Source organism: Musa acuminata, chromosome BXJ3-6 (assembly GCF_036884655.1).
Source record: "Musa acuminata AAA Group cultivar baxijiao chromosome BXJ3-6, Cavendish_Baxijiao_AAA, whole genome shotgun sequence".
NCBI classification, from domain to species: domain Eukaryota; kingdom Viridiplantae; phylum Streptophyta; class Magnoliopsida; order Zingiberales; family Musaceae; genus Musa; species Musa acuminata.
The window spans coordinates 41001409-41054858 of NC_088354.1; the positions used below are offsets into that span (position 1 = coordinate 41001409).

General features: G+C 40.4%; 7 protein-coding genes across 13 annotated transcripts in view; 2 read left to right on the plus strand and 5 right to left on the minus strand.

Moving 5' to 3' along the window:
• LOC103990017 (receptor-like serine/threonine-protein kinase ALE2) overlaps positions 1–3638 on the minus strand; it is a 10301-nt gene extending 6663 nt beyond the window's left edge. The window contains exons 1-6 of one of the 4 annotated variants that reach the window (XM_009409027.3): positions 3529–3638; positions 2140–3364; positions 723–851; positions 520–648; positions 275–451; positions 83–169 (exon numbers count right to left, since the gene is read on the minus strand). In XM_009409027.3, the coding sequence (XP_009407302.2) occupies positions 83–169; positions 275–451; positions 520–648; positions 723–851; positions 2140–2221 (604 nt within the window). In that variant the 5' untranslated portion in view covers positions 2222–3364; positions 3529–3638. Of the gene's footprint in view, positions 1–82; positions 170–274; positions 452–519; positions 649–722; positions 852–2139 lie in introns of those variants that run through there. The other 3 variants (XM_065155667.1, XM_009409028.3, XM_009409029.3) reach the window with 3 other exon arrangements.
• Positions 3639–4750: 1112 nt separating this feature from the next.
• LOC135581632 (putative transcription factor bHLH041) lies at positions 4751–7284 on the plus strand. Its single transcript, XM_065153714.1, has 7 exons — positions 4751–4843; positions 4927–5024; positions 5110–5197; positions 5383–5451; positions 5541–6113; positions 6213–6581; positions 7067–7284. The coding sequence occupies exons 2-7, from the start codon at positions 4933–4935 to the stop codon at positions 7160–7162; spliced, it is 1287 nt and encodes a 428-aa protein (XP_065009786.1). The 5' UTR covers positions 4751–4843; positions 4927–4932; the 3' UTR covers positions 7163–7284.
• A 1600-nt stretch (positions 7285–8884) lies between these two features.
• Positions 8885–17835, minus strand: LOC135641599 (probable ADP,ATP carrier protein At5g56450). Of its 2 annotated transcripts, XM_065157102.1 has the most exons (3): positions 17335–17835; positions 9436–10042; positions 8885–9276 (listed from the first exon to the last, which is right to left on the minus strand). In XM_065157102.1, the coding sequence occupies exons 1-3, from the start codon at positions 17665–17667 to the stop codon at positions 9269–9271; spliced, it is 948 nt and encodes a 315-aa protein (XP_065013174.1). In that variant the 5' UTR covers positions 17668–17835; the 3' UTR covers positions 8885–9268. The 2 variants fall into 2 exon arrangements, with proteins under 2 accessions (XP_065013174.1, XP_065013173.1); XM_065157101.1 differs by lacking the exon at positions 8885–9276 and having other exon boundaries at positions 9353–10042.
• A 3756-nt stretch (positions 17836–21591) lies between these two features.
• Positions 21592–27423, plus strand: LOC135641598 (beta-galactosidase 2-like). Of its 2 annotated transcripts, XM_065157098.1 has the most exons (19): positions 21592–22153; positions 22308–22403; positions 22498–22610; positions 22756–22822; positions 22937–23029; positions 23107–23250; positions 23533–23621; positions 23717–23822; positions 23906–23993; positions 24380–24498; positions 24594–24758; positions 25084–25253; positions 25353–25462; positions 25573–25682; positions 25778–25888; positions 25952–26053; positions 26201–26406; positions 26484–26802; positions 26901–27423. In XM_065157098.1, exons 1-19 carry the CDS (start codon positions 21962–21964, stop codon positions 27009–27011), a joined length of 2511 nt encoding a protein of 836 aa, XP_065013170.1. In that variant the 5' UTR covers positions 21592–21961; the 3' UTR covers positions 27012–27423. The 2 variants fall into 2 exon arrangements, with proteins under 2 accessions (XP_065013170.1, XP_065013171.1); XM_065157099.1 differs by lacking the exons at positions 21592–22153; positions 22308–22403 and having other exon boundaries at positions 22566–22636.
• Positions 27424–27990: 567 nt separating this feature from the next.
• LOC135641597 (aminopeptidase M1-B-like) lies at positions 27991–40670 on the minus strand. Its single transcript, XM_065157097.1, has 19 exons — positions 40405–40670; positions 40169–40317; positions 39985–40087; positions 38750–38936; positions 38559–38652; positions 38154–38307; positions 37384–37488; positions 37167–37283; positions 36364–36477; positions 35139–35321; positions 31813–32131; positions 31612–31733; positions 31436–31533; positions 30367–30544; positions 30144–30258; positions 29987–30054; positions 29817–29891; positions 28409–28486; positions 27991–28320 (listed from the first exon to the last, which is right to left on the minus strand). The coding sequence occupies exons 1-19, from the start codon at positions 40642–40644 to the stop codon at positions 28135–28137; spliced, it is 2685 nt and encodes an 894-aa protein (XP_065013169.1). The 5' UTR covers positions 40645–40670; the 3' UTR covers positions 27991–28134.
• Positions 40671–41192: 522 nt separating this feature from the next.
• On the minus strand, positions 41193–47883 carry LOC103990012 (glycerophosphocholine acyltransferase 1). 2 transcript variants are annotated; one of them, XM_009409019.3, is made up of 8 exons: positions 47660–47883; positions 47438–47545; positions 47293–47350; positions 47074–47174; positions 44465–44560; positions 44300–44393; positions 42945–43182; positions 41193–41719 (listed from the first exon to the last, which is right to left on the minus strand). In XM_009409019.3, exons 1-8 carry the CDS (start codon positions 47735–47737, stop codon positions 41359–41361), a joined length of 1134 nt encoding a protein of 377 aa, XP_009407294.2. In that variant the 5' UTR covers positions 47738–47883; the 3' UTR covers positions 41193–41358. The 2 variants fall into 2 exon arrangements, with proteins under 2 accessions (XP_009407294.2, XP_009407293.2); XM_009409018.3 differs by having other exon boundaries at positions 47438–47557; positions 47660–47881.
• A 2345-nt stretch (positions 47884–50228) lies between these two features.
• LOC103990011 (phospholipase D alpha 1-like) lies at positions 50229–53061 on the minus strand. Its single transcript, XM_009409017.3, has 3 exons — positions 52871–53061; positions 50889–52794; positions 50229–50795 (listed from the first exon to the last, which is right to left on the minus strand). Exons 1-3 carry the CDS (start codon positions 52976–52978, stop codon positions 50362–50364), a joined length of 2448 nt encoding a protein of 815 aa, XP_009407292.2. The 5' UTR covers positions 52979–53061; the 3' UTR covers positions 50229–50361.
• Between the last annotated feature and the right edge of the window lie 389 nt (positions 53062–53450).

Genomic DNA, 53450 nt, shown 5'->3' on the forward strand with positions numbered 1-53450 from the left:
TTCCGCTGGTGCTTGAAGTGGAAATTTAATTGATGGAAGTGAAACTAGTATAATAATATGCGAAATTACAAATATCACCAACCTTGGGTTACAGTTGCCACGACCGGAGAACTATTATCAGGTGCTTTTCCATGAAAATCAGCATCAGGCACTCCTACACTAGAAATTGCTAATGAAGAGACAATAGAGGATGAGAAATAATGGCTACAATATGTAAAACATCTCTAATAGCATTCCAAGAATTTTTTTGGGAACAGATGATGATAGAAATTACATGTAGAAACGGGAACATCAGGAGCTGGACTTTGCACGGAAGGCCTCATTCTTGGTTTCTCTGCCTTGGCAACATGATCAGGTGGTGCACTGGGCTGCGTTGATGGTACTACTGCTTGGACGGTAGGTGGTAGAACCTCAGACTTAGGCAACACGGTTGGGGAATTGTGGACAGATCCTGGTACACACACATTCGTTATGCTTAAGAGTCCTAGGGAGCATTGTGGTACATTATGAATTGGTTACCTTGGGTGACTATTGAAGGGCTAGGTGCATAATTAGTGCGTGGTTCTGACAGGTGCATCGGAGGAGGTGCCTTTTCTTTGATATGAGGGACCATGGTTGCTAAGTCTGGTGAAGGGGATATGTAGGAGCCTGCATATGTCAAAGTTTTCATCGGTGAAAAGATGGAGAAATCAAGTTACTGGAGATCACCCATTCTCACTAACCTAAAGCTGGGGTTTGAAAATCCAGCATCTCCAAAGTCTTAATTTCCATCTTTATATTGGTGGTTGGCAAGCCAGGTCTCATCTGTAGCAACATTCTTTGAGAGACTAGTTGTCGTTTGAAGTAAGGACCTATAAACCATAAGCAAGAGCCGCAACAAAATGAATTAGCACAATGGATTGTCTAGAGGAATTACAAATATAGTTTATGCATAAAGCAGCCTAACAATTATCTGGATTTTGGCTAAAGCTTCCGCCTGACATTCTTGCCTTAGTTTCTCTTCTTTTTTTTTAATTAGTCTAAAAATTATATTCTAACTAAGCAGCATCAGGGAAAATAAAAAGGCTAAAATTCTGATGATGGTTCTCTAAGCTTTCATATTAAATATGTTCACTGAAAATTTGTTTCCTTGAATGGCCCATTGGAACTTCGGAATCATTAACATGTACTAGATAGCTATACATCATAACCATTTAAATGACAGCAAAAAATTTATGGTATCATAAAAAATTGTATTGAAAGACAGAACAAGAAACTATTATGTATGGCATATTGTTAAGTGTGATTAGTATTTGTCAGGCACTCAAATGACTAATTATAAACAGAAGGAAATGCTCAGAACTAATTCAATTAACATTAACCTGGAATCTAATATATCGATCTCCTATCAATCAAAAGAACTTGTTAGCAAGTGTTCCAAAGCATATCACTTGAAACATACCCAACAAATGTAGGACAACAACAACTGGAAACTGTCGTGGATATTTAGAGCACTCCGGTGGCAAGAAATCATGGAAGTTTTCATTAACATCATTCATCTTGGAACTTGTACATCTTTTTCTTTCAAAAAGTAGAGATTCTGATAAGCAATACGAATCATAGAAACTAAACTCGAGGAGGAAATTGTTTAAAACATCCAAGTTAATAAATGATCAAGCTGATCAACTTTGGAATAATGGAATCCTCAAGCAGATTGTCGATATGGGTAACAGAGACAAGGAATCAGCTCCATTCTGCTTAGTTATTTTTTTCTCCGATTTCACACAATACAAGTAATTTAGGACTTCGAGTTAAAAATTCCAGATGAAAACGATCGGGTATGGCAAATTCTGTTGAAATGAATGCAATACAGAAGAATCATCTTTCATGTATCATGATCATCCGATCCGGTTTCTTTCCAAAAATTTCTCACGACATGAAAGATGTAAACACTGATGAATCAATCTTTTATCGTTCGGCGTACTTCAGTTCAGGTTCAGACCACAATCATCAATCGGAGCATACACGACAAAAGAAAACTCTTCAGAAAAAGGTCACAACAACTAAGGACTAGAGACGAGGTGTCTATTTTCAGCAAGAACAGACCAAGATCACGCAAAAGAATACCTCGAAAACGAATTCCCAGGCGAATTCTATTACCTTTCGATCCATGAATAGAAAAAAGAACTACCAGCGCGCAGAGGAGCCACGGGCATAGAACTCTCCGCCGCCACCGTCCCATCCTGTTACTCCCTTCTCATAGCAAATATCCAAATCGAATTGCGGAACCAAAACCAGCTTCCGCACCTTCCTCCGAACCAATAAACTCGCACCTGGATAGGTGCAACGAACGAACCAACGAAGGGCGAAGCGGACGCAGAGAGGAACAGAGCCAAAGGAGAGGTCTTTTAACCAAACCCAGGCTGCAAGATCAGAACTTTTGATGCCAAATCCCAACACAGCACAGCAAAGCAAGGGAACGAGGAGGTCCCTTCTCTCTTCCAGCTCTCAGAAAGAAACCCAACAGAGGTGCCCTGCCACTATTGAACCCAAGAAAAGGTGGCCTGCTCCTGCTGCCATGTGATGCAACGAACACTAGAAAAAGGGAGGGCCTTTGGTCCACTTCCAGTCCTCAAGAGATCATGGAGGAGGAAAAGATTCCAGAGCATTAAAGAAGCGATATGTAGACCCCTGTCTCATGTCCTAGGAGCGGGTTTCCATTAAATTACACTCGTGTTTATGGGTAATGGGAAGGGGCCAAACCATTTTCTAGGGTTAGGTTTGTGAGTGCAACTTGGACCGACTCCAGAACCGAAAGCACGAAGATGCGTTGTAGACTTTGTTTGGCAGCCTCTGAGCAAATGAGTGTTGGACTGAAAGGGTGGGGTTGCGATGTCTTGGGGTGGTATGATTCTGCAATGCTGTCTTCTCTCTTCAATTGATTGTTCGGCTGCTTTCGACAGGCATTTCTTGGAGGTCCAACTTTGGGTGCAGTGGGAGCTTCCTTCTTCGTTCCAATCTCGCATGGATGGGTGTGGTCAAGAGTTCTCTGATGAACAGCTCGGACATGTCAGGGGATGCCTAGCGCATGTGATGAATACACATGCTTCTTTGGGATGCGTTGGAGAAACAGTGAATCAAGGTTTAATGTGTGTCATAGCTGTCATCTCACAGTTGTTCTTAAGAACATGATGATCCACCAACAAGTTTCAGATGGTGAAGATGAACCATTTGCAGAACAGAAATTTGATCGATCCTCGAGGATGAAGCGTGCAGCATCGTGAACGGAGAAGGATGGGGGGGTGATGTGGTGTGTGCACTGTGGCCTCAAGCAGAAAGATGATGATCTTAAATGCGGTGATCTTTCCCAAAGACAACCAACCACCTGAAAAGGGATTCATTCAGGAGTGAGTCACCATCACATCCACATGTTCCCACTGCCTCAAAGTTGCAGTGGTAACAATTAATGGATTCAGGAGTTTGAAGACGATGACAGAGGGCAGCATGAGATGAGAACCAGAAAAGTTTAGTGAGCAAAGCAACACTTACCAACCAAAGTAAGGGATTTACAAGTTCATAATGGAAGAGCTTTTTGGCTTCCCCACTTCCAAAGGATAAGGAGAGGGATGACAAAGTCTTTTTGGATGAAAATATCTGTCTGTGCAGCATATGTGAAGCCCATTTGGGAGATCCTTGAGATGGAGACTGCCATGATGGAAGCTTGCGTATGGTAGTCGAGTTGTGGCTTGTTCTTATCTTGTCACCACTGTGTTTGATGAGTCACATGCCGCCGCAGCAGCAGTTGCTTCAGTGGAATCCCATTCCAGAAAGAACCAGTGGGAGCAAATGGGAAAGAAACCAAAGAGTCTTATCTTCACCTAAAACAAAATCCAATGCACAAACTTGGAATCATTGTAAAGGTGGTCACATCTTTTAGATAGTTAATCTTTTCTGCCCAAAGTTAAGTTGTCATATATTATATGTTGTCAAGTTATCATTTGCATATTTTATAACACTTAAAAGTAATCTCATAATAACATTTTAAAGTTATAAATATACATACATAATAACAATAAATCATAAAGTCTTAATTATTATTATTATATATATGTATAAAATTGAAATCTAAATCCCAGCTTGATCTCATGACTTCACCCGACTTGACCCGACCCGGAAATTATTTGGGTTTGGATTTAAGTAGGCCTTCTAGAGTACTCCTGCACGGGTCGATCGGACCCAACTCTATAATCCTCAGTGCAGAGTTGCTTTAGCATCCACATGGCGATGGATTATTGGTGCGATGGGCTTTAAGAGTTGTGCCAGAGTCAAGATGGTCATGTGCTTTTCTGGTTTTCGTCCTTTAATAGTCCAACCTTTCTTTGCATCAAGTGTCAACTTAGCTGGTAGGAAGGTCAAAATTGTCGGCAGGCCCGATAACTTGTAGTTCCAACCCGATGCGGATCCTCAATCTATTTATCCGATTCGATAAGAATTCTCAATCTAATTCCAGTGGCTGACCCTATATATTGTAGTTCCGATCCAATATTAGTTTCGGATCAGCATGCGTATCCTCCATACGCATTTGGATTTGGATCTGAGTCAACACCGAACCTAACCCGATAACACTCGAGTCTTGGAGCACATCTTTGACCAGAGGCTCGTGTGCATTTGACTTTTGACCGTCTCTCTTCCCGGTCTACAACAGCTCGTTTACTGGATCTTCTATTGCATGTTGCATGTCCAACTTGGATTAAAACAACTAGAAGCTACACCCAAGACTTCAACCCTGGACTCCGTCTTCTCTCTTACGTTTGTTTCCTTCGTAGATGTTAACTCCCATCTGATCAGCCAACGATTGTTTGAGGTGTGCATAATTTATTACATGCATCGAACCTTCTCCTTGTATATAACCTTCTTTTACAAGCTTGACTCGCTCGTTCCGATTAGGTCTCCATGGATGGATGGTGCTGTGACGATGAAGATGGCGGGCACTCCATGGCAATTCTCCAATCTTTTGGAGGATCCTTCTGTAGCACCATCAGCGAGTATGTCTAACGGCATGTTCATTACTCTCACGTGTTTGCTTAGCTTTTGATGGTGACTTGGGTTTTGCTTGATTTCCTCCTCAAGTGTTGTTCTCGGACCAGCTAATCTGAAGTCGAGGGATTCGGATCTTGTCGACTCGGCTGCGTTTCTACTGCCCGGACAAATCTACCAGGTGAAGGTCTTGGATATCTGAAGTCAACTGTAGTTTCTCTTCTTCTCTTTCTTCGGAATGATGAGAGATCAGACAGCCCAAGCTCTTTGTAGTGTTTTCTGGGGTTCTATCTTTGCAGTAAGCTCCAAATGTTAAAGCACTTGTTTTCACAGTCTAATCGACATCGTTTTGGTCCTCTGCAACAGTGTGCAACGTTAACGGGATGCAGAAAAGAAGAGCATGATGACCTGGGGATGACCTCCGGATCCAGTAATGTAAGTATTCTGCAGCTAGCTAGCTCACGAATCACTGATTGAATGATGTTGAGAGTTTAATATGACCAGTGTGCTAATTCTGTCGGCAGAACATCGACGCACAAATAGACGAACAAGACTTGTTCATGGAACAGCAGTTCTTCCTCCACGAACACTGTCGGTCTTCGTCCTCGTCCTCGTCGCTGCAATCCTTGTCGATGGACAATATCACTGATTCTTATGTTTCCAACACCATGCAAACCTACAACCAGCATCGAAGTGTTCGGTTCCCATCTTCCGAGGGCGAGGACGCTGCGATCACCAGGGCGATGATGGCGGTGCTCTCTTCTTCCAACTCCTCGTCTTCTGCTGCGTCTCCTCCTTCGGTGATGTCAAACCCACAACAACAAGGCCAAGCGAGTTTGCCACGGCGGGCGTTTAGGTCCTACGACTCGGTCCTCGCTCCACACTTGGAACTCAGGAAGAGCTCATCCGGGCAGAAGATGTTAAGGAACTCCATCCTCATGCTGAGAAGTATCAGTTCGGTGAAGAGCGAAGAGCAAGTAGAAGGGCGTCGATCCACCAGCAACCAATTGCATCATGTGATATCGGAACGTCGACGTCGAGTGAAGCTCAATGACAGCTTTGATACACTCAGAACGCTGCTTCCTCCTGCATCAAAGGTACGCATAACAGTGTCAATGCATCATTTTTAGGATCCGAAACAAGATAATGTTAATCCTGTGGATTTCATCTCCTTTCTCTGTCTTGCTTTATGATAGAAAGACAAGGCTTCGGTGCTGATCAATACAAGGAACTACCTGAACACTTTGAGAACTCAAATCACGGAGCTGGAGGAGAAGAACCGAAGTCTGGAGACGCATCTTTGTACAGATGAAGCTCGTGAATGCGATGGCTCCGCTAAAAGCGTGAAAGTTCAAATCATCAAACCCTCTGAGCCAACATCCGATGTGCAACAAATCGACATTAGGATGACCGTAAGCGTAGAGTGCGACATCATCGAGTTGGTTCTACATGTCCTCGAGTGCTTCAAAGGGTTGAGAGCTGTAACTGTGGCAGCAGTGGATGCATGCACGTACTCTCCCCGAATGCACATCTATGCAAGAGCAAATCTCAAGTTACAGATCAAGGTATGGAACATTCTTTACATTCAAATGATGAGAGACTGATTAGATTTAGGGAGACTGAAAAGAAATCTAGCCTAATAATTGTTTATGGCAAAATCAAAGAAATAAATCTAGCCAACTGAATATGACCGGGGTTGATCAGGTCAAACAAGAAAGGACAAGCCATGCAACTTTGATATGACTATTCTCTAGGTAGTAATGTATTACCTTGGAAGCCACCTGCCCAAAAGCTTAGACTATGTGTGTCCGTCCTATCTGGTCTCTTCATATACTTGGACTTTATCTTTCAGTTTGATATATTCTTGTCCGCGCTAAGATGATAGATCAGTATCACCTAAAGAAGCCCTACCACTTGCAGTATGATATGTTGCTCATGTTAACAAGACACCATGACTTAGTCAACCACAATTCCTTGTCATACCTTAGTGATGTTTGAATCAATATCAAATACGCAAGTAACAAGTGGGTAATGTTTGCTGATGGTGCAGAGCTGCGACTGGAACGAGGCATCACTCCAGGAAGCCATGAACAAGGCAATAGATGAAGTCATAGCAACTCCTGAACCATTCTGTCTTCTAAACTGAGATGAGGCTCGCCAATTTGTGAATCGGTCTGCCGTCATTGTGGACTCGTTATGTACTTCATCTTGATAATAATATTGTTCATCTTGTCAATGGAAGACGCCAAGGTGCTATAATTGGATGAAGTGGTAAGCCTGTTGCCTTGACTTTGATTAAACTGTAGTTCTTTCATTAATGTTGACTTGTTCAGATTCAAACAAACTAAGCTTCAAACAGAGCCAAAATCCAAAACAAGCACACAAGTTGCCAAACATCGTTTCTCATCAATCATCCCCATATGAACAGTGCATGCTGTGGTGATAGAATCGAAGATGCCTAATTTGTACTCAACAAGTAAAAGATTTCTTCTTTACCCTTCTTTTTCTTTTTGATGTGAGCTATTATCTCCGGTCAACTAACATATCAATTTCATCGGTTGCTAGTATCAACACACGAATCTAGACTTAAATTAGTATATCATGTATCGAGTAGAATAGAATAGGGAAGAAGTAATACATCTAAAATCTCAAAAAGTATCTTCTTCTAATGGAGATTATTATCAAATGTATATTAACCAAAAATAGCGAGTTTCTTGTGTGACAAGTGGAATTCCTTGGGGTGAAATCAATTCCACTTTTAGAGAACACATAATATTTTTCTTGGGATTAAAGGCATTTAATTAGTACATGTGACGATTCATTATGTTCCATGTGTTTTGATAATTATGATCATGCAATAATTCATAAGAACATAATGTTTATGTCGATACCTTTATTTGATTTGTTTATGTCGAATCCAAATGCCTTGTGCTATCATCGTCTCTTCTCTTGGTGATGTCTATTTCGATCCATCACCTCGTTCCCATAAGAAGCTAGCCCTCTTTGTCTCTCCCCTACTTCCCCTGTTAAGGCCACTGTAATTGATAGAATTATACTTTTAAATTGTCACATAATAATAATAATAATACAAAAGTCATTTCTATTTATAGGCCAAAGGAGGGAGGATTTAGAAAAAGCATCTTATTCCCTTTCATTAAAATCAATATCCAAGATTTGAACTTACATAAATATTGGCATTATATCTTTAATTAGAATCCAATAATTATATTTAATACATCTTACTAATTCTATTATTTAATACATCCAATAATATATTATTAACATTCTCACTTGGCTCATAACCCGAAAGAGATATAAAACAAACATTCAAAATCATAATAAAATAAAATTTAATTTTTAAAATAATTTTGCTTGATTGGATTTTAGGTTTTGAAAAATAAATCTTAAAAAATATATTGATATATTCAATAAATATCATAATATTATACTAAGTCAGACTACACTTCTACTAACATGAGTTAGAACAGTTATATGTCATTTTTATCGTACTTATTAATATTATCAATCCTTCTTCGTACTACAATCCATAATGATTCATGTAATTTTTTTTATTAAGATAATCATATTTATTACATACAAACATAATATATATATATATATATATATATATATATATATATATATATATATACAAAAACGAAAAAGAGAATAGTAAAAATATTAACTTTAATTATGTACATATATAATTAGGATGAGGAGGGATGATGATGAGAAAGACAGGAAGGTACACAAGTATTACGAATTAATTTATTGTTACTTCTTCATTTTAATTTCTTTTTGGTTTGCAAAGCAGAAAAGAAACTCGAAATATACGCTCATTTCTATTTTCCAGTAGTGTTCCCACCTTAATTTTTGGAATTAGATAGCTTTTACTTATCGCGGATTGCAAATTGGCCAGAAAATTATTATTTTTTGGGCGAGTCAAAATCCGTCGACTTCGGTGCTGCTATTCTCTCACGCGCGGTGTCCAGACGAGAAATGTTGAACGGTTTAATCTCGCACAGGGAAGCGAGGCCATGCAATGTTATCAAGGTTACCCCTTACGAGTAGCTTAGCTCTCTTGCAGGAGAAACCATTCCATTGTGTCCTCCACTCTTTCTTCCTTTTTCCATTGGATCCCCACAACATGTTGCCACATGTTATATGCCCTCGTCGGTGCAACATTCTTTCTACTGCTGTCCGCTGATACCACAGCTTGGCACAATATTTCATCATCTTCTTTATGCCGATACTAGAAACCTGCAAATATTCACCACCATCAGGGAAAACCTAAAACAAAAACAACAAAAGGAGAGAGAAATAATAGATAAGCAAGTTGATGCAATATCACTATCTCGTTTCCTGTATCCTTTTTGAGTTGAAAAATGTGGTAAAAGAATCCTCCCTGTCAAAACCCACCCCATTCCATGAACTTCTTAATCTCATCGTACAAAACCAATATAGCAGCTGCTCCGGTGCTCCTAAACATGTTAGATACTGCTCCTCGGTAGAAGGAAGTTAGCCCCTCCAACCTATAAATCTTCCTCCAGCAATCCAGTGTACCGTGATACATTTGTTCCTCCAATCCAGACTGCATCATCATCCTCCTCCGTACCGTATCCAGTGGATAGGATGCCAGCCCTGCCATGGTCGTTACAGCTTGTGCTGTCACCCATCGCTTCCACAACGCAGAATCTTGCGGAAGAAGCAAATCTTTAGCCGTATCGAAACCACCAAAGTATAGGCCGCGGTGGACGATCATTCCATGAACTGATGCAGGTAGGCCTCGGTAGATACCTCGAATGCCATCTTTCTTGTAGATGGTGCGGAGGAAATGGCAGATGCCTCTGAATTGCCGGGAGTCTGTTCTGCCAATGTCAGCTGCAAGCCGCGTGTGTGCTATATCCAGTGGATAGATAATAACTAATGTTGTGCAGCCTGCTGCAGCCCCTGCCATGAAATTGGAAGCTGCAATAGACATGAACTGATCCGCCTCTCCTCTCTTCAACATGGTTCTGTAAAGATCCTGAAAGAGTAGCATGTCAGAGAACTTGAAAGCAATCAGCCCGTGCATGCTTTGTAAATGATAACCAGTACCTTTTACAAGGTTCAGCTATATCAGAAATGCAAAGAAAAGCAAAACATGTGACAAAGAAGATGGAAATAATGTACAATATGAAACTAATCAGAATGACCATGCTCTTATATGCAAGACTGTGCATCGAAAAAGTTGTAATAGTAAGATAGAACAAGCACGCGTAGGACTTACAGGAACAAGCATGCTAAATCAGTAAGTTTTACAGGCAATTTTGGGAACCCTGCTACTAGTTCAAGATGGGGTCCTCACCCTACTCAGTATACTTCTGATGCTACGCCACAAAAAAAAGATTCTTGTCGTTGAAATTATCCATCAATTTGTGTTCATTTAACAATTTAGATTCAACAATATTATGAAACTGCAGGAAAATGATCCCATATATCTCCTACAGTTTGTATATATCATAAGGAAAAAGATCCCATATAATTCTTGTAGTAAATTACCTATAAGATCCTGCAAATGTTATTCCAAGGAGACGAACAAAGCACAGTCAAGCATGGCTGACAGTACAATAAGGTGCCAATCCATAGTGCACACTAATAGTGTGCAACACATGTTACAGTGGATATGCACGGCACTATGCCATCTGGTAGATAACGACACTGGAGCAAATTCACAGATGTCCTCCAAACCAGTACTCAAATACAGGTCTGTGGCACATACAGTATAGTGGCTGGTTTGGTATATAAAGATACCGATGGAGAAAATAAAAAAGGTTATTCTATATATTTATCCATGATTTAATATACTTTGTACTGGTACCAAGTTGTATCAGACATATCAGTTGGTAGAGTTGACAAGTAATAAGTAATCAAATTTGGAAGCATTAGATTGTAGAAGAATTTGTGGTTCACAAGTAACAAAAATATCACATCCTTCATGGTATAGTTGTGGCTGTTAATTGTTGCATAGAGCAAATCGCTTGATTAATATATATTCAAGTGGACATGACTGACATAGAGGAAACCATAACCTTGCATAACCAAACTAGCCATTTCATCTGATGCTGGACCACTTTCTTGAGGTTGCCCTTCAGAGGAATTAAGTAATTCCAACCTACAGTTGTTATCCAGGTCTTCTTGGCCTTCATATTGGTTCTTGACCTTAAAGTACGGCATTATATTGATGATGGTAAGCTATTAAAGAATGCTTTTCCATGGATTATATATGGATAGGGCAATTTTGAATGTCCACATGCAGCAGGCTAGATAAAGTTGCTCCTTTGTGATCCAATGACCAGTGTTTGAGCTTGGAACTGACACTACATATGTTGATCCTAACCAAAGAGTACATTAGCAAAAGCCTCATACAATGGACCATCCGTTTCTTCATGTAGGCAAATGGACCATCCTTCTCTTCATGTAGGGGACATTAACCTACAAGTGCATTACACTGTTTACAACATGATCTTTCATGTGGCTTAGGTATCGGATCAACTGAAACAATCACCTTTTTATGGACAAAGGAAATCCTAGACTAGTTTTGCCTACATGAGCGTGTACATATAGCAGGCCTCCATGTACACATGGCATTTGGTTTTAAGGACTAACCAGTGATTTAAAAAGCGTTAGGTATCAAAAGGCACCAAGGTCCCAAAATGCTCAAGACGCTAAGCGCTCACCTAGGCGCTTGCCCAAGCAAAGCAAGACGTTCTAAAATATTAAAATATAAAAAATATATAATACAATTGATAAATATGATTATATAAATAAAAATCCTGAAACCCTAATAATAGTTCTAAATAAATAGAGATTAATAGTGTTAAAATCTAAATAAGGACTATCATATGATAACAATCATTAACAATCTACCAATTAACAATAGTTAGAGGGGGAGAAAAGAGTTATCTACTGTTAACGGTAGTTAGAGGGGGAGAAAAGAGTCACCGACAATGGAAAGTGGGGAAGGAGAGGGCAGCGGTGATGGAGGAACCTTCGGACGATGGAGGTGGCAGCAGAGGAAGCTTCGGGCGACAACATCGACGGCGGAGGAAGCTATGGACAACGAAAGCTGCAAACGACGATATTGTGGGCCGAGGAAGCTTCAGAGGTGTCTGTTAGTGGCGAAGGAAGTTGCGGTCCTCTCCCTCGATGGTGGAAGGAGCTGCACACGAAAATAGTGGCAGTGGAGGAAACTGCGCACGAAGGCTAGGCCGTCGGACCCCGTTCGTCTACGACAAAGGAAGCGTCGATGAAGAAGGCAGCAGTAGAGGAAGCGTCGATGACAAAGGAAGTGTCGGCGATAGAGGTAGCAACTGTGCTAGGGTTTATGGCTCAGTGTCGCGTTGGGTGGGGGGTGCGGGGGCCTACCGGGGGTTATAGCAATAATATGTAGCTTAGTTGGTTCAATCGAACCAACTAGCTACTGTTCAACCAAACCAAACTTAAAAGTCTGGTTTGATTACTTCGCTTGAATGGGGCGCTCGCTCGAGGCACCTAGTGCCTGGGTTCAAGCGAACGCCCAGGCGACGCTTCACTAAAACGTGCCGCCTAGTTGAGGCCCGAGGCATCAAGCCTCGTCTCGCCTCACCCGAGTGCCTAGGCAAGCACCCGAGTGCCTATTTAAACCTTTGGGATTAACAAAAATTGAAGATTCCATAATCAGTATTAAGCTATCTAGTCTCCAAATAGATATGTTCATATCTCTCTCAATAGTTTCATCAAATGAGTTTATACTTGTTTTGGTAGGAAGTTTAATTAATAAAGGCTTTCGAAGCCTCATAATGGAGCTGGATAATAGGTGCCTTTAAGTCTGTCGAAATTTATAAACATCAGTAAAACAAAATATTATCAACCCAGAAGTTTTCAATTCAAAATCCTTAGGCTACATAGAGCAGCCTACTGACCGTATCAACCCATTTGGCCAGCCCTATCCAAAAGAGAAATTGCACAGCATTTTAGGTGTCTTTAAGTATGTTGAAATTTATAAACATCAGTAAAACATAATATTATCAACCCAAAAGTTTTCAATTCAAAATTCTTAGGCTACATAGAGCAGCCTACTGACTGTATCAACCCACTTGGCCAGCACTATCCGAAAGAGACATTGCACAACATTTTGGACTCCAGCAAATAGCTACCAGGTTATACATTGGATGATTACAAGACCTTTACATAGGTTATACATTGGATGTACAACATGCAGAAATCTTCATGGTTAGTGTCTGGTGATGTTTTACCTAACTAAAGTTAAGAATCAGGGAAATCAGAATGCAAGTGTGTGCGCACGTGCACATACACACACATGCACGCATACACATGCAGAGAGAGAGAGATATATTGTATTTCTTTGAAGATATACTTGAAATCTAGTGTTTCAAGACAATGTTGAAGGTAGCAGTGGGATGCAATATAGGACCCATGTGAAAGGATCTTAAATATCAGTGAAACAATTTATTAGATATGTTGCTGCCACTTAAAGGCTGGCAAAGAGGTATCGATTGAAAGCAGCGATTTAAAAAGGCGCTCGGGCGCTCAGGCGAGGCGAGGCGAGGCCCGAGCGCCTCGCTAATCTCCCAAGCAACGCGCTTCAAACAGGCGCCGCCTAGGCGCTCGCCCGAGCCTAGGCGCTGGGCGCTTCGGGCGAGCGCCTGGGTTAACCAAGGCGACCGAACCAGGATTTTAGGTCCGGTTCGGTCCTGGTTCGGTCTCCGATAGTTAGTTGGTTCAATCAAACCAACTAAAACTGATATAAGTGACAACCGAACCCTAACCCTCGCCGCTGCCGCTCCCGATCCTGCTACTCGCCGCTGTCGCTGCTCGCAAACGCTGTCGCCGCTCGCGCCTCCCGCTGCTCGCCGCTCCTGCTCCCGCTGTCGCTGCTCGTCGCTGTCACTGCTCGCAAACACTGCCGTTGTTGCCGCTTGCACCTCCCGCTGCTCGCCGCTCGCCACTGCCGCTGCCTCCTTACACTCGGCTGCCGCTGCCGCTTCCTCTTTTCTAAGTCAGCAGGCTCAGCACCCCCTTACACTTCCTTCTTCTCCTTCTGTTAACAGTATATAGTATACTGTTAACAGTATACTATATACTATTAATATTGTTAGGTTTATTTGAAATTATTAATTTTCAATACTATTAATAGATTTTCTTAATTTAATAGTATATTTTAATTTAAAATTTTAAATAATTATATTTATTAATTATATTATATATTTTTATATTTTAGCGTCTCATTTCGCTCGGGCGAGCGCCTGGGCGAACGCCTAGCGCCTCGGGCGTTTTTGGCCCTTGGTGCCTAACGCTTTTTAAATCACTGATTGAAAGTATAGGAAACAATCAAAATATGCCAAGAAAGCATAATGGTTATAGAGAATATACCTAATTGTAATGTTAAATGCAATGATCCAATTGAGTCCGTTAAAAAATAGGCTGTAAGTAAAAATTCTACTGCCTTCTTACCTCCTTGGAGTAGTATTCTTCTTGATTTATTCAGTATAGGAAAGAAAGAAATTACTTTTTCTGTCTTCAACAATAATTTGTGTAGGATGCTACCCTCTATATTTCAACCAGTTCTAGCCTTTTTTTTTTTTTAAATGCTGCCAAAACTATTGAAGATCAATACACAACGTATTTCCAGAAGAAAGTTTGCAAGAGCACAAAAGTCAATGAACATGTTATTTCATTTTTTTTGTCTAAAATTTTTACCTGTCAGTTCAACCAAAAAAGATAAGAATAAATGCTCATTTGATAATGGAGGGTTTCTCTTAGCATCATGCAAATTTACTTGCAACAGACTAGCATGACAAGTCCACACACACCAAAGAGAATGTTTGAGCATTTATGCATGAGGGACGAAAAAAACTGTAACAAGAACATAAAAAAGGATGCACATTTAAAACATATGACTTGGAACATCAGAAGACTAAATTGAATACAGATCTAGAATGTATCATCAGATCCCAGCTTTAGTTTTGTGTGATTGATGGGATTCAAATTGATAAGAAAATTTTGAACATGCATGTTAAATTCGAAAGGAAAATAATAAGGTCACTGATCCTGTTTATACTACAACTGTTACAAGTATGGGAGAAACATTTACTAACATGCATTATTTATGTATGAAAGCTCAAAGGCCCATTCCTCTTTTAAGAAGCATCCAACAATCAATGCAAATTTAAATAATTGCAAATCATGTGCAAAATGACAACTATGATACAAGCAGATGTAACCTTAAAACCAGAGTTCTATTTTATTGTAAGAAATATTCTCTCCATTTTGGTTGCAAACTACCATCAGTTTCCCACGAAACGTTTTAGAAAAGACCATCATACCTATGTAGATACATCAAAAATTTATGACCATCATATACTCTCCTGATTCAAATGTCATCTGCCTAGGGCAACACTCTGTCCCTCTTCGTTGTTGATCAAACTAATATCTAAGCTACCTATCTTGCAAAACTAAGTCATCAATAATATCTCATTTTCATCTCACAATCAGATCAAGCAACGATGAATTACAATAGGAAAACATCATACATGGGGGGTGACTAGGTCAATCTTATTTACTGCAACATCAGAACTTATCCAATCTCTCAGCTCCCCTTTCTCTTTATCAAAAATACTTTGTGTCTTCTATAAGCTGAAGTTGTCCTTTGCAGAGAAAAATCATCTGTATCTGCAGATGGAAATGCAATATAACTTATTTAAAGAACAAACTGACATCTTCCATAATACCAAACCTTTAGTTTAGAAAAAATCTCCTAGCTTTCATCATGAATGCACCATAATCCTCTATCCTCTTTAAAGATAATAAGATTTATATGACAGGAAACGAGTATAGTGCTGATTAGGAAAATAACATCTGTCTGTAAGAGGTTGTAACATTCAATTATAATTTGATTAGGCAGTACAGCTTTATCATAATAATTTCAAGAGATCTATCTGTTCTTTTAAGAGATCATTTTGTTTATAAAGCTTCAAATATACCTCTGCCTCAATTAGAGCTTAAGGTTGGTCAAGCAAATACATACCAGAGAAGCTAAACCAAAGTATGGTAGAAATGAAGAGCGTGAATTTTTAAAGTGATATAACAAACATGAAACAGAATCTGACCTAAGCAAGTACTACTTTTTTTTGTTCTTACGCACAAATTAAGCCTGAAAAGGAGAATAACACATGAAGAACATGCACAAGAAGGACAGGTCCGTAAAGTGCTATGATGATAATTTGTTCTTTTAAAAATAAAAGGAGACTAATACTGATGTCCAAAATAGACCTACAAATACGATGACCAATTATGAAATAGTATCATTTAAAATTTGTTTGGTGTCATTTACTACGCGTCGTTGGAACAACGAGAGGCAACTTTTAACACGTTGCTGCAATAGGCTCAATATTCATGCCAAAAATGAATGTGCATAGCTGGTCACAAAGCATTAATAGGGCTGCAAGCTACTGCACAGATATGCTGCCCTTATCCGAAAGCTAAAGTATATCAAACACCAACTATCAAGAGAAGCGGATCCAGCTATACAATTCACAATACATTCAGTCTTTAAAAAAAGGACTTAAGATAGGTTGTCTGGATGTTTCTTGCGAGCCATATATTTATGTTGCAAAGCCACATCAGGAGCATATTTAATGAAAATTTTAGCAATTCCAAATCTTACTAACTTAGCAGAGAAGCCATCACTAGCTAAAATTTTGAGTGTTTTCCTTCAATCCTCCCTTTTTCCTAAAGTTCTTACTGCGACAGGAACAAAATCTCCTTTTTTTTCATGTATGTCCTCTTATGGCTTGTAATTCTGCAGAAATCCCTGGAAATAGATCTTGCCAGTCGCACCTGAATGCCCATAGGTTATATTCCTACTCCAGGACTCTCAACCCTAGTGGCAAGAGCACGTGTTATATGAATGGAGGGTCATGTCTTCACATCCAATCCAGGAATCTTTATAACCTTCTCGATGAGGAAATAACACACAGTTCGCAAACAAGTGGCTGATTAGTATCTATTCGTAGAAAAATGCGATGAAGTGTCAGCGTCATACATTCGTCCCGTCAAGGTTTCGCAAAAGCTATACAACTGGGGCGGCGGGCGGGGCGCAGGGCATTAACATCGATTCTTACAAATCTGCAGCTAATACCCTATCCCATCATTACAAGAAAATAACAAAACGAGAACAATAAAAGATTCCCAAACTCGGACCGTGAGAACAAGTACCAAATCAAGAACACAGAGATTAGGACGATTCGCCAACGAGGGAAACAGAGTCGAGGGTACCTTGAGGGAGAAGTTGAGGGCAACGGAGGGGTAGTAACGGAGGACGCTGGTGCCGTTCCCGCGCCAGAGGGAGAGGACGCCCTCCTCGCGGACGGTGCGGGCGATGCAGTCGATCATGCCCCGGAAGCGGCGGCCGCGGCCGAGGAGGGCGGCGTTGCTCTCCTGGGTCTGGAGCAGCAGCTTCGCCCGCTCGATCGGGGCCACCACGGTGTGCACCATCCCGCCCATCACCGCCCCCGCCACCACGTCGCGCTGGAACTCCCACATCCGCCCCTTCCTTCGCCCTCCGCCGCTTCTTTCACCGCCACCGCAGGAACTACTGGTCGACTCCATCAATCATTGGCGCTTCTCCTCATTCCCTCATCTCTCTCTGTCTCTCCGCCTCCTCCTTTTAACCCTCTCCTCTTTCTCTCTATATATATATCTATCGATCGATCGCCTCGGCGGGCGAGCGTTTACCTTCTCACCTCCCCTCTCTCTTTCTCGATCTCTCTCTCTCTCTCTCTCTCTCTGGTAGCTAAACTATCAACGAGGGAGTAAGACATCACGTGGAATGCACGTGAGGTATTGGAATAGGAGAATGATCATCCCGATACCGGGTATTGTAGACTCCCTTCACACGAATTCTAAAGCATTTCGAGGTGTTGGTCCGCAGGGTACGCCAATCTTGAAGTACACCGTGGATATAACAAAATGACGCAAACGCCCTTACAATTGGATTAACAGTCTTGAGTGACCCACAAAACACCTGCCATACAATTGATTCTCCTTCAAATCCTAATTTACGTGGAGCCCACCAGTGAGGTCAGCTCCACGAATCAGGATCGTGGTATACCCACCAACTGAGAGAAAGCACGTGGATGTGCAGAGAGCAATCGGTAGGGAAAGATGAGACGACGCACGAGCTCTCAGCACGTGTGAATCGTCGATCCATGGTGAAGTATTATCGAGTCCTGAGAGCTGTTGACCGTATATGATCTTACGTGGTACTTCAGATGACTGATAGCAGTATCATATGTGCGACTGAGGAAGACACTAGCGGAGGATGAACAAAGACAAACGAGAGGAAACAAGGCAAGAAATCAAAGCATTATGCATTCCGGCGGAGATGAAGACTAGAGAGATTATTTACGAACCATGATCGCACACAATTACATCGTCTCAACTATGAAAACCTGCAACAAACAGCACTCTTTAGAGCACTTCTAATCTCGTGAAGAAGGATGCCATGTATAGCTGAAGCTTAAAGTTGATGGTGATTCACGTCTCGGTGAGCTCCGACCAGCGGATTAATGGCATTCCAATCACTGGTTTGATCTGTATGCGGATGGAAGCGGGTGTTTGCTACCAGTAAAGATGAACGGCAACGCATGGTGGGGAATCCAGCGGTGGAGTTTGCTCTTTTCACTTTAACATTCAGATTCTAATTAGTGTGATCTGTCACTGCAAGACTTCCTACTGATCTCTCACTTGATCAATCCATGTCAAAGGCAAAGATTTGTGGAGTTGCATGGGGAAGCATCATAGCTCATCATTTGCAATTAAACCTATGGGTGTTCTGTTAACACACAAGCAAGATAGGTTGAGGGTCCATATCCTACACGCAACACGATAAAAGGTGATGGACGTCATGCGAAGGATCCTCGTGGTGATCCTGTTATCCTCACCCATTCTTCGTGGGCCTTATATCTGCATCTTTTGTGAATCTTAAAGAGGAAAATTAAACGGTGATCAGGTATTTGTAATCCAGTGATCATGCTGAAGAAGCTGGGTGTCTTACTGTTACAGAACAGAAGAAGAGTTCTTTGCGAAACCCATGCAAAGGACAGTGATCTCACGGCCAACTTAAACTCATTTATGTTTCGGTTTCCCGATACTACAAACACGACCGGTTTCCTGTTCCTTGGTTTGCCTCTTTAGGTGAGAGATTTATATGCAAGACAGAAGAAGATCGGGTGTTTCTCTTACATATCTCATAATGCATGGACGAAGAGAGGACCGACGTATCTTTTGTGGTCCATGGGGACATCTTCTGTACCTCCGGCAGTGATGTATCTCTTAAAAGAGAATAATGCCTAGTGAAGCAGCTCATTCCTTCCCAATGGAAATGTTGGAAATGTTGGGCATACGTAGAAGATGGATAATTGGACAAATGAAAGAGGAAAATGTACATTATCAGAATTCAATTCTGATCTTATCTTTTTCTATCACAGTTTCACCCAGTTGGGCTTCCTTTCGAATTTCCAGAGTCAGACAGATAGGCAAGATATGATGATGACAGGGAACTGACAAGGAAGACACACATGTTTGCTGGGGAATTCTTTGCCTGTGGGAGCACAAGTCAGGCAGATATCCATCACATTACACATGAAAGAAATGAATGCGTAAAATGTGGTGCAGATCTCAAGCTTAGAACAAGAGAACACACGAATGGTTACACTGTAAGAGAGAGGGAGGCATGTAAATTGGTAGCTCTCTTCCAAGTTTCAGATTCACATGGAAAGAAGAGTGGGAGAAGACTGTGGGGACTGAACATGGTTCTCAGCCAACTTTTGTCCTTGCACACGATTAATTGATGCCGCAACATCAAAGTAATATACTTTCATACGAGGGGATGTATCATTGAGATGAACAGTAGGTGGGAAGGAGGAAAGTGTGGCTTTGCGGTGGTGGTGTTTGGCTGTTCTCCATTTGATCCCATTCCGGCATCAGCTTGGAAGCTTCGCATGGTCTTCACAGCAAAACAGCGTGTGTTTCTTGGTCTCTGTCCGTGGTACTGATGCCAAAGACAAGTCCGAGACTGGTATGGCAGGAGCCGTATCTATTTACCAGGTCCGATAGAAGGGTTATATCGCTACATATCAAAGATCTCTCTTTTTCCTTTACTTTTCTTCTCTCACTCATTCTAATTCTCATTTACATCTCTTCTAAATCCATCAGTAACTCTCTTCAGAGGGGAGAGCTATTTTCTCGGGAAAGAAAATTTAATATGTATATATATTGAGTTTGTGCAAATCCATGTAGATCTAATATACAAAATCGAATTACTTTCTGAACCATTTCAAACAGAGGAGGCAGATAAATAATACAACCATCACAGTAGAGAGAGAGAGAGAGAGAGAGAGTCAATGGTTCCCTTGTCGATCAAACCCAAGAAAGTCTCATCTATTTGTGCACTTTATTCGCCCTTTTTGCTACTGCTTTCCTCCACCAAACCAAACAAGCAAAACACTCATCGATTCCTCTCCACCACACACACAAACATCAGAATCCTCTTATCGCCCAATCCAATGCCTGAACAAGTATGAAAAGGCTTCACTATTGCATCAGACTTATGGTTAAAGTGATCGAGGCTTCAAATACAAGGAGAGTTTGGTGTGGCACAACAAAATGATTTTTTTGAATCATAGTTACAAGTTGAATGAATGTTGCTTTGTTTGATGTTTGTTGGATTCGTATGTGTCGTCCGACAACAGTGAGTGGATGTTGTTGAGGCCTCACTTTCTACAAAAGGCCAAGAGCTCTTTAGTTTGCAGTGATTTCATGATCAATCTATGTAATCTGGAACTTCATCAATCGAATCATGCCCAATCGGTCACATTCTTGTCTCAACTTTCTAAAGGTCTCCTTACTCACTAAGGAACTGTCAGCTGTTTACTTGAATTATCACAAAAAATATAATGATTTTTGCTGTAATTTTTTTTTAAATTATGTTCATACACATCAACATGAATTTGAAGGAAAAAAAAAATTTTCTTAAGAAATTTTGGTAAATGGTTATAGATAAGAACTTTCTTTTTTTATTTTTCATGTAAAATTTTGAATTGATTTTTATAAATATATATATATATCGAAGCCCTCGAAAATTTATATTAAAGAGGCAACCAAACCCCTCCAAGATTTGTGTGTCGATCTAATGGATGATGAGAATGATCAAATATCTATCAATCTACTTGGTTAATGGAATCAAGATATAACTTTGTACGGGAAAAGCATCGTAGCTCATCATTGGCAACTAAATCTATGGGTGTTCTCTTAACACACAAGCAACGGGTCGTGGGTCCACACCCCCATCCGTAACCTGATCGATATCGGGTCGGATTCTCCAAGTCCATCCACGATCCTCTGCACGAAATTTATGGTTACATTTGATCCGTCGGATCACTCCACGTGGAGTGGAGCGTGTGCACCGCGTCAATTAAATCTTCGTTTCACCCACCACCACCATCACCACCCAGTTCTAATCACACTTGTTCTTCGATGTATTCTGCCTACTTCCCATCCCACTTGATGACTGCCACCATTTCTGTCCTCTGTTGTTCTCTTTCCCACGCCCACATAAAAGAAAGATGAGAAGGAAAAGAGAGGAAAGAAGGATATAGAATAAGCAAAAAGCAGCGTGGGGAAAGAAATCCGAGGGAGGGAGGGAGGGAGGATAGAAACAGGACGAAGGCACCGAAGGCAGCGAGAGAGAGAAAAGAATAAGCCAATCAGCAACAAAACAAGGACGTACTGTCCAGCTGTGCCCCTCTGCATCTCAAGCTCTCACCTCCGTTAATCTGAACTCGATAAAGACACCGGTTTTGGAACAGCAGGAGGGAGAGGAACCAAAAAGGCGCCAGCTTTCATGGGCTCCAGGCCGGCTCCGCCCGCCGCCGGCATCCTCCCGGCACTGCTGATCGTTGCTGTGGCGATGGCCGTGGTGATGTCGCCGCTGGCGTCCGCTTCCGTGTCTTACGACCACAAGGCCATCGCCATCGACGGGCGGAGGAGGATTCTGATCTCTGGCTCCATTCACTACCCCAGAAGCGTCCCCGAGGTCTGCCCTGTTCCTACTTTACTCGTTTCTGGGAAATGTGGCTCCTTTGGTTTTGGATTCCACATTTTTTGGGGTTTCCTTGGGCTGCTTCTCTGCGTTGTTATCCTTTGCTTCTCTGGCTCGTCTCTCGGTTTGACGTTTGGTTCGTCCCCAGATGTGGCCGGATCTCATCCAGAAGGCGAAAGATGGCGGCTTGGACGTGATACAGACGTATGTGTTCTGGAACGGCCACGAACCTTCTCCTGGCGAGGTACGAGAAAATTAGAATCTCTCTTCGCTGTGACTCTATGTGCTTCTCCGATTTTTGTTCTCTTTATTTAATATTTTTCTGAATTTTCTGACAGTATTACTTCGAAGGGAGGTATGATTTAGTTCGCTTCATCAAGCTAGTGCAGCAGGCCGGCCTCTATGTTCATCTCCGCATCGGACCTTACGTTTGTGCTGAATGGAATTTTGGGTAAAACCGATCTGAAACTGTTCCAAGTGAAGTTCTTTCTTCCACTCGGTGCTTCTTTGCTTTTCTTTCAAGAAAGTATGCATAAGCGCTAATTGTGTACTGAGAAATGGTATTCTTTTGTATTGCTTGTGTGTTTAATTTACAGGGGATTCCCGGTATGGCTAAAGTATGTTCCTGGCATAGTTTTCAGAACAGACAATGAGCCTTTCAAGGTAGGAGATAGTCACTGAGCTGCTCCTCTTTGATTAGTTTTATATATATTGTCTGGTTTATGTCAATGCATTGCCTTTTATATATATTGAGTGATTTGATTTGCTCTGAGACAGGCAGCAATGCAGAAATTCACGGAGAAGATCGTGAGCATGATGAAGTCTGAAGGATTATTTGAATGGCAGGGTGGCCCTATAATCCTTTCTCAGGTTTGATCTTTCTTTGTCCAAGAAGGAACACATGTAGATATCTATCTGTACTAATTTTTTTTACCCAAATTATGTAGATCGAGAATGAATTTGGACCACTGGAGTATGACCAGGGCGAACCTGCTAAGGCTTATGCTGCCTGGGCTGCGAAAATGGCGATTGGTCTTGACACTGGGGTTCCGTGGGTCATGTGCAAAGAAGATGATGCCCCTGATCCAGTTGTATGTGTTGAAACCTTATTTGTAACCCCTAATTACTGTGTTTATCTTCTCCTTGAGTTCCCATTTGGCACATGCCTTGGCTTTAACTCTACAAGCTCGTTCGGTAGAATAATCCTTCATCTGTGTTTAGTATCACTTTGTTAGAAACAGGATCATGGATTCCCATGACACTGTGGTTTCTACTCCACTCTTCAGCTAGACATGAGTTTGTATTTTCAGGATCCATGATGGATCTCTTTCTAATCATTTCTCTGTTTCCTTTGTTTTGGAACTGTGATGCAGATTAACACCTGCAATGGGTTCTATTGTGACTACTTCTCTCCGAACCAGCCATATAAACCCAACATGTGGACTGAAGCTTGGACTGCCTGGTAATTTCTTATGGATATAGTTTGAGGTCTTTTTCTTTTTCTTTTCATGAAAAGCATTTGCTTCGGGTTTTCCTCAATGTGTCACCTACTTGCAGGTTCACTGGATTTGGTGGTCCAGTTCCCCACCGACCCGTTGAGGATTTAGCCTTTGCTGTGACGAAGTTCATACAGAAAGGTGGATCTTTTGTTAACTACTATATGGTAATAAGTTTTGTCTTAATCTGGCTGTTTGTACATTAATAGAAAGGTTTTAATGGAGTACCTTGATGTCTGTTTTTATTTAGTATCATGGGGGAACAAACTTTGGGCGGACTGCTGGTGGACCCTTTATCGCCACTAGCTATGACTATGATGCTCCAATTGACGAATACGGTAGGCAAAATTGTTCTGTTCCACCACATTTATGCTTCTTGCATATTAAACACTTCTTTCTTGATCTTTTAGAGTGATAGTCTTGGTTCAAAATTCTAAAACCAATAGTTGCTATTTATGATGGAGATTATTTATTGAATGGATTGATGATTCTCCCTTGGCTTATACTTGTTGTGATTAAACCTAAAAGTATTTTAAAGTTTAATTAGCAAAGCTACATTAAATATCAGGTACACTTTGTAGCATGTCTAAGGAAATAGCCATCATTGGTACATCTTAAAATATTTTATTGGTGTATTGACTTGTTTAAGCCATAATTTGACTCCTATCTAAATTTTAAAATCTCTCTGTGCAAAAATACTGAGAAGATCTTTACTTTCATCCAGGTCTATTAAGACAACCAAAATGGGGCCACTTGAAGGATCTCCACAAGGCGATCAAGTTGTGTGAGTCAGCTTTGGTTTCAGGTGATCCTGTGGTTACGTCACTTGGAAGCTCTCAAGAGGTCTTGTACTGATAAAACTCTGAACTTGCCTAAACTTCTCGATTCTATATCAGAAATCCTTACGGTGGAGTAACAGTGAAACCATTTGTTTCTAGTCACGTGTTTTTAGGTCAAACTCAGGAGATTGTGCTGCCTTCCTTGCCAACTATGACACCTCGTCATATGCTAGAGTAGCTTTTAATGGCATGCACTACGATCTTCCTCCTTGGTCCATAAGCATTCTTCCCGACTGCAGGACAACAGTTTACAACACAGCAAGGGTGAGACAAACTGAAAATCTATTGGCTGTTTCCAGCTGTCAGACAGGCATTATTAATTTCATTTGTGTCTTGGAGTCTACTTTGTTATCTTTGTTAATTCTCAATCTACCATATCCCGATTCAAGACTCTTGTGCTTGTTAACAGAGACCCAACCAATCTGAAAACTTCTCTGCTTTGCCTGGATAAAACTTTTTCCTTTTTGTTACGATATATCAGAAATTTTAGAAATAATCTGAATGACTAGCCAGTCACTTGCATCTCTCATCAGATTGTCCAATAATTGGCCTGCGCCACCTGACTGACACAGCTGAAGTTTATTAACAGGTGGGAGTCCAGACCTCTCAGATTAGAATGGATTCAGTTGGAGGATTTTCTTGGGCATCATACAATGAAGACACTAATGCCATTGATGAAGAAGCATTCACAACAGATGGGTTGCTGGAGCAGGTAAACGTGACGAGAGATACTACGGACTACCTCTGGTACATGACATAGTAAGTAGATAATTCATGAAATTTTCTTTTGCTATTCACTGGAATTTGCAAAAATAATTCGTTTCCATTTAGACTGGACTGACTTTATTCTCCCTTCAGTGTCAACATCGATCAGGATGAACAGTTCTTATTGACTGGGCAGTATCCAGTCCTCACTGTGATGTCAGCTGGTCATTCTTTGCATGTCTTTATTAACGGGCAGCCGACAGGTCGGTCACCATCTTTACTGGATAATTCAAAACAAGGACTTGTAGGAGGAATTTTGAAGTAGGTGTTTTTCATGGTCAATATTCACTTATGACAATCTCTTGTTGGACAGGTACTGTCTATGGCAGTCTGGACAATCCAAAATTAACATATGCCGGAAATGTGAAGCTGCGGGCAGGTAGCAACACAATCTCAATATTAAGTGTCTCAGTTGGTCTCCCGGTAGGTTTTCTAAATCTATCATTTACCATTCTCTAACACCAAAACTTTGTAATAACTCAGTTATGCTCTTTTAATTTTTTTGCTTCATATCCTAGAATGTTGGTGAACATTTCGAAACATGGAATGCTGGGGTTCTTGGTCCAGTGATGCTAAAAGGTCTTAATGAGGGTAGAAGAGATCTTACGTGGCAGAAATGGTCGTATCAGGTGCGTTCACATCATTCTTTCATTAATAAACTGCAGTTTAGTTATGTTGATCGAATTTTGCAGATTGGTCTGAGAGGTGAAACTTTGAATCTTCATTCGCTCAGTGGAAGCTCCTCTGTTGAGTGGCAAGAAGCATCTCGTAATCAACCCCTAACTTGGTACAAGGTAAAGCTGTAAACACAGCTGGATCATTATGATGGATGGGAATATTGTTATACTAATATTTTTTAAAAAGAGAGCTTGAACTTTAATCTGTTCTTTATAAGCTTGCTATGTATGTCACGATATTTTGTCTTCTGCTGGCTCCTTCAGGCGTTCTTCAATGCACCAGATGGGAATGAGCCTTTGGCTTTAGACATGAGTAGCATGGGAAAAGGGCAAGTATGGATCAATGGACAAAGCATTGGTCGATATTGGCCTGGTTACGTGGCATATGGAAGTTGTGGTGATTGTGATTACCGTGGAACATATGATGAGAAAAAGTGCCAAACTAACTGCGGGGAACCCTCTCAAAAATGGCAAGTGCACTTACATTTAGAACAGGTTGATCCAGCAGCTGTTCATGACTCTAACCCGTGATTGTGGTAAATCTCAGGTACCATGTTCCACGTTCATGGTTAAATCCTACAGGGAACCTCTTAGTTGTATTCGAGGAGTGGGCCGGTGACCCTACTGGGATTTCCATGGTCAAGAGAAGCGTGGGCAGTGTCTGTGCTGATATATCTGAATGGCAGCCATCGATGAGCAATTGGCACACAAGAGATTATGGAAAACCAAAAGTCCGTCTATTCTGTGGAACTGCACAAAATATAACTGCGATAAAGTTTGCTAGCTTTGGCACACCTCAAGGAGCCTGTGGAAGCTTCTCCGAGGGAAGTTGCCATGCCCACAAGTCATACGATGCTTTCGAGAAGGTAAACTTCCCTACTTGTGTGGCAAACTCAAGCTTGATTTTGAATCATGACCATCAAATTATTATTAGTTCTGAGAGTAATTGTTTGATCCATTGCAGAACTGTCTTGGCGAGCAACGATGCTCTGTGACCATATCACCAGAGGTTTTCGGAGGAGACCCATGCCCCGGAACTATGAAGAGGATCACAGTTGAAGCCGTCTGTGGATAGTAGCTGAATCAAAAGTGTTCGAGTTCGGTGGAAGTGATGAAATCATATACTTCTTTCGGTTCATGCATAAACCATTCAATACAGCAAATCCAAAGATGGAGCTTCTGACATACAGGTGAAGGTTTTAGAAACGGCAACACACCAAGCAGTCAGGAGCAGCACAAATGGATTTCGACAGATTTATGAACTTAATTTGATCATTTGATTCAAATATGTTGGTTGGCAGCTGGGAATTGGGACAGAAAGCAATTGTGACTCTGCTTGTAATCGAGTCCATTTGCAAGCTCAGATTTGATTTATATCCTAAAATCAAACCAATAGCTTGGAAGACAATTTGTATTCTCTCTGTCATGTTTGCAAGAAACAGAATCAGTAAATTCTGCAAACTCAGCTTGCAATGGTTTAAACCTTATTTTTTGTCTCTTTTCTTTACTCCTCTTTTACATTGAAAATTAGTATTTGGATCTCAATGTCTCATCGAAAGGCCAATCAGAGATACATGATATAAAGGAAACACAACTCTCGGAAACAAAGCCTCACTCTTCAGTAGACCGAACCCTAATAATGCTTTCCATTGACACTCACCACAACAATTCTGATGGTGAGTCCTTAGATGAGACCAATCCTGCAGACTGGGCATGTCGAGCTTGTTCTGAGCCACTGAGAGATGCAGTTGTCGAACATGACGTCGATGATGACCTTGATGAGGACGAGCATCGACATGATTCCAGGTTTGTGCAGCTGACGATGTGGGTGGTCAGCCTCATAGCAGAGCGGGTAGGCGATGTGGGTGGTCAGCTGACGGGGAAAGGGTTGCATGCAGCATAAAAGGTGGAAGGGTTAAAGACAGGCAAGGCCAAGGGAGATGTCTAGAGAAGCACCCTTCCATGGATGGGAAGGCATTGACAATGCGTCCAACCAGCATACAAGATGATGGGTTTGGCTTTGTCAGTGACAAAGAATTAGAGTCACAAGGAGATAGAAGACCAGATAGGTATAAGAAATCAAACATTATTGGCTTAATGTATATAAATTGTCAGTTCATGTGTCATAAATAAAGCACGCAGATTAGCACAAAAGGTTTACTTATTGACGGCATTCACCTGCTAATCCTTCCACATGCTTAAGTTCCCCTACCGGCCAACTCCTTCATCACCTCGCCAAGAGAGGCCTCTTTCCTCGTATACTCGATCCACCTTGCATTTATTCTGACCCGTTCCAGACTCTGGTTCAATGTTCTTGCGAATGCTGGCTTGCTTCGGCTCATGAAGAACTCTTCTACTTCTGCGGCTTTCTCAGCAGTCCCAAACTGGAAGCATGAGTAACATCATGTGCATTATGGTTTTTCCACGTACACAAGAATGAAAAATGAAAAAAGAAACATGTTAATGCCGCACCTGCGTGACAATGGCAACAATGAAACTGGACAGCAAAAAGCCTGATGGCCATGTCTTCTCTATTAGATCCCAGTTTTCCTGCATTCGACCAAAAACTATTCTGAAACTACTAGGAGCTGAAACAACTGCATTGCATGTAACCATGTAATTAGATCTTATGTTCATCTACTAGGAGCACAAGCACAAACACCCCCTGGCATTCCTTCAAGAAACAGTAATATAAAAGATCCCAGTAGCATAAATGTTCCATTCCAGTTATTGGCAAACCTTATGCATATCAAAAGCTAACCACTATCGACTACCTGCTGCACTATGGTCGAGTTGTTATTCGCTATAGAACTGTATCTGGATGCATCCACATATGCGCCACATGCTAAGAGACATCGCGTAGCTCATAGCGCATGGTGCACCAATGGGAAGCCTCATGTGAGACATCCAGGTTCTTTTGATGTTATGTAGTTTGAGCATTGGCGGGCTAAATTTAGTCATCATATTGTCCTAGACTTATGTACTTAGTTCCTTTCCCACAGCAGGAACAAAGGTAGAAAAAAAAATATAAACATGCCCAAGCTGTCCCCCAACTTTGGATGGAATCCATTTGTCTCAGTACTCATCACATTCTGGCATAGTTCCTAAGTATGAAATGTCTACCATGCCTATGTAGCGGTCACGTACAACAACAATATATCTCTCAAGCTGTGAGGATATTATGTGATTGGAATTCTGATGAGTTCAATTTCCAAGATGTAAAGTTCAGAACATCCACTTATAAACAAAAAGATGTTCATATTTAAAGGCATAGACCTATAAAGGATAATGAATTATGCAGAATTGATTATTTCATCCACAAGTGGACTTCTTAACCAGACCAAAGAACTGTCATCATGCCTAATTTTTAGCTGGCATCGAGTTGACAAGTTAACTGGCATTGTATAAACTCATTTTATTCATAAAAAAGAAACAGTTTGACCAGAGATGACAAAAACACTGATCTTGTTCAATCTTCGGCAGCTTTCCCCCTAGTTTTTTTCCATGTACACAAATGCTATAAATGTAAAGTACCTGAATTTTGGAAAATTGCTATATGAAAATAGAAGACAAGCTCAGGAAAAACAGATAATTATTGGCTAGTCCATCTTGTAAGGAAAGGTGAGGTTCTGTTTCCATTTTTTTCTTATTTAAATCCCATATTAGGTGACTTCGAATTACAAGTAATTAACTATAGCAACTAGACCCAGTTTCAAAAAAGTGGCTTCAAATTACAAGGAAGAGCTCATCAACTACTAAAATTAAATCCCATATTAGGTGACTTCAAATTATAAGTAATTACGTATAGCAATTAGACCCAGTTTCACAAAGAGGAAATATTTTTATACTTCATGTGTTCAGGATATCTAAAAACATGTACCTTAAACCATCTCCATGCAGTTTCATGTCCTTCTCTACTAACTCCAAGTCCATATACTGCATCCTGATTTCGAACCTTAAAGAGTGGACAGGGACAGGTTAGTTACCTCTCTCAAAGTACATGGCATAACATGAAGAGAACACTTGTTTAGAGAACATTAAATATTTTACCTCAGAAGACAATAAAAAATTAAGGGATTCAAGGATAATATCTGGATCAGGACAAGATGTCAAACAGCCTGAAATGTGAATGATAGACTTCTCATTAGCTCTCATATAACAAACATACAAACTTTGCACTCTAGTAAAGCCCAGAAGGTTCACATACTTAAAATGCGCACTTTTTCTTCACTTTCATCTGTCTGCCTGTAAATCTCTAAAAGAGATTCATAGGCAGATTTATTTGAGATGCTAACACTCTTCATTACAGCAACATATGCAGCCTACAGAAAAAAAAAAGAAACATATTCAACCTACAGAATAATTTCAATATCAATTTCCGAAGGAGCAAAATGAAGGCTAAGGTAATAGTTAGTCATGAACTTGTCAACCTTTCTTGTATCTGGAGGCAGGACAGAAGTAATTCTATCATTCAAGAAGATATGAAAACGCCTAATTGCTTCATTTATAGTCTTCTCATGTCCAAATTGAGCAAGGGCAGCCAATAATTCCCCTCTTAGCATTACATCCAAGTGGCTTTCGCCTTTCCTAGCATCCCAGCCCAACTTTCTGAAAACAAAATATGAAAGGACAAAAATCACAGATATGGAAGTAGGAACTCATCAATGGCACACAAGAAAGAATTTCAAATTAACATATTGCATCCACTTGACTTATACCAAATGAATGAATAATCTTTACCGATGAAAGCAACAAATTCAAGAATATTGAGGTCATAAATCACATGTAAACATATTGAAATATGAATTAAATTTCTCATCACTGCAGTTACCACATCCCCTGAAGTCTGTATCCTAGAATTTTATAATGCTATTGCAAATTGAAATAACAATGTCATATGTCATAGAACAATAGCTAGATTTACTGATACATCTTGCTCAATGAGAAGCAAATAAGAAAAATTCATGCCCATCCATTTGGAAGAACACCATTAAAGATCATCTTCCCACTTATTCCAATGACTACATTAATTAGAGTTAGTAGGACAATCAAGACTTCAAATCAAAGAATGCAAACAACAAAGGCTTTGCAGACTTATTGACAATGTTAGAGAACTGCAATTTATTGTATTTGTCTCAAATCAGTATAAATTCATAGATCAGACAATAAATGCATCAGTAAATCTCACTAAAACAAGCATTACAAAACAAAGATGTATTCTCATTTATTCTTCCCTCTTTAAAGAACATCTGGATTTGAAGATAGTCCTAGAGCACCTGGTTACTGACGTTTAGAAAATGTACTCTATGCCAACTTCCATACGAGTATCATCTCCTTTTCTACTTACCCCATATTCAATATTCAATTACTCAAAAGTAGACAACTATTTAAGGTAACTGTTGTCTTTTACATCATACAGTATAGATAGAAAATATCTGATTATAAACATAAAACTGTAGTCGGAAAAAAGATCTAGTGTTTTGGCTTGGATGGACTTACTCTGATGGAAATTGGAGAAGGTTGATAAAGAACAGTTTAATGTCATCTGACAGTTCAGGTGTAGCATCAGCTACCAAGTTCACAATCTTGTAACTGACCTGTTAATTAAGCAAAAGCCAATCATGCTCAAGTTCACATACATCCGCTAGTACAAAAGAGACATGAAGCTAACTTACTTTTACAATGTGTGACAGAACAATATGATCAGTCTCTTCTCGGTAAGCACTCAATACAGACAACAAAGATGACAATGTTTGCTTGCAAGCCACACATAAGGCAAAAGAATCTTCCAAAATGCCTATATTTGATATTTAAAAAGGTATTAACCTTCAAGAGTTACAAAACAGCCAAAGTCGATAGCAGTACAGTTATGTTACCAAGTCTATCTGTTCCAGTCAGCTGATTGGCATCTATTGCAAATTTAAGTCTAGCTGCAAGTTCATTATCATAATGTACTCTGTAGAACCCTGTTTGGTTCACATTAAATTTGATCCAATTATGTGCAGCATTCTCTTGGCTGCTTTCTTCTGATAAACCAGGTTTACCTTCTTGCAAACCAAGAAGCTCCATTATATCCAACTTGTCAACTTTTGTTTTTAGTAAAAGCTTCTTTTGGACATCATATGAACCAAAGCATAATGTGAGAGGAACAATCCACTGACCATCACCCAGGGTTCCATCTGATAAGAATTGTGACTGCAATGAAGAAAAGAAAAGGTCATGTTCTGATGTAAAAAATTACCACCTATAATGAAGGGAACAATGAAGCATAGATTTAAATGCTAGTATTTCCTGTTTGTACTGCATGACATGTACATGACAATTAATAATTGACAATATGCCAGCCAATGTGGTAACCATTTCCATATGGGTATCACCTTAACATGTTCAACCACTAGAATGATAGGTTACCAAAGTGACATGGCAAACACAGGGATGGACAAACAAGGAGTAGCACATGCTGTGCCAGCTTGTTGCCATCCTTGCCATGGAACATGGTACATTAATTACTGGATTATCACTCTCTTTGTAAAACATATGCCCATGCCCATAGAAGTTGCTGTCATTTAAGACAATTATTTATGAGCATGTTTATGCTTATCACAGTATATGAAATTCCTTTTTGTACATTGTGGATTATGTGGATAATGGTTTCAGACAAAAATGTATTCTCCATAATTACAGCTCCAAGTTCATGTTCTTTACTCAAATAGAAAATTCAAGATGCAGAATACCCAATTCATGTGCCAATTATATGTACATACATACATATATACATATGTATACATATACATATACATATATATATGCATACATATACATATATAAATATATATATATATGCATACATATACATATATATATATATATATATATATATATATATATATATATATATATATATATATATATATATATATATATATATATATATAAAGGAAACAAGACAACAGATTAGGAAACCTGCCACCAAAAGAATTTGCAGCACAGTGGTTTATCAAGAACTGAACTGAAGTCTATCCTACAAGAAAAACAATATCCACAAACTGCATTGTAGAGAATCCTGATCGAGAAGTAAACAAAATGAATAGTTTATTCTAAATTATATGAATAACCAAAATAATACAAATATTATCAAGCAGATATATGAGCTATTAGCAAGATTTACTGCCACTTGCATATGAGTTCAACAAATAAAAGTCATCGACTCATGTCTCTTTGCAAAATTGTGGTATCAAATAAATCTTTCTTTTAGCTGTTACAACACTTCTACTGTGCTTTCTGTACTGCTGTAACAAAAATGATGGTTCCCAATCCAACTGTCTTCTCTATATGTGATATTGTGTGAGAGAAACCAGCAAAAAGGGAGAAATGTGATAATGGAGGGTGAGTCTTGGAATTGTAGCAAGGTTGCTCATCTTTGACCTGGTGACCAAGGTCCAAGTCATGGGAAGGGAGTATCTCTACTTACATGGGAAAGCTGTGTATTGAGTTTATTGACACTCCCCAAACTGCATTGGTGTGTGCCCCTTTTTAATGCCAAATGGAAGTAGAAAATAATTGTAGACTGCCAAATTAGGAAAAAAAAGTCTGAGCTCACAGGCTTTTTATTTTTATTAAAGCGAATATGTAAAAGATGTCAGCAATTACATGAATATCATGCCTAAAAGAAGTCTTATGTATGTTCTGACAACCATAACTTCAAAGTCACAAGGGACCATGTGGAGAAAAAGTCTGATTTCAGTGCATTATACTACTAATATTTCTTGCAAAAGAAAAACAAATGCTGTGTAGTGGACAGCTAATAGGGGAGGAATAAATATTTTCTCTTCAAAATAAAGGGAAAGTAGAAGTGCTAAAAACAGTTGCCAACCTAAAGATGTATCAGTATCTGGTTTTTCTTTCCAAAGATTTCAAGGTTCATGTGGAAAAACACTAACTCTATGTGAACAAGGAATTGAATGTCATTAGTATCATGGTTTTAATTTTCACCCAGATCGATTGTAGGCTTGAACCGGTACATCAACCACAAATTTTAGGCAGTACATGCACCGTACAGGGCTTACCGCAAAGGCGCAAACCGAGTTCAGTTTTTTTTTTAATTAGGCTAACCCTATGTTCCTGACACACCTTGTGCTCACTTCCCTCATGCCACCGGCAACTTACAGCTTGCTGCCCACCATCCACAGCTACCACTGCTAGTCCGGCCCCCATACTACTCTTCTCAGCCGCCGCTGCTGCCTCCTCTATCTCTTCTCCTTTTCCTCTTCTTCTTTCCTTTCCTTCTCCCCCTTTCCTCCCCTGTATTTCCCTTGGTATCATGGTGCATGCCAGCATACAATGTGTCAGTATAGCAGCACACCAGACTTTCTTTCTTGTTGAGTAAGAAGGCAACGGGTTGCAGTGACTAGATTTTGGAAGACGCATAGGAAAAAAGCCAAAGAAGAAAAAGATACATACAATAAGATATCAGTTGATACGATCAAAGAAAACTGAGAGGGTGAGTTAGAGTATTAAAGAACTTTGAGGTATTACTACATATAAGTCTCTGCAAGATTAGAGTTGCAGCTGGTCACAAATGTGTTCTATGCTATTCTCAAGTAGACATCTATTTCTACAATTATTGAAACAAAATTGTTAAAAGAATAGCTTAAGGCTCTTAAAAAGACATCTGTTGTCTCTATTTCTATAATTAAGATTTATATGGAAAATTTATTAGTAAAAATCAAAACACTTGAAAAGATCTTCAAGTATCATTTCTGAGTTCTTCTGACTGCAAATCAAGGTGTTCAGCATTTCAAGCAGAGTCTACAGATGCCATAATACTTGAAGGTTGTTATCTTTAGGTCAAGAACCACTATCAAATATATGTGGACAACTGAACATAAGGTAAACTAACTAAGTGAACACAGTAGAATCCCAGTTTATGTCATACAAAGAAGAGACTCAAAGGCCATATGCTACATGGCAAAAGGGACAAGAGCTTGTCAAGCTATCATGTAAACGGTTTGCAATATAAAAATTTAAAACTGTCAGTCTCTAATAATAAATTGAGAAAGTGAACGTTAAAAATGCCAAATGCAGTGCCATTTATATCCCTTCCATTCATAAAAACTTGCCTATAAGAAAGAATTGACAAGAAGAAATTAAAATATACAAAAAATAAAGTCCAAGTAACAGATAAGAATATTAAAAACCAAACCTGATCAATCTCCAACTCATGCCTTTTGATCTTCACATAAACAGCAGGATACCCTTTCTGCTTGGTCCATGAACTCATCATATTTTTTACAGGTTCGCCAGACTCTTCTTCAAGAACAGCCCACAGGTCTTCAGTTTTTGCATTAGAGTAAGCATATCTTTTAATATATGAAGCTAGAGCTTTCTGGTGCAGGAAAAAGGAAAGATTTGGAAATTATAAGCATATTTTATGCTTAAAATTTTTCACAAGCAAAAAAGAAGAGCTGAAAGAAAAAAAAGATCAAATAGTAAATTATGAAAAGACTCTCATGTAGGATTTATCTTTTACAACAAAATCAACATCATCCCTCATTATGAAGAGAAAACAATGAAGAGGAAGGGAGTGATCAGTCTACACAGTCCCAGCCTTGTGGATTAAGAGGCAGGGAATCCTTAAAGAATGAGCAATCTTCTCAACCTATTCCTGGTTGGGTTAGGAAAGAAGGTTTATCAAGTTATCTAGCTTAGTGGTAATAGTAATATATCATTCGATTTTTCTTTTTTTTTTTCATTTTCGTTATTGTTTTTAGTTGATATCCTAGGAGGTCACCTCCAATTTTGAGCATGGAGCATCTAACAGTTAAGATATGTTTATGGTATAGGTCAAATAAGTTATCTAGTGTTATTTGAAGAGTTCCAAAGGCCTCCTCTGGTGTGGATTTTGGACAGTTATGAGATCACCGAAAAGAAGATCTTCTTCAGCAGACCTCTAAACAGATTATATATATGTGAATGATTGCACGCCCTTGAGGTAATGCCTTCAATTGCTTTCTTTCTATATTACAATAGAAATAATCATTACTTGGTAATTCATCCTTGGAGCTGGGAAAACAAAATATGTTTTTTTTTTTTTTGGAAATACAATATGTTAAGAGTATAACTTAGACTATAAGTATGCTACATGATGAATTTTATTTTTCAATTAACAAAATCATATGTCCTTGGTGTACCACAAAAGCTCACACTAGAAGAAAAGAAAAGGCAAACTTGTATAAAACAGAAGAGTTAATGTGAAATTGAAAGAATTTCACAATGTAACTGGAGTTCTGAATGTTTAGCTAGTAAGCATAGCAAATGTTTATGTTGGCTGCCTATACACAAAAAGATACCAAGAAAGAAGCAAACAATCCTTGGGCACCATATAAAGCTCCCATTAGGAGAACAAGCCAAAGAGTGAAATTGTTAACCTGAAAAGATGATGCACCAAGGTAACTTTGAAGCATCTGAATGACAGAAGCGCCCTTGCTGTAGCTTATTGAGTCAAATATTTCATTGATTTCATTGGCATGGTTGACATCTACCTGAATAAGAAGCAATATATAAAATCAATAAAGGAAAAAAAAACTCTTACGTGCAACCAAAAAAAATCAAAATTATCAATGCACATACCAGTACATACTAATTTACTCTAGCAAAAAAAAAAAAAAACTTGGTATGATAGCAAAAACACAAATTCTTTTATCTTTGTTGATTCAAAAATCAATCAGCCCATTTTGCTTTTAGAGAACACTTCATTCTTTTTTAATCATTTTCATGACAAATGATGGTACATTTTGTTCTCTGTAACATTTCAGACCCATAACTTACAATATTTTTAATGGTATCTTGCTAGTACACTTGCCTATAACATCAGAGGACCTTGATTTTATAGTTCCATAAATAGTTGCATCTGAACCTGGATTTTGGTATTTAAAGTTCCTGCTAGTGCATGCTCATTCTCAATGTCAAAATAAGGATGCATGTATTGGTTAAAACTCTTACCACTGTAATGCATGAGTAACAAGTACTCTATCACTGAGTTCCTGGTAATTAATTGAATAAACAAGAATTGCTTAATGGTTCAAGACTAAAATTTGACCAAAAATGGCATCAATAACACAAGGTTATTACCCAATTATATTGCTCTAGTATTTTAGGCAGGACAATAATTTTAAGGAATAAACAACCAAAAGCATTTTTTCAGGGTAGATATACAGCCAAAGAATTTTACCTCAATGGGATGTGACTCAGCTAATGCGTCTAGCCTAAGGCCCGATGTAGTCTGACCAAGAAACTGAGTCCAGATACTCCATTCAGGAAACAAGGAATCTGTTGCTAAGTAGCTCATCTGTTTCGAAGGGGACGAAAATATGACATGTAAGCTGTCTGGTATGGTGCAACAATGATGAGAGTACATCACAATAATAGGGAAAAGATTGGTAGATTACCCATGTTGCAAACCCCTCATTAAGCCATAGATCTGTCCACCATTCCATTGTCACAAGATTTCCAAACCATTGGTGTGCCAGCTCATGTGTTACTGTAATTGCCACCTAAATAAGTGTTGCCATAAGAAAACTGACTATAGATTTTCCATTAAGGGCCCAAGAAGAATCCAAAGAGACTCGTTTAAGTTTGTCTGCATTGAAGTTATTTTGAAGTCCCTAGAAACTTATGCAAACCAAGGATTGAAATATCGTACCGTACTGAAGTTTCGACATTCGCTTGGTATGGTATGGTACTATATACCGAGCGGTATACCGTTCGGTATATATATATATATATAATTTGGCGACATCACAAAAAAACGAGGCGACATCGCCTATATATATATATATATATATATAAGTAAAAAAAATTTTGGCAACATTGCTGAGGCGACGTGACATCGCCTTTTCCCGCCTGGGGAGAAAGAGGCGATGTCACCTCGACGACGTCACATATTTATATTATATATATATATATATATATATATATATATATTATATATATATAATACCGCTCGATAATGGGCGGTTCGTGTATTGGTTTGCTGACGGACTAGTTCGTACCGCTCGGCACGGACGGTATTATTCGAAATTGTAATCCTTGATGCAAACAATGATTAACATTTAGGCAAATCTATTATCAAACTCAGTATGGAGTTTAAATGAGAAATGATGAAGCATGATTCGTAATCAATTAAACAAGACAAGAATGATATTTAACTACAGATCACCGATTGTTTAACCGAAGCAGATGAGTGCAATTCATCATAGAGCAAAGCTATTTCCCTGTATGTAACCAATCCATAGTTTTCCATAGCTCCAGCAGCAAAATCAGGAATTGCAACCATATCCAATTTGGGAAGGGGATAAGGCACAGAGAAATATCTGGAGACAATTGAGAAACTAGTATGTTGGTCATCAGAACAATCCTCAAATCCATAGAAAATTAAACAGAAAACCAGTAGAGATCGACTAGGAAAAAGCAATAACAAATATCTGATTAGGTGTCTTGCAAAATATACAAACAAGAGAACAACAACTACAGTAGGAACCACAAACATACAAATAACTATTGCTTGGTTGTTGGGTTCAACTTCAAATTAATTTATGAAACATGTCGAGCAATAAGCATTTACTTTATGTATAGCTCCAATGCCTTCACAGCAACATCTAGGGCAAATTTTCCTTGATTGCTTCTACCAACCTGAGTGTACACACGAACTTTTATTCCTGAAGAAGTAGCAGAGGCTGGCAGGATTATGCAAAAGTAGAAAAATAATTTTGTAAAGTAAAGAAATCCATGTGCTTCAAGAAAAATATTACACACCATCAGGCAAAGGTGCCTCCACGTAATCAAATAAACCAACAACAATGGCAACCAAGTAAGTTGACATGATTGGTGATTCCTGAAAAGATACAGTCTTGATAGGCCCATCAGCCTTTTCATTTACCACTGGCATGTTTGATAATGCAATCAAATCGGAGGGCACTTCTAGTGCTATCTTGAACGTAGCCTGAACATTTTTTTTTAAACCACATATTCATGATAAAAGTTATATAATGAGCAGTGATTATCATAATATGCAAGAAACAATAAATGAAATAATAGAAGCACAATTGTCATGGGTACCGAGATATAACATAATTGAAATATTGGACTAGACCAGTGCAGGCAGCAGGACCACAAAGAAAATTAGAAGTTGGAGGTCTAGGCCTTTGCAGAGGAGTCAAATTAAGAACTAGTTAAAGGTTATAATTCACTGACCAACAATTTTAGTAAATAAGTGTCACCAACATGCATTCAGATACTAAATGCTTCCATCGATTTCCTTTGGCATCAACATCTCCTGGGTAAGTTGCGAAGGTTAAGGCAAAAGTTTCAGTGTTTGAATTTAATTCGGCTAAATCTAGGGTCTATTTCCACATAAGAGTATCAGTCAACTAAGCTTAGACGTTTTGTAGGGGCTTGTCTAGTGTATGGTTGCTCAAATAAAAAAGAGATGACGGTTTATAGCGCAACCAATCACTAGCAGAGATGGACTTTTTTGCCTTAGTCCCATTATCTGCAATATTTATGCATGCGAGGGACCCGTATATATAACCATTTTTAGTGCCTCAAAAACATGCTCATTTGTATCACCATTTCGCTCAGTCCTCATGAGTAAACCTACAGAGTGTACGACAGCTGTGTTTCAATTAAACTAGGCAACAATTCTCATGCTGTTCTCACCCCATGAAAGCTTTATTAACTTAACCTTAACAGTCATGCTTAACAATATGTTTCTCGACATCATTGTTAGATCTGATCTTTTTATAAAGTAATTGTCAATCTTGATGCAATAGAATGTTGAAGCACCATTACCTTTTTAACAGCAAGTACTTTTAATCAAGAAGAATGATTCTTAATTATGTCAAGATTTCATTCATTACTGAATGTACATTAACCCAAAGAAGATGCCGGTTCCACCCCTTGAAGATTTGTAGAAAATGGGATAAACATGGAAAATATAATGTCAAAAAATAGAGCAGGGAACAAAAGATGTGTTATAAATAAACAAAGACCTTAAGGGCGGGTTCATCCCAGCATGGAAAACAACGCCTGGCATCGGCAGGCTCGAACTGAGTAACCGCCATGTTTCTTTTCTCTCCGTTGTACTCATAGGTGCTGCACAATTAATGACATACTTCCTTTCATTCATAAACAACATCGACGAGATTTTCTTGAAGATGAAACGAGAGCGTCTACCTTCTATAGAACCCTTTCATCTGATCATTTAGCGTACCCGTGAACCGGATCCCGAGAACGCCCTCTCCGATGGGCAGAAGGTCATCAAACCCAAAAACCAAAATCTCGTCCGCGTCGATTTCAACGATCTCCGAGGGGCGCTTGGTTTCCTGCGACGACTCGACCCGATTAAGAGAGAGAGAGCGCAGTGAGCGTCCTTTGACCGATGCAAATTGCGAAGCAAGGGCTAGGGCTACCTGACGATCGGATTCCTGGCTCCTGAACCAGACGGACTGGTGATCGACAGAGAGGTCCGCGGCGTTGAGGACGAGAAAGCGGGTGGAGGACACGACGTTAATGGCGATTTCGACAGCGCCAGAGAAGGTGCTGCGGACGAGGTCGAGCGCGATGGTGAGGTCGTACCGACGCGGCAGGGAAAATCGGGGGAGCCGCGGTCGGCCTTTGAACTCCTCGACGCTCTGCTGCTGCTCCGCCATCCTTGTTCTTCAGAGCTTCTGTGAAGAGGACGTTATGTGTATATATATATATATATATATATATATATATATATATATATATATATATCCTATTAAAATTGATTACATACAGCCTGTCAAAAAGTAAATGTCGATCTCTGTGCATTTGCTCAATGGTTAAGACGCAATGTGTGCAGTCAGTCGGTCAAAAATCGAAACCATGTAACGATTACATATGGATCCATCCGCCCATTGTTTGTATCACCGAGTTCCACGGCTACCTTACGAGGTTTACCGAGTTCCTACATCAGATCAGTTTCGATTGTTCGACTCCTCAACAATAAGAATTTTCCTGGAAACAATTACAGATGAAGACGTACGTTACCTTTGAGATCGTCGAGGAAGGATGATGTCAGATCGAAAAGTATTGAGATTTTCTCGATTCTCCCTCGACACTTCTTCTTTCCTCCCCACAGCCAGATCATAACCAAGCTGATACCGCTCAGTAGTGAAAAACCCACGTATCAATCTGCTAACGAACCGATACGTACCGTCCGATACCATCAGTATAGTTCAAAATTAAAATCCTTGTTTTCAAACATATATCCCTAAAGTTCTGTAACATTGAAGAAGAATAAACCAAAGGGAGGACACAGAACTAGATGATATCAGTCTCTGCCTCAACTTGAAGGCTCATATAGAAATCAGAATATTTGCATTCTATACATTATCAATCTACATCCCACTTGGCTCGCCAGAGGTGGCATGGCTGCTTGTTGAGAGATCTGCCGAGAGTCTGTCCGGCTCTTCTACAATGGGTTTCATCTCCAGTTTCTTCTTTTCCCTGAGGACAGCTTGCCTGGGTATGACATCCAGAATGAAGCTGCCGCCATTCCATGTGATTGCAGAGACCTTGAAAATTTGGAAAGTAACATGCGTCTTGTAGGACATGAAGATGGGAACTGCAAGGGCCATGGTTGCCACTGTGAATACAGCTTGGAGCAAAATGAACATAATTTGTCGGTTCTTATCACCCAGCAGCCCACTCAACCGCCACCAGATGTTGTTTGCCTTCTGAGCCTTCTTTGAGAGTTCCCTGCATCACCGGCACAAGGACTTCAATGATCAAAAAGTATCTCTCTACCGGGTTATGAACATAAATTATAATCCACAGGAAAAGACTGTTATGCTTCATGTGAAAGGATTAAAAGTGATTCATGTACTATGTTCTACAAGCAACTCAGTATCATTATTTTTTAGTGACAGATTCAGACCGAGTTATCCACTGCAAAAGTAACATTGTATTGCTAATGGGTTGTGGATGGTTTGGAAGGTTAGAAATGATGTTAAGAGTCAAACACACCAAGCACAAGCACACTGGTGTATTTCACCAAGCTGTTGCTACACGGCAACTCCTTCGGAGCTATGCAATAAATAGTTGGACTGTGATCAAAACTGCATTTTTCCAGGTGGCAGACTTCCCCCTCGAGCTTTTTGGATGCTTTTGAAGCTAGAGCCATTTAGGAAGGGCTAAAGGCTGCAATGCTACACAGATACACACAAGGTCATCTAGAATCTGTTTCGACGAGGACTGGGGATATCATCAACTGATCCAGTGCACCACCTTCACAAACGCTGAACATTATCAGAGACATCCAAGACTTGGCAAGTCTTTTTCAAGCTGCTACACTCCGTCACATTTATAAAGGTCAACAGTGTTGGCAACTAGGTACCTTTTTTTGCTAAGACTACCAAGTCCACCTTTTTATGGAATGGGAAGTTTCATTTTGAGCATCTTAAGCTCATATCCTCAGATGCTGAGTGTGTTTCATGTACTCCTCATCTTCTAAGTTAATGCATTATCTTCTCTCTGGAAAAAAAAAAAAAAAACTGGATGAACTAAAGAACATCAAGGAGCTTGTTAACTTCCTTAATTGGAAGAGGTAATTGGTTTCTCAAGAATAAAATAATTTTGAATGGCTCTTAGACAAAGGCTCCCTAGACCAATAATTGTTCCAACTTCCAAGAATCATATAACAATAGAGTTCGTCCCGCGTACTAAATTGCATTTTTTTCATGTCAATAGCTTCCAGCTTTCAACATATCATATAGAAATAGCAGAAATCTTAACAGTTACGATCTTTCTACTGCAGATTTGTAAACAATCAATATCGAGGAATCTAAGGATATCAACATGCACACTTTTATAAGTCAGAAAAATGATAATGGAAACCATTGAACAGTCTAAAATTAAATATGTCAAAATTATAGCTGCTGGAAATAAACAAAACAAAAGGCTCTTGAGGAAAACATATTCAAACCTGTAAGAAGTCATGACTTCGGGGTCTTGCAAGAGTCGCTGACGACGTAGAACATCCACAATGAGGAAATAGAGAATTTGCCAAAGGGTATATGCAATTAGAGGAACAACAAATAACCATGTCCATAGGTATGATTTATCCTCCACATATGGCCATGACACCCTTGCTGCTCTCCCTGCTGGGTGCATGGCAGCAAAAGTTTCAGGATTCCACCACCGAATAGTGAAGAAAACGATTCCTGAAATGTAGTTCAACATATTCCAAGGGTAAGGAACAAATGCAATGATTGAGATAAAGAACTGTGGAGCAGTAGTTCAGTGGAAGCATGAACCAAACCTTTGAGAAATTGCCATGTAATAATTTCTTTATCCACATTGGTGATCTGATACCAATGAGACCAAAACTCCAATTTGTTTGCTTAATGCAAATTCATTGTTTGCAACTTAAGTACTTTTATGTGTTAACAGAAAATCAAAATTCAGGAGATCCACGTAACTCATGCATAATCTACACGGAAGTCTATTAGTTGATAAACTCCTATGAACACTAAAGGTCCTTGTAAGTCAATTTTCAAATCAAACTAGATGTCCAAGGATTTTGCAAAATATCCATTTTTGCATGGTGTAAACTTTAAAATGCTTCACCAATAGACAATTTTTTTATACAAGTCTATATAGCATTATCCCTGATTTTTTATCTTTCTTTGCTTCTTGGATCCACCATATTCTAGAGTTATGCATTATTGACTTCTCATCATTAATAAATGCATTGCCTTTCAACAAACACCCTTCTAAAAATGTTTCAGAATCAAGTATTTATAAGCATTCTACACTAACTTCACCAAGCACCACTGTTCATCCCCTTATGGAGACTACTTGATACATTCCCAGAAGTACATCTACATCTCAGATATGGAAGCTCATTACTAGTGCATCCCCAGATTTTTCCTGGATAACAGCAAATTAACAATGCTATCTGATTCCTACTCAGCAAAGAGTTCTATCAATCAAATAATGGCAAAAATAAGGAAATAAAGAAATGGAAAAAAAATTTGGGCATCATCTCTCGATGTAACCAGAGATGTCCAAAACAAGTTACACACATCAATAATCCACCTTTATGGCATAATAAAATAGCATGTCAATAAAAAAAAATATTTACATATGTACACAATACATGAATAAGTCACATAAGAGACAGAAACAAATCATATTTAATATTTCTCTATCCAAAAGAATTTTCAGAAAAATGTTAGAGAGGTGCAGAATAGGAAATGAAAGGCTAAAGAACATATATAGTGTATAAATATGCAAGTGTAATTGTTAATTCTGCTATCAAGTAAATAGCTAACTTACCAGGAAAAAGATGTATGAGAACACTGACAAGCTTGTCAAGTGAACTAAACACCAGGCTATTACGCCAGACAATTAATGCCCAAGCAAGTGGCCCCTAAATAAGGTCAGATATTAGCTACTTAGATTTTATACATGTTCCATAAAGTTCCAGGGATAAGTTCTTACTTCAGCAAATGAGAAGCAAACCATAAAAAGCTTTTCATTCTTTGGAAAGAAGAGTAGCATTACTAGGAAGAATGTATTTGCATAGTAGCAGAAATCCTGTAAAAACATAAGGACTTGTTAGTATATTGAAATAAAAAGTTAGTAGTGCACAATATTACATGGAAGTAGAAAGGTTGGATATTGCAGTAAATATGTCTCAAAAACAAACACAACATTCTGACAAACTGGAAAAATAATAGTAAGCAGTAAAGCAAAAAAAAAAAGAGATAGATAACCATCCATCAGAAACCAACATGCAAAGAAGATAAATGGAAATTACATTCTACAGACAGAAAATACCAACCAAGCAATTAGAAATTTATTTGTTATAAATCTGTGATGCACAAAGTTTGAAAATCTAAGGTATAAACTATGGGCTGTCTTTTCCCTTTTTCAGTAAAGAGTTGTTATAGCTCTTGAGAGGGACAGCCAGCATAAAGTCTCATCTTTACAAGTTCAAACTAGTTAACTTATATTCCACAAATTGTTACCAAAAAAAAAAAAGGCTAAAGCAAGCAGAAAAATTGTCTGGCTTTCCTAACCATGACTTAACACTTTGATCCTTGAATGGTAACCATTTCTGACAAACCATAGTATCATGCTGATCTTACTTGTAAGTACAATGTCTCCCAAGTATGAGGACTCCTCATAATGTTCACTTATGTTGCTAAGCAACATCAGCAAAGCAGTCAGCTAAGGCCTTGCGATGCCCCAGAATGAGAGAATTACGATTTGAAAGCCACAAGTCTTCAAACATGCTTAGGCAGAACTTTGACAAACCATACAACCATGCAGATCTCACTTCTAAGTTCAATGTTTCCTCCTAATGATCACCTATATTGCAAGGCAACACAAGTAAAGGAGTCAACCAGGGCCTCGTGATGCCTCCAGAACGAGACAATTTACCAGTTTGAAGGCCACTAGTCATGAAACACTCACAGATGGTAACCATTTTGACAAACCATAAAACCATGCTGATCTTACTTGTAAGTATGAAGTCTCGTCCTATTTCACTTATTTCTTGCAAAGCAACATAAGTGATTGGATTTTAAAAAAAAACATAGGTGGTTGAATCAGCTAGGGCCTCGTAATGCCCCACAATGAGACTATTTACCAGTTTGAAGGCCACAAATCTTCATACATTGCAATCATTCATGTCATAAGCCATGATTTATCCTGAGCTCAGGATAGGTTGCAGACTTCAATCACAGAAGACGTTTGAGAAAGCAAAAGAAACCCACTTGTATGATCAAACTTTACAATGTCATCTTTGCTGTTGCATATTAGTCAGGTATGTGGACAAAAATATAGTAAATAAATAGGATAAGTTGACCAATTATAAAGATTTATGCATATAAGATACTTCAACTTTACTTTGCAGCCAAAAACTTTATGGATGCTTTAAAGACTTTCCTGCAGGTATACTTCAATGACGCATAGGTATTCTACTCGAGCATTTTAACAGCCAATTATGACACCAGAAGATACAGAACTATAATACAGTTCTGACTTCTATGTCTGTCACAAAAAGGACATACCTGATAGAGCCCAAATACCAAAGTCTGAATAGTTGCGCCAATTCAAAAAGAAGAAACAAAAAACTCATGCTCATTGTTCTAAGCTCCTTAACCCAGAAGATTAGAAGATCTGAACCAACGTTTTTACACCAAAAAAATATTAACACTTTTAATGAACTATGGGGCCTTCCAGATGCAGAAAACTAAAAGAAAATGTAATAATCTATTCTAAGTGTTATCAGTAGACAGCACAATAGTTGCTTACAGGATGAAAAATACTTGAGCAAAAATATAAATGCATAACTTTCTATTTAAGGATGGTCACGGGTGCACTGTATACCATTAACAGATATGTTGTTTCATCTTTTTACCCATCTGACATGGGAGCCATCTATCATGGGCCACCTTATTCGAAATGAGACACCTCTCTTCCAACAACTCAACAGGGAACCTCTTTGCATGTCATATTCCATTGATTTTAATCTAGCTTGTTTGATCTTTCACTTCTCTTGTTCAATCAACGTCAACGTCCACTTCTCTGACAAAGATATGTAGCTAAATGATATTGACCTACTGTAAGATTCTAAAATATAAAAGGTTGTTGATTCATAAAGATATCCAAATGATGCAGGTAAAGGCTCACATTGAAATAGTGTATTTAGAGAAAAAAAAAAGTAATATTAAGCACAGTTATGATTCCCACATGATTTTTAGATCTCAGTGAAAGTATGCCAGAGGGGGATGACAATAAATCAAGAAAAGAAGATTCCTACAAAATTTAAAAACTATTGACAATTTATTTAATAAAATCTACACTGATTAACTTCTTCTGAAGTGTCATGGTTTGTTGTCAAGCATTTTCTGGGTTAATGTATCGAACAAGTATTGCCTTATATCAAAGAAGTTAAAACAGACTAATTATTACGTCTAGCAAATCCGTACTAAGTCAACATCACAATTCAGGCTAACGTTTTCAGATAACACAACAACGTTCGTCATTGTAAAGAATGGAAGATTGACCAAAGTTCCAAGGATCACAGAATGTGTTCTCACCAGGAGGTAATAGTGCCATTTCTTGTACCGATAGTATATCCAACGAAGAGGAACGAACGTGACATAGAAGAAGCAATACACGTAGGGAACATCTTGTGGCCCTAATTGAAAAAAGAAGAACATATCTAAATCGTGGAACCTATATTCACAATCATCAAATTTTTTATAGACGCCAAATCTTTCACCAAACGAGAGAACATGAAACCGATAACAACTTACTAGCGCCCAAAATATAACAAAAAGCACCAAATCCAAGAACCCCCAACAGATGAGTCACCTGGGTATCAAAAAGAACCAAATAAGGGCTAAAGATCCAAACTTTTAGTACAACAAAGAGTGAAACACATCTGCTCAACCGAAGTACCTTGAATATGATACGCTCATGTTCCTCGGCTTGTTTAGCAATCTTCACGGCTTGCTTTGACAAGATCTCCTTCGTCTGCGCCGCTTGCTTCGACAGGATCTCCTTCGTCTGGACCACTCTCTGATCAACAACAATCGAACCAAAATGGAACCCATAGCAAGAGCCAAAAATAGATGAAACAACGCACCAATATGCATGATAAACTGAAGCATATGTGCATACCTTGGATTGATCCGCGATTCGATGCCGCACCTTCTGGAACGCCTCTCCTTCATCGGACCCTGTCTCACCTTCTCCCATCCCCTGTACTGCTACTCTTCGTCTACCAAATATTAAACGGTCTACTGTTCGTCTAGAGAGAGAGAGAGATGGTGAGGAGGCTGGGAAGGGGGAAGGGTTGTGAGAGACGAAGTCTCGAGGGCAAGACGCGACTCTCTTCTTGCCCCGGTATTTGGCAGTCCTATGGACCCCCACGAAACCGACGCTAAAGGACACCCAAATGAATCTAGACCGTCGGTTCTGACACAAAGATGGTCGGACCTGACCATCTTTCAGTAATAATTGATTATTTGAGTGTCTTTTCTGGCCATTTTTTGTCGCTGTGTGAAGCACTGTCTAATTTCTCGGAAGCGATGAGCAATAATTTTCCTACTAAGTTTAGATTACCCACCAATCTACCTTCCTCATAATTGACTGACTTGCGGGCATCCACGTGCAACTCACTCCACGTATCTGTTCACGACTCCAATCACAAGGAAGGTAGCTGAAGACGGTGTATGTAGACGAGTAAGTAAAGCATTGAGGCGGTAGTTCAGCCACGGAGGACATCCGTCACCCGATTATAAATTATGATGATGTTACAACGGCTAGCTGTTAAGAACGGCATCAAACTGTTGTAACAAAACGTTATAAGCGGAAACACCATATTATTTTATGCGATATTTACCAATGCCGAAATTAGGGAAGTCACTTTCAATTCAATTGGTGGTACAGTGATAATCGCTGTAAGAGCAATTTAATTGATTCATTAAAGGATAATGAACCAATTCTAAAAAAAATCTTTAAATTTAAGAATTTCTTAAATAGTACTCCGACTTTAAAATGTTTTCATCGAATATTTTTTAAAATGATTATTCTATCCCTATTGATCACTATCCACCGTGTCACTAATCGTCTCTTTCGATGGTCCTTTCGTGATCAATGAAGGTTATCGGTCTTGCGAACCACTCTTTTTATAGTTGCCGATTAACAACGATGAAGAAGTTTTACAAAGGCTATGGATAAAGTTAAGCTACCCCTTTCCTTTTATGTCTATGGTCGAGACGCTGGGGTGAGGGCTGAAAGTGATAATGACTTTGTAGCGATGATAGACGTCGTGAAGGTTGTGCCTCTATCACTAGGCCTAATGGGAAGGAGTTGCTAAAAAATATGAGTGAATGGTGAGTGGAGGCGATGACAATGGTTCCAATAAAAGCAAAAGTAAAATGATCTTTTCACGTGATTAGGGGTACTTTATCAAAAAATTTTAAAATTGTGATGCTTTGTAAGAAGATTTTTTTTAAAAAAATTCATTGTAAAATAATTTTTTTTATTAATTTAAGGATATTATACTTATGGTAATAAGTTGTAACATGAAAATATATACTCACAAAAAATAAAAAAAATAAAAAATCAAATTCATTTAATATTTATCTCTACATGGATGAAAATTTATATATAAAAAATATAATAAATAGAAAAGGATTATTTTTAAAATTAAATCAAGATTATTATCTTTCTTTAAAATAATATATATTTGATTTTATATGATTGTAATATATTTTATTCTTATATCTATATCTAGAGATCATAACATTATAATATATCAATGAAAAATGGATCAACAAGCTCTTTCAAACCTGTGTGAGAGTGGTGTAAAGCTAATGTTTCAAATCTTATCGTCTGTCTAAATAGATACGTTTAGAGTACGAGGTGATAGGGGTAATAATGGCGACATGACATATCATGACGTCGGCCCCACCTGGACGCCACTCTATCCGAGAAGGAGGGCAATAATGCTGACTCGACATATGCTGACGTCGTCCGCTCTCAGACAACGACTTCGTCGTCTGAGCCCGCGCACTTGACCAAGGCAGAGGAGGACGACGACCGAAGCTCGCCCATACCCTGCGGCAGTTCGGTTCTCCACACAACGTCTATAGCAACATCAGATGCCATCAGAGGTACGACCCTGCCCCCCGCGGGCAAGCACATCAGGTAACACTAAACCACCCTATAAATACCCTCAAGTTCTAAACGAAGAGGGGACACTTCACCAGAAAAAACTCCCTTCCACGTCATTTGACTTGATCGTCGGAGGGGTCGGGCTGAGCTTCCGACCCGACCTGTGTGCAAGAACGAAGGCGAGGTCGCACATTCGCCACGCTGCGCGGAGGCTTCACCCCCGCGCTGCATCCCATCCGGACAACCGCGACGGGCCACCTCGGCTGCCCCGAGGAGCGCCGCGCCGGATCCCCATGCATTCCGACCCGAACCAAGCCGCGTCGGTCCCGAGGCCACGGCTTACTGTTGTTTCCCGCAACACGAGGTATTCATCCTCATCTTGGGATGAGGATGTACTCATCCTCTGAGTGTGTATTGATCTCATCATTTGTTCGGTTATTTATATAATTTTTTATTTTTCTATTTCTATCTTTATGATAAAAAAATTCTTTATTTAAATCTCTTATCATAAATAAAATCCGCTGTGGCTCATAAAAAAATCCACCATTCTTTGTGTTAAAAAAAATAATTTCCATCACACAATCGCAAGCTTTTATTTATTTTCTCACAAGTCAAAACATTATTCTTGTAGTTTGTCATCACAAGCCCACAACATTAATTGCCATAACAATCTCTTATCCAATAATCTTGACACATACTACTTAGGTGGTGAGAACCGGCAGGATGTAGGCCGACTTGGTTCCCAGAACACGGCCGCGCGTGTCGGGAAAGAACTCGAAGCCCGGCAGCTGCGTGATGCTGCCGTCGTATGTGACGCCGATGGGATAGGGAAGAAGATGGCCGGGGAGGTCACCGTCCTGCCGCTCGCCGGTGAAGAGGTCCCAGTACAGCTCGGCGATATTGTTCACCTTCTGCACGCAATGCAGGCTCTCCGGGTGGAGGAAGTCGTCGTCGAGCACGCCGAGGTGCTCGTACCAGAGCGCCATACGGAAGCCATGGATCTGCCCCCTCGCCGGCTCCGTCGTCGACAGATGGTACGGCTGGTACGCCCCCATGACGATCTCGGAGTCCCTTCCTCCGTCCATCGACCGCTGGTTGATGTTGGCCGACCCGCATATGATGTACTCGTCGTCAACTGAAACACAGCATCGGAGACGAGCAACGTAGATTAGGAGGATGTGGAGAAATCAGACTCGTCGCGAGTGAATCGCTGCTACCGCGGTTTCACCTATCATCAGCTTGCTGTGAACGTAGATCATGAATCGCCTCGCCTCCTGAGATCTCATGTAGTTGGTGTCCGGTTTCGGATGCTCCCGAGGCTCGTGTTCCCCGCTCCTCTTCACCTCCCTGTTTCCCAAGCAGAAGAAGTTGAGGTACTCCTCGGGGTTGGCTTCCACTCCCTTGGCTCGGAGCGCTTGCGCGACGTCGGTGTACATCATCTCCATCGTCCTCCGCTGCCAGTCCAAGATGGCTTGGCCTTGCCCCAGCTCCGGCGCGCCCTCCGGCCACATGGGCATGACCACATAGACGGCGAAGCGCTCCCCGGCTTCGATCTTGCTAGCGATCTTCAGCGACAGCTCCTTGGGGATCAGATGCAGCGCGCCGATGTCCTTGGGCTCGATGTCGTCGGCCTTCCACCCGAAGGAGCTCCCGATCAAGTACTGGTTCTCGATGTAGATGAAGTTCTTGGCCCTACGAATGGCGTGGATGTACGCGTCCTGAACGCTGCGGTCGATGACGTTGTCCTTCCCGCTGACGAGCCCGACCGCGGCGGCATCCTCCGGGGACTCGGGGAAGCCGAAGGCGGCGCTGGCGTCGATGGACCGGAACAGCTGAACAGTCCACGTGTCTCTGTGCTCGGGGAACATGACGGAAGACGGGGGGATGATGATGTCGGACAGATCGGTGAGCCGCAGGAGAATATCCTTGCCTCCCTGTTTCCTCCACCTCTGCTCGAAGTTGAACAGCACGTCCCAGGCGGCGGGGCCTTCGATCCGGGTGTGGGAGTCGTGCCACGGCTCCCGCGGGCCGCCTCGCTCCAAGGACGCGTCGTCGAAGTTGGGCTGATGGAAGTCGTTGCGGTGCTCCGCGGCCAACGTCCTGAACAGAGAGTGGAACTGCATGTCGTACCTCCCGTCGCAGAGGTCGATGCCGCCGACGAAGCTGACGATCTGCCGCATCGTGGAGTTCCCGTTGGGCATCGCGTGGTCGACGATGACGGTCTTCTGATGATGGGTGAACATGTAGAGGACCTTCACATCCTCAACGAGGCTGTCGCCCAGATCGGGATCCCGGCCGGACAAGACACAGTGCACATCGCTGCCTTCGAAGAAACGGAAGGTGTCCTCGCAGTGGGTGTCCATGATGCCCCCGTAGTGCACCGATCCGAGTCCCAACGCCGTCCTGTCGTGCCAGATGAGTATGAGCACCCGAACGCCTTGGCTCGCCTTCCTCTTGAGCAGCTCTCCGAGAGTGACGTCGCCTTCAGGCTTCGGCCGCCGGGGGTCTCTCACCAACGTGATCTCGGTGTACACGGACCACCCCGTGATGTAGATCAGGTGCTGGGCGTCCTGAATGGCGTCGAAGATGTCCTCCCAGCATCGGTGGGCCTCGAACTGCTTGCCATCCGCGAGCGGAATCCTGGGAAAGAAGCCGTCGGAGGAGTGCGTGTCCTGGTACAGCGTCACTCTGCAGCCCGGCCTCTGAGAGAAGAACGTGTGGGGGACGCCCGGGTAGCGAATACTTAGCACGCCCCTTCCCCAGTTGGGATCCATGTCGGCCGCGACGAAGCGGAGACTGACATGGATCGCAGGTCCGCCACGGAGAGGACGGCGGTCCTCGTCGAGAATCTCGAGCCACCGGTCGACCTCTGCACAGCCGAGGAGCTCCTCGGTGGACAAAGACGCCCTTCCGACCACTCTGGCTCCGATCGGCTCCTCGAGCTTGACGGTGAAGACCACGTTGGCGGCCGTGTGGGCGCAGTAGATGTGGAAGGACTCGTTCCAGCGGGGATTCCCGTGGTGCCCCGTGATCACCCTCGTCTGACCAAGTCGGGCCATCTCGATGTCGATCGTCGCGTAGAACCTGCTCCACCCCTTTCCGAAACTCACCGTCTTTTCGACGGCCTCGACGAGCTGCATGCAGCGTTAATCCAACATGAAAGGAAGCAAAAGGAAGGGAAGGGAAGAAGGATTCAGTTAGCTCAGGCACCTCGCGGACGAACTTGGGAACACGGCGGGTGATTCTGCACCGGTCGGACACCGACGTCGCCTCAAAAATCGTAGCATGCAGAACTCCATGCAGCAAGAACTGCGACATCGCTTGCTTGCTTGTTGACAGACTCAGAAAGAAAGAACGACAACGTGAGCGGAGAATCTCTCTCTCTCTCTCTATCTGTCTATATATCTCTATCTATCTATATATCTATCTCGTAACAACGGAGAACACACAAAACATGACAAAGATTACCGTGCAACCAAAAAGCGTTCATGCTTTTGGAGTAGATACTTACATGTCAACATCGATGATGAGGATGCATCTCTTCTAGCGAAGCCATGGATGAAGTGGTGGAAACATTGGCAGACACACGAATCCTCCAACTGCAGGTCAGACGGACGCTTTACACTGGTGGATATGCATGGCGGAGATTGAAGAGCAGAAGACTGCTATCGCTCATCACCCAATTCTCATAGCGCAGGTTCTTCCTATGGTGCTGCCACTCTAATTGTTTGCCATTTGTCGCCATCATCAACTGTCGCCCACCACATCATACGGTCACAAAAGCAACTTG

Bases quoted from the DNA above. Each gene is read 5' to 3' on its own strand.
- LOC103990011 (XM_009409017.3), bottom strand. From the start codon at position 52,978: ATGTCGCAGTTCTTGCTGCATGGAGTTCTGCATGCTACGATTTTTGAG. The intron at 52,795-52,870 runs GTGCCTGAGCTA...CGCTGCATGCAG, and splicing joins TTCCCAAGTTCGTCCGCGAG to CTCGTCGAGGCCGTCGAAAA. The intron at 50,796-50,888 runs GTGAAACCGCGG...GCTGTGTTTCAG, and splicing joins TCACAGCAAGCTGATGATAG to TTGACGACGAGTACATCATA.
- LOC135641598 (XM_065157098.1), top strand. From the start codon at position 21,962: ATGGGCTCCAGGCCGGCTCCGCCCGCCGCCGGCATCCTCCCGGCACTG. The intron at 23,030-23,106 runs GTTTGATCTTTC...CAAATTATGTAG, and splicing joins GCCCTATAATCCTTTCTCAG to ATCGAGAATGAATTTGGACC. The intron at 26,803-26,900 runs GTAAACTTCCCT...GATCCATTGCAG, and splicing joins CATACGATGCTTTCGAGAAG to AACTGTCTTGGCGAGCAACG.
- LOC135641599 (XM_065157101.1), bottom strand. From the start codon at position 17,667: ATGGAGTCGACCAGTAGTTCCTGCGGTGGCGGTGAAAGAAGCGGCGGA. The intron at 10,043-17,334 runs GTACCCTCGACT...CTACTCTTTCAG, and splicing joins CCCTCAACTTCTCCCTCAAG to GATCTTTACAGAACCATGTT.
- LOC135581632 (XM_065153714.1), top strand. From the start codon at position 4,933: ATGGATGGATGGTGCTGTGACGATGAAGATGGCGGGCACTCCATGGCA. The intron at 5,198-5,382 runs GTGAAGGTCTTG...CCTCTGCAACAG, and splicing joins TGCCCGGACAAATCTACCAG to TGTGCAACGTTAACGGGATG. The intron at 6,114-6,212 runs GTACGCATAACA...GCTTTATGATAG, and splicing joins TGCTTCCTCCTGCATCAAAG to AAAGACAAGGCTTCGGTGCT.
- LOC103990012 (XM_009409018.3), bottom strand. From the start codon at position 47,737: ATGGGAGAAGGTGAGACAGGGTCCGATGAAGGAGAGGCGTTCCAGAAG. The intron at 47,558-47,659 runs GTATGCACATAT...GTTGTTGATCAG, and splicing joins GAATCGCGGATCAATCCAAG to AGAGTGGTCCAGACGAAGGA. The intron at 44,394-44,464 runs GTAAGAACTTAT...GACCTTATTTAG, and splicing joins TTTGCTTCTCATTTGCTGAA to GGGCCACTTGCTTGGGCATT.
- LOC135641597 (XM_065157097.1), bottom strand. From the start codon at position 40,644: ATGGCGGAGCAGCAGCAGAGCGTCGAGGAGTTCAAAGGCCGACCGCGG. The intron at 36,478-37,166 runs GTAAAATTCTTT...CTTCTTATTCAG, and splicing joins CTGAGTCACATCCCATTGAG to GTAGATGTCAACCATGCCAA. The intron at 28,321-28,408 runs GTGCGGCATTAA...TCATGCTTCCAG, and splicing joins TTGTTGCCATTGTCACGCAG to TTTGGGACTGCTGAGAAAGC.